The sequence below is a fragment of the Diabrotica undecimpunctata genome, chromosome 6 (assembly GCF_040954645.1).
Source record: "Diabrotica undecimpunctata isolate CICGRU chromosome 6, icDiaUnde3, whole genome shotgun sequence".
Taxonomy (NCBI): Eukaryota; Metazoa; Arthropoda; class Insecta; order Coleoptera; family Chrysomelidae; genus Diabrotica; species Diabrotica undecimpunctata.
The window spans coordinates 152358970-152431058 of NC_092808.1; the positions used below are offsets into that span (position 1 = coordinate 152358970).

Below are 72089 nucleotides of genomic sequence, written 5' to 3' on the forward strand. Positions count from 1 at the left end.
TTTTTTACAAGTCAAAGATAAAATATGTCAATATAGTTAATAAACACATAAATATAAACACAAAACATAGATACAGTGTTTTAAAATATACTTACAACAATTACAACAAATTAAAATCGGAGGTAAAATACTCCCCATATGTAAAAAAGGCATTCACTATAAGGTAACTCTTAATTTTCGCCTTAAACTAATGAAAATTAAGAGCTTTTATTCCAGCTGGCACTAAATTATAGAATTTTATGGCTAAATAACTTGAACCATTTCTGGATCTCTCAAGACGGCTAAATTCTGGTATAAGATCTGTTATAAGTTAAATCTGGTGGGATACTTGTGAAAATCTACATGCGCATTGTATTGACTAAGATTTTGTTTAATGTGCAACAGACACGGCATAATGTATACACAAGGTAAAGTCAAAATTTGTAAAGCTGTAAAGGAGTTTCTACAGTCTGCTCTATAACAGAGCCCAGAGATAATACGAACACACTTTCTTTGTTGTGCAAACACTTTATCAATATGACAAGAGTGACCCCAGGAGAGAATAGCATATGTCAGATGAGAATGAAAATTACTATGATATGCTGTTACAATAGTTTCCCTGGAAGTCACCTGTACAAGGTTCCTAAAGAGGAAAAGTTGTCGGGAAAGCTTTTTCGATAGATTAACTATATGTTGTTCCCAGGTTAATCCTGCATCCAAATATATCCCCAGAAACTTTGCAACATTTTTAACACAAGTGTTATTTCTTAGAGTAAAATTAACACTTTGTGATTTAGAGTTGTTCAAAGAGAGACGGTTAGTTAAAAACCAATTGAATCAATTAGTTGAATAGCATCACTATGAAAATTATAATAAGGAAGTTTTCTAAGCAGAATACTATATGTGACTCAATCGAAAGCCTTAGTAAGATCTAAAAACGATGCAAGAGTATCAAGATATTTTTCAAACCCTTTCAAGACCTTGAGGCGCTAAGAATCAAAACGCATTCAGTCTGTAGCATTTTTTTTGTCTCTACGCTATAGGGTTTTAATTCACGTATTCCATATCTTCGACAGGGACACATTTGAATTTCAAACGAGAAAACATACTATAGGTGTCTGTTTACATTTACCATTTGCCGCTACCAAGATGGTTGTTTATTGCCTCTCTCTTTAATTCGTTTTTTTTTTCTTTCCGCATATACAAATTTTTAAAAGAATTGCCTGAATTTCGATAGACCAGCAATTGGCAGATGATTTACTACGCGTATAATAAATAAGACTCTCGACATTCCTCTTGGCGTAGGATCGATGAGAAGGCCTAGACAGCGAAAAAGTCGGTTATTGGGCCTCTGAAATGGTTCGACTGAAAATCATTTTGTCAGCAATGTCTAATAATACTTGTTGATAATAACATGCAGTAAAACGGTATGAAGTACAGTAAAGTATGCAGCTAACCAGTAAGATAAAGGTTAAGTTAGCGCAGATTAGTTCATCTTTAATGGTGGTTAAAGCACATGTTCACTGTAAGCTTTTACGTTCTTTGTATGACCTGCCACGGCAGTTTCAAATACGATGCTGATTTTTTTATGAATTAGACCAATGAAAAAGGAAATATATATCATTATTTTTATTTATTTTTCTTCTACCTGTACGCAGTGTAGTGTTAGTGTTTTTTTTAAGAGTACACCCCTTAAATTTTGTTTTTTTTTATTTGAATAACTTTTGTTTTTTACATAAAACACTAACTTTGTATGTGGATGGTAAAAAGCGAAAATGTTCTCTAACTAAATATCGTGATATGATAATGATCAAGGTAGATTTAAATTTTTCATTTTTTTAAAGACCTAGCCTTTTTTATTGAGATCATCTTAAACATAAATATTTTTACTAGGTTATGGAGATAAATTAATATTGTAACATTATATAAATATGTCAGAAGGCATCAAATTGTAATGGACATTTCTGTTTGTAAGATATAAATTATTAATACGTCCACTTAAACTTATGTTTAGTAATAAATACAGCTGGTTATAACTTTGTATTGTTTAATTTCTCTGACAAACTTCCTTTCTTTTGGGTAATAACTAAATTCTGACAGAAATTTTTGCGGACCAAACAAGGTAAGTTGTTCTTACATAAATAATGTTCTTATAACTATCGAATATTTAGTGTATAAGATTTATTTGATACGTCCCAAGCTGTTATGTATAAAAATTCCTTGAAGTTTGTTTATACAAGTGTTTTTGCGACACATCTATGAGAAATTTTGACTGCGTAGTTAAGTAATTGTCATATTCACGTTTTAATTTCTACAATCTTGAAAGCCCAGCATTCTTAAAGTCCATAATCGCCTAAAAAGCGTCATTAGAAAAAATTCCGATTGGCCAGCAGCAAAAACTGGTCGGGGGGTTGTAGAAAGTCGACTAAACCGAGACAAAGAAAAACAGTTAAGTTTGGTTTGAGATTCGGAAGAAATAGCTTGCAGGTGTAGTCTTCAAAGCCGGCAAATTTTTCAATTTAAAAGGTGAATTTTTACTCAAAATGAGATCTGACAGTTTCTGTTGAGTTAATCACTGATTTGTTTGTGTTGTGCCTTATCTGAGAGATTTGTAAGACGGCGTTTCCAACCATTTAAGAGGTCGACATGGTTCTAAGAAGAAATTATACTTTATAATTTCGAATCTTCAAATTGTAAAAATAATTCTTTGGGTACCTAAAAATTTGAATTACAATATTTTTTTTAAAAAGATTCAGTTATTAAAAGGTAAAATAATATTTTATTTTCTTAAAAAAATATATGGTGCATGAGTAGAATTTGACTTTTAATTTTATAAAATGCAAAAATTTAATGCTATTGTGCGACCACGCGTCATCTACATAAGAAAATATTTTAAGTTGCATTTGTTGCCTACCTCAATCATATTTTGGAAGCAGTAATGGCGCTGACATGACTGCTCCCTAGTGCCTAGTGGTACAAATAAGGAACTAAAATCTTATTTAACTTCTTCTTCTCTATAACAACGTTCTATTTTCTTTTTGGATGGATTTGCCACAGAATAATAAACAATCAGAATGTCCACTTTGTCATGATAAGTATACGCGCAGACGGAATCAGCCATGTTTTAAACGGAACCAGTGCTGTTCAGTGAAATTTTATCTTATGTGTATATAAAAATTAACCCGGGTTAATTTATTTGCGGCAACCATAGACATAATATGCACTATTTTACTCGTACTTTTAGTTGAACAATAGATTAAATTATTTCAAATTTATTAATTTCGAGCCTATGTTTCCGTTTAAAATATGGCGATCGCTTGCTGACACTTCAAAAGCTGAAACTGAGAGTGGACATTCTGATTGTTATTTATTCTGTGGTTTTGCTGTTCTGTTTTAGGTGTGACGTGTGACATTTCTTCAGGACGTAGTTTGTTTTGTTTGGTGTCGGCATTGCGTCTTGCGTCGCTGGGTTGTATTCACTGGTACGCGTCGGTGGATGTAGTCCTGCGGAGGATGAATTTGCGATCGATCCAATGTCTTAACCTTGTTTACGCTATTGCCTCTTCAAGGAAGGGGTACTCCTTTTTTTATGAATTTACCACCATGCCATATAAAAACTGCTAGAGTATGTAGTAATCATTTCAACTGATGGCAATAGCAATTCCAAGTAAAAACTTGAATTCTCAAGATGTTTCAAAACAAATAGAATGTGAACCTACAGCAAGAAGAGATAAAAGAGTAGCATTGAAAACACAAACAGCTATTATTGAAGACTTATTAAAGGTGTATTCACATAAAAGGGAAAAACTAATCTTGTAACCATTGATTTGTCTGATGTATCCGGTACAAGTAAAGAATCGGAAGAAGATATTTAAAAATGAAAATACTAGCAGTTGCTTGAAGAAAACAAAAAACTAAAAGAGAAATTAGAAGAAAATGAACAAAATTTGTGTACTACCAGAACGAGGATTGTAAAATTAAATAAAATAATCAAAGAAAAAGACATTGATAGTAAGCAAAAGATTTTGAAACACTTTGGTCACATGTTTAGTAAAAACGAAATTGAAATTATTGTGAAAAAGAAAAGAGAGCATGTTGGACGACAGAAGAAATTTCAAAAGTTTTCACAATAAGATATTTTAGTAAAAGATGTTACCTATATCTAAGAAATACCCATTACCTGGAATATCAACTTTACCAAAATGGGCTGCCCACATTAATTTTAGATCTGGTCTCCTACAAGATGTACTTTAGGTGATGTAGAATGCTGAAAAATCAAAAACTGAACTACAAAGAGTATCCGTCTTGTCATATGATGAAATGAGAGTTTGTGCCCAGTATGAATATCATCAAAAAGATGCAGAATTGGTTGGCTCTCATAGGTACATGCAAGTAGTGATGGCAAGCAGACTTTTTGATAAATGGAAGCCACCAGTCTATATTGGCTTTGATATAAGTATGACTGACAATATTTTGTCTACAATAATTACTGAGTTGCACAATGTAAAATATAATGTAGTTGCATGCGTGTCTGATTGCGGGGGAGGCAATCAAGGACTTTGGAAAAAATTGTATATATCAGTTGACATCACACATTTTACACATGCAATCATAAAAGCAAATATCTACATGTTTGCTGATGCTCCTAAAATTATCAAGAAACTAGATTCGACACAGGATTTGAACTTAAACAAAATTAAGTTCCATATATAAGATCATTTAGAAGTAAAAAAAAAAAACGGGGACAAAACGTTGCACTTGCTGCAGAATTACTATCTCACACAACTACAACAGCCTTAAAACATTATTTTTAAAATGCAGCTAGAGATAAAAAAAATCGCAGCACAAGAACTTGGGGAGTTTAAAGAGCTTATTAATAGTTGGTTTGATTTAATGAATTTCTGTACATCTGATGCAACTACATTTAAACGACCTTATGGAATGGACATTTTGGAAGAACAAAATAGGTTATTGGCTCTAGTAATTGATACCTACTGCTACTATAATGGTGTGCATTAGAAAAAAATCTATACAAATTTTCCAAAGTGGCATTGTAATATTCTCCAAATCTATTCAGTCGTTATTTACTGACTCGAAAGAGAAATACAAAATTTCTTATTTATTAACACACAGATTAAACCAAGATTGTCTAGAAAACGGTAAGAAATAATTTTTACCTATGTTAAGCATATGTTTAATTATTTGGTATTTTTAGTTGAGAACAAGGGGTGGATTACATGACCATCCGTCACCTCTATCCATACCCTTTACAGAGTACGAATCATGATACTATAACCACCGAACACCGCATTCGTTGTTCGGTGCTATAACTAACAAGATAAGTCAACGTGCATGTTCTTGCATCTCTCTCGCACACCTGTGACGTAAACCCGAGACAACTTTAATGATGCCAAGTTAAATGCTCTATCTGTTGCTATCCTGTGTGCTTCAAAATGTAGTGAATGAGATTTTTATTTATTCATTGATGTAGTAAAGACTTTGTATATTATATTGTTATATAAATTTTGTGGTGAAAACATTCAGTTTACTGGTTTAATATCACCTAATTTATATATCATACGCAACTTCCTCTCGACTACCTGTAGCTTCTTTATAAAGAAGACTAATTATTTGGTTGCCATAATGGATTGCGCAGTGGTGGGTTGTTTAAACAATTATAATAAAAAAGTAAATCTTTTTCGAAGTGTCGTTTTTTTGTGTTTCCTAGAGACAAACAAATGCGTAAAGTATGGGTCCTCAAGTGTTTTCAGCGAGACAAATTTAATGTAGAAACCGCGAGAATATGATCAAAACATTTTACAGAAGCTGACTATTGTTTAAAAAAAACTATAGTGGAATATTACTACTAATAGTATAATTAATTATGAAATTGTCACCGAAGAGATCTTTTCCTCGCTAAACATTCTTAGTGGTGATATAGAAATTAACCCTGAAGATTTAAGATTTTATTAATTCGAATATAAAAGACCTGAAATGGGATGGATTGGAAAATTTAGCCGGTTTCATTGTATTTAAGTTACAAAAAAAAAAGAAATACTTGGATATATTCCGGACGCTAACGATAAATCGTTTACTTGGGTAAACCACGTTTCTGAGGGTGGTTTACTCAAACCAACACTGGAATTTGTAACTAAATGTAGTGAACTGGAACATATTTTTAGTAGTTATAATGGCAACAAATTAAAAATAACTAAAAATTATTTAAAAAACCTAATAGAAGCTGCATAATATGTAAATGTTGCGAAGATGTAAAATTACTTTTTTTATATGTAAAATGTATTTTAAAATACTAATTCTAAATAAAAATATTAAAGATACCTAATTATAATATCCGCAAAAGAAAAATCACGAAGATTGTAAAATAAAGGTCTAAATGATATTCATAAAGTCTGAAGTATGACCTGCTTTTCCTTATATTTCAAATTATTTACATTTTACCGGTCTTTTATATTTAATTTATGTTTTGTAGCAATATCTATTTTGTTTGTAATACACACAATCAAATCGAAGATTCATATATTTCTTTAATTAATTTTACAAATTACTAATTAATTTTCAAACTACGTTTTCACAGAAAGTAACTTGTTATGACTTCTTAGTGCAAGATATGGCATCGAGGGTTTAAGTTTCGAAGTTGTTCATTACAGTAATGCATATGGAACAACGTGGCCATATGATGCATCGTTAAAATAAGATCCACACAAGTCCCCTGGCTTTGTCTCGCTATGACGTCATGCGCAAAGTCGATTAAAATTAGAACGGCAAGTGAGCATACCTTTGATACCTTGTTTGTTATGCGTCTGTCACTGTCTCTCTATATTCTTTGATTATAGCATTTTAGAAACAGGAGATAAAGACAGTGTACATATATTTTTATATATCTAATAAACATTGCTAAAAGAGAAGAAGGTGCCAAAATAGTATAGTATTCCAAATAGAAAAAATTAAAAGAATATTTTTTGTGAATGGGTGAAATTTAGTTAAAAATGGACAATTATTTTTACAAGGTAAGAACAGCACCTAATTATACCAAACTTTTGTTACTAAATACAAACTCATTACTTTTTTGTACACTTTGCTTCTGTAGTTAAATTACCTTTAAGTCTTAACCTTATACATGAATCTTATATTTATATACTATAATAATATTTTAAAATCATTAAAACTCTTATCTCTTATAATTACATTCCTAAAAGTTGCCTTATTTTATAAAAAAGTCATACATTCTTAATTTTAATAATATTCCATTATTATAGATTTTCATGGACCTTCTACTTCTGGGCAATAGTACAATGTTACTTTGTGATATCCTGAATAGCAAAATCCCAGAAATGCTAGAGGTTACACTTTATTATCTACATATGGCCCTTTACAGAAGAGTATTTTAGAAGCTATGGAACTTTTAACAGTACGAATGAATATAGAGGCATCTGTATTTGTTTATCAAAAGGAAGATCTCCAACATGATTTTAAGATCAAATGAAGACTCTGGTGGAAAAATCCCTACATGTAGTTGTCCATCTTTTACAGGATCGCAGCCAATGGAGACGGCAAGATAACAATATTTAGAGTGTCCCTACCAACACAAGGGCTTAAGGAATGAAGAGGAGGAGGAGGATATTTATTGCCAATACTTTACCAAAGAAAATTATACAAATAAACCAGTGTCAGGATATCTGTTTTATTATGTTATAAATTTAGATATAAAAATGCATGTATACTATATTTTTAGACAGAGAGATTATATTTTTTGTCACAGAATAAGTTTTTATTTCTTATTTTATGAGTATATTTTCCATTAAAAGCATAGTTTTTGAATTTTCCCGCCTAAAATTCAGAGCATATTTTTAAATTTGCCTCCTAAAATTCAGAACCTACGTTTTGAATTTGCTGCCAAATGAAATTAGTTTCGGCCCGTCCGCATTTGGCGCTAAAAACTCTCCCAATTATTTCTATAGGACTTACCTTACTAGAGGGCTATCGGTTATGTACTATGTCAGAGCAGAAGCAGAAGTTAAATTGACAATTTAAATGTCAAATTTGTTTGAGTTTTGTTAAAAAAAGTTATAAAATGGTGATTAATAGACAAAAATATTTTGCAAAAATAGAAATGAATACATTAATTTAATTTGGTTTTCAATCAATCGAATTTTTTGAATAGTATAAACTACAAGAGCTACAAAAAATGACTGGTAAGATATTTTTTTTGAAAATTAATGCAATTTTTCTAATTTTATATTTGTATATTTAGACCTATTCACGAAGGTTAACTGCACATACTGTCAGGAAGAAATAAACAGTGTTAGAGTAAAATGTTGTGTTTGTGCCGATTTCGACATATGCCTTCCAGTAAGTAGTACAAAGAAAGGTAATACCCACAACTTCTAATTGATCCTTTAGTGTTTTTCAGTTGGTGCAGAAATAGGACCGCACAAAAATGATCACTCCTACAAATTTGTTGACCACTGTGCAGCTAGTGTGTTTGGTGGAAGAGGAGGATGGACAGGTAAAGAGCATTTACAATTGTTGGATGCAGTAGAGTTGTATGGATTTGGTAATTGGGAGTTGATCAGTGAACATGTTGAAACAAGAACTCCAGAAGGTAAGTGTAGAATTTACTTATATCGTTTATTGTATGTTATATATAATATATGTTTTACATTGGTTAATCTTTTTGTTGTTGATTTTAGAGGTAAAAGAAGAATACATAGCTCGTTATTTAGATGGAAATGTAGGAAAAGCCACTCTAGCCAGCGTTATTGCCAATAAGCCAGTTTTAACTGATCATGTCAAAGAAGATACAGGACCTCTGTCACCTACTGTTGTAGCTAGGTTACCACCATTAGATGTCACTCTTGAAGAAGCTCGACTGTTAGGCTACAGACCACATAGAGATGATTATGAAAGGGTATGTAATATGGTTGTTATTGAATCATCGACAATATAGTCATAATTGGAGATGAATTCACAAGATTTGGTTGGAAATGTTATAGTATTCTTGTTGGTTATATTTTTCAAAAATTATCTAAGATGTATGCTTCCTTTGGTTGGTCAAACTATCTTGTTAAAAATACTTATTTAGTGATTCTTTTTCATCAAGCTGATTTTGTGGAAAAAATATTTGATTGCTACATAGTACAGTTAATAGTAGGGCTGCCATAAAAATGAATACCTATTGAGTATTATTAGAGATTATTACATATCCACAACTAAATTCTACATTTTTGGAGATACAATGGTTCTTTAACAAAAATAAGAACTTTAGGTGATGTCCACTTCATATTCCTATACAGAAAGATAAGATCAAGTGTGAGGAAAAAAACCTGTGGAGAAGTATTCCCAATGTTTAAATTATCTTTAAACTATAGATAAAATTCCACTTTCTATGATAATACACACTAAAAGCTCAGAGAAAATTATAAAATATTATGTAAAGTATGTTATTAAAATTAATATATATAAAATTATTAACAAATGATAGTAAAAAGGACTTCTACGTTTATTTTTAGACATTATTCATGAATAGTTCACTTCTTACACAATAATTTAGGTCAGATGACGGAAGGATATAAACTCCACCCAAAACTATGCACTTGTTAATTTTCAATAATACAAAAATTTCTTCTACTTCACAATCAGGAATTATCACTTTCTGTGCATTGATGTCATTTTTAACAGCAATTAACACACCTCCACCCCTAGTTTTTTCTAGTAGAAACAGGATTGTGTCATTTCTAAAAACATTATAACCTTTATGTGCCATATCCTCAACAAAGGTTGGCAATCATCACTACTATTCTAACTTTTGACACTACAGCCCGAAAGTGTTCATTTGAACTGCATCCAAACCATTCTCTGAGGTTTCTCATCCATGATATTCTTCTCCTAACTATGCTGCACTTTCCTTGAATCTTTCCCAGCATTATTAGTTTTAGGAATTCATATCTGCCACCACATCTGACCCAGATATTGTGGTTTTCTTATTTTGATGGAATCCAGTATCTCCTTGCTGTTCTCTATTCTTCTTAGTACTTCTTCATTGGAGATTCTGTCTGTCCAGGAGATTCTTGGCATTCTTCGATATGTCCACATTTCACATGCTTCCAATTTATTGAGACATTGGTTATTTAATAAAGTCTATCTCTCCACACCATACAAAAGAATAGAAAATACATAACACTTTAGTACTCATTTTATAAGATTTAGGCTGAGGTCTCTACAACATAATATTTGTTTCATATTATTGAATGCACTTCTAGCCTTTTCTATTCGAACCCTAATTTCTTTGGTATAATCGTTTGTTTCATTAATGTTTGCCCCTAATAGTTATAATTCTGAACTCATCCTGGAACCAGAAAGTAATAATTCCACCTGGCTATAAACACAAGTTATCTAAGTTTCTACTGTGATTAATTGATAATTAAATTGAGCTCAATCCACCAACATTTTGATAATAAATTAATAAAGGAGCTGAGCTTGTATGTTTCATTGTCTCTAGTTTTTTATGTGGAATTATCATTTTTGTAAATTTTAGTTATATATTATAAACTCTCACCTTATATGAGACTTACCATCTTATAAACTTTCTCACCTTGTTCTTGACCTTTTTGAGGTTCTCTTTAACTTTATTCAGTTGCTGGGAAGTGAGATCAGAATGTAGAAATATCTTTTTTGATTTAGCAGACTGAATTTTTTTTTTAAATATTTATTACATCAAGAGTTTGTTAATACAATTTTTAGAGAACGGGCACCATTTTTGTTTTGTTTGCCATCTAACAGCTTTAACAATTTTGATATCCTTTTGAGTAATCTATTTAAAAATTGAGTAGCCAAATCATCTGAATGAGCATTTCTTTTATTCACAGGTTCCCATAGATTATGAATAATTAAGTTCTCTTTTATCTTTTAGACACCTCATTTAGAATATCTTCTTGGTTTTTAGAATTTTGTAATTTCATATCATTAACCTCATTTTGCAGTTTTTCAATTAATTTGAATAGTTTTGGAACAAGTTTCACACCCGATTTGCATTTTTGGCACAAATTCATTAACTTCATAACCTTAATCTCTGATGAATAAAGACCAGAAAAATAAGTATCTTTGTGAACAGGTCGCTCATAGCTCTCACAATAAAGTATGCCTTCTTCAGTACAATCTTTCTTTCATACCATACACTTCATTTTCTGATTTAAAACTTTTAAAGTCAGCTTTATCAGTTGCCTTACAATGTACACATACTGTTTTTTTTTGTGTTTTGTACATTACCATAAAAAAGGGTAATAATATGAATTATTATCAGTTAATAGCAGTGGATTAACCAATAATTACACAATCAAATTGAAGACAATTTGAACACTTGAAATACCACAAAAGTTAGTTTTAAATTGATACCAAATTTATATTTAGTTTACACATTTAACTTTAATTAACTCTTTACTGAAGGTTAGTTAACATCTAATATATACTGCTAAATTTACTATTATTGTAAACAAAAGTCATCATGACCATATTATTATTTTCTTTTTATCATCCTTACCAGTAAAAAATACTGTAATGTATGTACTGAACGAAGGTAAATTTGCTAAAAAAAAATTACAGATAGATTTTTTAAATTTGTCTTGGCCTTTCACTTCAATTGGTGCATTTTAGACTTTTTCATGAAGGATGATTTAAAAAAATATATTTTTTTTTTATTTTAGGAGTACAACATGGAGGCTGAACATCTAGTATCTAAGCTTGTCTTAAATCCCGATCAAGATACTGAAATGGAGATCGCTTTAAAATTGTCAATAGTAGATATGTATGCTAGGAGATTAAGGGAAAGAGCTCGTAGAAAAAGATTAGTTAGGGAGTACCAACTGGTAGCAAAATACTTTGCTAATATGAGAAAAGATCCCAGTAAGATGCCACAATTTACAAAGGAACAAAGGTATAGACTTGACAACTTTAAACTATTTTTTTTGTTTATTTATTTTTATTAATGTTACAATAACTCAAAGAGTACTAGGATTGTTGCTTTAGTTTCAGAATAGAAGAAAACAAAAATATTTACTGTACAATTTGATTTGTGTACAATTGTTTTACTGCATTCTATACAATACAGCTTGAACTAAAAACAACAAAAAAGGTAAAAATAGGTACACAAATATTGTTTTAGAACTCTCCAGCAATGACTAATGACTCATCAGAAGTTTCCTGGTTGTGTATGTCCGTTTCAGGATACAATATTAAAAAAAAACGGGTGTGGCAGTCCAGTGGGACTGCCGGTAGAAGTTATACTTCTATACACGCGTTCGCCGTTACAAATTTATATGGGAGTCAATCTGCACAATCATTACATATTTAATGCTATAGGTAAGAGAGAGCACAAAGAGAAAAAGAATTAGGTGTATAGGTATATGGTGCATCGTTTGCTGTATATAAACATTTGACCTGTAATAGGAGTATAGTAAATGAAGGATCGTATCAATATTTTAATGAAAATATATATTTTATTTTCATATATGTATAAAAGGAGTTGAATGCAAAAAAATTTTTTTACACATACTCTGCAGTAAAATTCGTTGTTTATTTTGTTATTAATATAAAAATTACAATACAATACACTGCAACATAATTCAATATAATAATACAATACAAATTAAAATGCAATATTCATAAGTATTTAAAACTGCCAATATACATAACTTACTTTACGAAGATAAAAATAAAAAACCAACAACTCGGATTATGTTGTAAATTTTCATTTTATTTTAAAATTTAGCATTTTTGCGTATATTACATATATTTAATAACATTAACGTGAGGTTTTTAAATATTTCAAAAATAAAAAAGGAAATTCATATTGGGATTCGAACTCACGTACACCAGCGTATGAACCAAACACGTAAAAGATTTGCCAATTAGACATGTTACTAACGGATTTCAAAATTGACAGTTGTCTGTCATACAGTGATTATTTTGAAATACAAAAGCCTAAAATAATTATGAACATTTAATAAATAATACAAAACATATCACATAAATAATAATATTAATATATATTATATTATATTATATTATATATATATATATATATATATATATATATATATATATATATATATATATATATATATATATATATTGAATTTGAAATTTCCGCGGGAGCTATATGTGGTTTCAGTTGTTTTCCGGGTTTGACGAAACGTCGTCAAAACAATGGTTTTTCTAAAAACCAAAAATATTTAACGCGGAGTCAAACCCGGAAAACAACTGAAACCATATATATATATATATATATATATATATAATATTATATATAATATAATATATTTATATTAAATATATATACAAAAGGAACATTTTTATTCTCGAGGGGAAGAGAGAGAAAATATATCTTATGTCTCTCTCTTACTCATTATCTTACATATGTAATGGTTTCACAGATTCACTCCCGTGCAAATTTCCAACGCCGACCGTGCGTATAGAAGTATAACTTAAAAAAAAAATCGGTTGCCTGTAAAGTCTGTTTTACGGGCGAAGATTTTACGTGACAACGTCTTTTTCTCGGTAGAATATTTATTGATATGAATATTATTAAATTGCACAATAGGAACAAGGAATTGAATGAAAATAAGAATTGCACAAATTTTAACTATAGAAATATATTTTGTTTACTAAGACATTGTACATGTAAACTTAAACTTAACTAATTTCTATTTGAGTGATTTTGTTGAGGATAGGACGATGATAGGAGAAATATGAAATGAAAGGAAGTGTTTCTGCTGTAATGTGTCTTGCGAAAGTCAAGTCGATGGTTGTTCCTTTTATAATTACGGAACACGCACCGATTCAACGCGCCTAATTCTCTAGTGCTGCGCGCGCAGCGGACCGATCATGTTTGAGTGGGAGAGAGACGCAAGGCATTCGCCGGTCCGGCGGGCCTCTCTCTCGTTCGGTGACTCATCGTAACAGACGTGAGCGGGCGTTACACTTTTTCATGAGTGACTCCGAGCCACAACCTAATTTAAGACGTTGTCACGTCAAAAAACGAAATTTTAAATTGTATTTGATACTAAAAGATGTATTTTCAGGGAATTACGGGAAAAATTTCGAGTTTTTTCCCAATATATGTCGTGTGGCGAGCATGACCGTCTTATAGCAAGTTTAGAAAGAGAAAGTCAACTACGTCATCGATTGTCGGAACTTCTGAAGTATCGCAGTTTGGGTCTTAAGACGCAAGAAGAAATCATCCATTATGAACAGCATGTTGTTCACGAAAGGCAGCAGATGTTGAAGCAAACCAACAAAACTGTAAGTTTTCTTTATGATATTTTTTGTATATAATGTAGTCATTGAAAGAGATGCTAATTAAAGAAAGTTGTGGATTGTCCACTTAAATGCAGATAAAAATCATAAATTTAAGTGTATAATGACATTTATGTCATTGTCAATATAAACGTTGTTTATAAACAAATTGTATTCAAATGTTTATTTAAAAAATATGTTAAGTGGCTAAAATACTATTTATTTAAAATACGGATTATACCAGAAGCAATTGAGATTGAAAAACACTCTGAGAGCCTCAACAAAAATTACAACAATGGTCTATTAATTTGAACATGAAAATGTGGCATGAAGATGTGGCACTCTGGGAGTGACCGTGTTGGAGGAGCATAGCTTTTTTATCGTCTATGCACGTCTTTAATTTATTTTATTTTAATTTAGTTTATTTTATTTTCATTTATTTTATTTCAATTTATTTTATCAAGAAAAGCGCCTGGTGCTGCGTTTACTGCTCCACGTACTGTATGGTCGCGCAATCTGTCGTTACAGCCTGGCGTTTCATTGCGTTTCAGTCGTTTATTTAAATTCACATAAACTTTCTAATTATGTAAATGTTGTAACTAATGTTTTTCTTGTGTTTTACGGCGTGCAGTCTAACAATACTAAAAATCCAGGATACGTTAAAAGAAACAAGTTGTACCAATTTGCATTCCATCTGGGACAACAATGGCTTTCTACTGCAGGTGTTCCGCCTCCGAAAAGGGTGAGTATCCTAATAGAACACTCTATATAAGTTATCATATATTGTGGTTGATAGTATTATGTTTGAATTATTGGTAATGAATAGCTTTACTAAATCCTAAATATTCCACACTAATTAATATGACAACTAAAAGTGAAAAATGGACAACGTTAGTGAACAGACCTGAAATATTCTATATTTTTCGTGTAATAACGTCATAAAGTTAGTTTATGTCTATGGTCGTCAGATGGTAGAAGTGTCGTTGTTGTTAGTCGAAAAGTTTGTTCGACATTTTGCACAATTTTGTCATATTTTGAGATATTCCACCCTTTCTCAAAAACATAATACTTTCTGTGAAGAATAGTGCATTATTTTGAGTTGTGTCAGCCTTGTAAAGAAGTTTAGGTTGTGTTTCAAATGAGTAGTAGTATTGTTTTGAGTTATGTCACTATTTTAGAAAATTATTAGAACGCTTTGAGCTTTGAGATTATTAGAAGTTTTGAACCCAACTATCTACAAATTATTTCGACTTTGACTTCTTAAAAAAAAATCCAGTTGGAATTATTTCAGATTATAAAAATTTCGCAAGAATTAATGAGTAGACGCATGCTAAAATGGATTTCTGTCAAAAATAATGAGGAGAGTTTATTATGGAAAGTTAAGGTATGAATTTTCAAATGAAGACATGTATTTTTTTAAAGAACGTCACAACTTAAAAATTTAATGGCCTAAAGGATTAAGGAAGTATGGATTTACTTAGCTTGGTACAACTTTTTATATATATATTTAGGGATTCTACAGTATTCACTGCCTTCCCTCGCTCAACCGTTTCCATCTCTCTCTGTTGTTCCATTCTCCATTGTTCAGTCCTCTCTTACTCATGGCGTCGTCTACTTCGTTCCTCCAGGATTTTCGGGGTCGTCCTCTTTTCCTCCTTCCTATGGGGCTCCATTCGGTTATTTTCTTTATCCATCTGCTGTCGCTAGTTCTTCTTACATCTCCATACCACTTTAGTCTTTTTTGTTCTATATATACAACTTTTTACAGGCTAGTAAATACCAAAGCGAAAATATTAGGCTGTTAGAGGTTATAGGTATGTTTCATGATATTTTTAAAATTCATCGATTTTTAAATGGCCATTTCTGAAAATTTTCACATTTTGACATATGTCGGTCCTCTTCCAAGGTAGCGATATGCTAACCATAAAATCTACCTTTTAGTAAGACTCTAACAAAGAAAATCAGTGTAAATTGTATATCTTTTTGCATAATTAAATATTCTTTTTAACAGTGTTGTTAAATAATGCTGAGTTTAATCCCAAATTTTATGTTTATATACTTTCTAAGCTGTCTCAAAATATCATAAAATGTATAATACACATGGTGCCTCGATAGTGTTGCTATTGGGTCATAAGCTGTATCTTGTGAACTACAACAGACATTATGATAGTGATTGTGTGAATATATATATATAGTATCATTTTTTTATGAATGTATCAATATATGCCGTAACTTTAAAAGGTTTATTGGTAATACAGTGTGTGGTCTCACATTTTTTTTTTCTCTCAAAAAACCGAATTAGGTGTGTGGAGCCCGTTGGAATTGGTATTTATTGGATATTTTCGGTTGCAACAAGTATGAAACTGTAATGTTCAGTGGTTTTACTAGAGGTTCTGTGTTGATTATTGGCACTTTTTTGCTGGAAACACATTCGGCTCGAAGGACCATGTGTTGATTTATTGATATTCTATTGGTAATGAATTTATAATAAATATATATGTTTCGAGCAATGTCCGAGATTGGATAATCCTGGCATTGTACGGAAAATCTTGTCCACTTATAGCATTGTACCCCTTTACTGTACAATCTTCGAAATAGACATCATCGTCGAGCTTTGCTGTACAATGCTCGAATTTCAATTAGTAGCCATGCGTCAAAGTTATGAGAATATGACACATATGGATTCATATTGATTTTTACGAGTGTTCCCCATTTGTTATTAAAGACAAACAAACATCAATGAGGTTATAAATCCATAATTAGGGCTTTTGGCTTCTCGATTTTAGTATTAAATTATCTCTTGAAAATATGTAATGTATTTATATTTTAGTTCGACACATCATTTTACCACATTGTCCATTCGAAAAAGTCTATATATAAATAGAAAATATAAAAATATTAATTAATTAACAACAAATGTTCGATTTTTGATTTGGTGTGTCGCTTGTCAATAATAATCGATTCGAATCGATTGTAACGATAATATTTTGCCTACCATAGGGTAATATTTTGGGGGTGGAAGATTGGGGAATAGAAACTATGGGGGTGGAGATAGGGTAAGCAAGATAAACGCTACTTGTGCGAACGGCACTCAGGGTTTGTTAGGAGAGTTGGGGTCGTGGATAAGTAAAAAATATCAAGGGGTTTGGATTGGGGCAACTACAAAAATATGAAACAAACGGTCATGAATCTCTTGGGACAAAATAAAAAGAAACAGGAAACACCTCTAGTAATTTATAAAGAGCGCCACTTCAAGGTGCATAATTATAACTATTACAACAACTAGTTGTAACTTGAGATATAATTATTAAACATAAAAAACATATCTTTTCCAAATGGAAACTCTCAAAAAATGGTTAGTTAAAAAAAGAATAAACAAAATGTTAAAAAACAAAATTTAACATTTATTTTTGTGTCACCACAAACAGTTACAAAATAGACAGTAAAAAAATAATACAACAATAGTCGCAAAATACAAAAATACAAAAAAGACTTACATGTTTCATCTGTTATGGGTCACTGGAACACAAACCTTGGAAACTAAAGTGGACTTGGCTTCTTAAAAACAGGAAAAGGTACAACTGGATACAATGGCAACATTTCAAAACTCACTTAAAACTGTAACTGAACCATTAAACTGCTACTATATTTTTCATATTTTTCATAAAAAAAGACGAACAACGAGGAACATTTCAAATTTGACGTAAAATTTGGACATAACGCAGAAGACCAAAGCTCTTCGCCGCAGCTCCAACGAAAGTGACCAAATTATCTTAAAAAATTGATCGCATAAGTTGGAATAAACAAAACACTTTGGGTTTAAGACACATAAACAAGACACAACGGAAATTAAGACGTAAATTCTTAATTTGAAAACGCAATATCGGGCGGTTTGAACAAAGAAATATCGAAGAAATTTGCGCCTGTAACATAAACAAACAATAAAATGATTTATTATCGACGGCGGCGACCTAAAAAGAACGAAAGATTATTTGGGTTTTAAATTGAAGGATACGAACTAAGAAACATTGAAAAAATTCTTCGTTATTATAATGCATATATAAGGGGATTTCAATTAACACATATACGAGGGGATTCCAATAAATTTCAAATGCTACCCGATGAGCCTTTCGATAATCACTTTTACTTTTGATCATTTCAGACATTGTACAGTTTGGAGGTACAATGCTAGAAGTGCTCGTAACATACACATATAAAAAACCACTATATTTAATTGAAAATTGTAATATTATAGTATAGATGTGTTTATTTCGGGATGTTCGTACCTTCTACTCTCGCGACGAAAACGCTCTCTCGCGGTGAAGTCTGTTGGTAAAAAGCGCAGGGTCGGCTTAAGCGCGGCCGGAATAGGGCGTTATATATAAATCCATGAATCATTCTTCATTTTCTTAAAAAACTTTATATAGAAGTGTGCCTGTTTATATCATTACTTTGTATATTGATATATTAATTACTTTCGAAGATATTTATTTAAGCCTTTAAATTAATTATTTAAAATTAATTTAATTATTAATTAATTTATTTATTTAAAACCGTATCCTTGAAAATGTTTATTAAATAAAAAACGTTTTATTTTAGAAAAAGAGACGATCGAAACACCGATTCCACCGAAAGAAGGTTCACGTCGGAACGAAACGGAAGATGCGACATCAGCAGTTACTACTTCAACAGCAACTGGAACTAGGATAGTTCTATTCGTTTTTATTACTTTGCCACTAATTTTCACAAACATTTAATAACGAAACGAGTGTAGGTATATTTTTTTATTATTATTTAAACCAAAATATATAATTGTCTTAATCATAACAAACGTACTTAAAAAAATAATAAATATCAGTGATACTTACTATTAACTTGTGTAAAAATACATATTGTTTAAAGTAATCGAGATTTTTAATATTTCAAAACAATATGGCTGATATGCACATAAAGTAAATTTTTTTTGTACATTCGACACTGTTGCCATTTTGACTTTTAAAAGACCTAAAAATTATATTTGAAAAATGTAATCTAATCTAACTTAACTAAACCTAACCTAACCATATCTCACCTAAAACTGCTAACAAACCAGTAATTTTTGTTAAAAGTCTTCTTCTTCTTCTTCTTAGCCTTCTGTCGTCCATCTTTGGACATAGGCCTCTCCCAACTCCTTCCATCGGTCTCTATCCTGAGCAACATATTTCCAATTTGTTCCGGCTATTCTTTTAATGTCATCAGCCCATCTCATCTGTGGTCTTCCTCTTGGTCGTTTACTTTCGTATGGTATCCAATGTTGTATTGTAGTATTCCAACGTTTGTCTTTTTATCTAGCACTGTGGCCCGCGAAGCTCCATTTAAGTTTGGCAATTTTTGTTGTTATGTCCTCGACTTTTTTTTGGATCTTACCCAGTCGTTCCTCTTTTTATCTGACAGTCGTATACCTAACATTGCTCTTTCCATTGTTCTTTATGTTGTGGCTAGTTTATTCATGTTTGCCTTGGTTAGGGTCCGGGTTTGACATCCATATGGCATGATAGGAAGGATGCATTGGTTGAACACTTTGCTCCTCAAGTATTGGGGTATTTTGCGGTTCTTAAGTATCCAACTAAGTTTTCCAAATCCTGCCCATGCTAGTCTTGCTCTTCTAGTAATTTCCGCACTTTGGTTCTCTTTGTCAAGTTTCAGGATTTGGCCTAGGTAGTCCTGGATTTGTTCTATCTCACTGCCATTTATGGCTGGGGTCATCTGTGTTTGTCATTATTTTTGTTTTTTTCTTATTCATTTTTAGGCCGACGTATTGGGAGCTGGCTGCTAGTTCCAACATCATAATTTGCAGTTCCTCGAATGTGCTCGCTATAATCACTATGTCGTCAGCGAATCTGAGATGGTTTAACTTGTTGCCATTAACGTTAATGCCATAGGTTGACCAATTTGTAGTTTTGAAGACGTCTTCTAGGGCTAGGTTGAAAAGCTTTGACGATATTACGTCTCCTTGTCTCACTCCTCTCTTAATGGGGATGGGATTTGTATTTTCGTCTAGTTGCACTATCATAGTTGCTAAATATAAATGGTGTATGCTTGTTAAAAGTAGCTAAGTATAAATGGTAAAAATAAATGGTTTAGTGTAACCTAACGTAAACAAACCAAACCTAAACTAGCCTAAAAATGTTATAAAAGCAGTAATTTTATGTTAAAAATATTTCAGAATAAATAAAATATTTAATTAAAAATCTTTAATTTTTTTTTTCATAAGAAAACATATTTTATATAACTGTGGCAACACTGGTTAGAGTTACCCTACTTACTATATAACATATAAAACGGTTGTCATTTCTTGTTGTTTCATTTTCATTTTTGGAAAACGTTTTTCAACGTTTTCCAGACCATAAAAATCATTGTAAAATCATCAGTAAGTGAAGCAGAATTCATAGATATAAATTACATATTATCTGTAAACATCGTACCCTCTTACTATACTAGTACCAGATTATGTTCCCAATTGATTTGAAACATGATTGTTTTCCGTATAGATTTTAAGCTTATTTTACTGTATTTACTTCTCATTCAATAATTTGTCATATTGTTTTTGTATAGATTTTAAGGGTATTTTATTGCATTCAGTTCTACTTTTCTCTTATGGTGGTGAAACCTTGGATAACCTACCCAGTTATGTGTACTAAATTAATGACTTTGTTTAAAAGGGGAGGGTGTCTTAAGTGCTTATAAGTGACTGAATAACAATGATGTACAAGTCAAAACTAGGAAACAATTGACGGATGTCATGTAAGGCAATTAATTCGCGATTGAAAACAAAGTATCTGACCTCTGACGGAATAAATTTAAACTACTAAAAGTGGTATAAACAAACCAGACAGCTGTTGATTTGAATAGAATTATTAAATTTTTTTAGTAAATTTCAGCATTATGAACACGTTAAAGTATTTTAAATCAAATCGATATTGTTCTGTTCCTCAATGCAATTCAAGATCAACAAAAGATATTTCCCTATTTCTCTTTCCTAAACTGGAAAACATGAGGAAAAAGAGGAAATCAATAAAAAGAAAATACCACTATCATTAAGTCAATAACATATTGAGGATACATAATTTATTTTCAGATATAAATAAAGAAATAACAGAAATACAAATACTTACCATGTTGGGATAGTATCATGAGGTTTTTCCTTATGATTTATTATGTAATCTTTTAAAGACAAATCATATGTTATGATCTTTTCTGACAGGTGATCTCAAGATAAGGTTGATTTCATGTAATCAAATGAACTATCTTACATTAAAGTCAAGTTCAAGTTATTTATTTATGTTAATATACAATAAAGTACTTACAATATGTCAAAAAATAGTATAAAATAAAAATTAACATATTAAAAACATCAGGAATAATATAAAATAATGCACATATCAGTAAGACAAACATTACACAGAACATCATGCTCTGGGTTCCCAGATATACACAAAATAGGATTCATCAATACACAAGCCAGTTCCAAATATTAAAATGAAAATTTAAGAATTCATCACTTGAAAACTTCTTCCCCTCCAACCAATGGTCTCTTTGCTTCGCCACAATGCTCAAAGATATCATTAGGCTAATTTCCATTTTTAAATGATAAAAATAACTCGTCTTAAACCAAACTAAACATGCAAAAGCAATGGTAAACATTAGTTGTTTATACCATTTATATCGGCCATGACACTGCAATCTACCTGCCCTCTACATTCAGTTTCAATGTCAGGCGGCTGATACAGGTTTTGATTATTTGTAAAATAAGATTCTAATAATAGAACAAAAGTTCTTTGAGCATTATTTTATAGCAATATGCCATAATTGATATAATTCTATATTAATGATAATTTAAGTCATCTTACTAAATCATCACAACGTCTGCACTATTTCTCTCCATATTATAATCCTTATTTTTTCTGTTTTTTTATATTCGTCTTTTTGTGTTTTGTTTTATTTCTCAGTCTGTAATAACCGTATCTAAATAATTATATGTAAATAAATCCTACAAAGGTGAGGACGATTAGCCTCCTTTCTTGGTTACTCGATGTGTAATACAAGTACTGTACTGAAATATTAAAACTGTAACATTTTTAATTGTATTTTATATTTATATACATTTTTTTATTGTTTTTAATCATCATATTAATATATATTATTAATACATATCATTAAATTTTTATTTTATTTTTAGGAACTGTTTAGATATTTCGACGAGTCTAAATGCCAGTTAAGACTGACCTTATTATGAAAGTAGTACAAAGTTTTTACCTAGTGAGTAGTTCTTCAATGCAACAACTGTTTACCAACTCTATCGAATAATTAATTGCTCATAAAGTGTGTCTAAAAGCCACGGTGCTGTTTTAAAGCAATTTAATAATTTATTGTTTGTATTATTGATTGTTTCATTAATTTTTTTAGTTTATACAATATGTGTCTTCTTACAAACAATAAAAATGATAAATCATATCTTTCTTTATATCTTCCCTTGCTTCGCTTATGTTTTGAGCTGTTTCTTTGATAATACAATTTAATTATTGTAGCTAAATTAACCGAGGTTGGATCACGTCGACGTTTCGACTCCATTTCTGTATTTAAGACTTTTGGAGCTCAGTATTCAGTTCATTTTACAAGAAAAACTTCAATATGTACCGAATCAAGGCTTTAAATTAGGACCAGTATTTTTAGACCCACTAAATTAAGAACTGTATATATATTATTGTATTACTATATTTAAGCTCTTATTTTTATTAATTATCTATACCTGCTTATTTCCTTTTATATATAATTTTAGCTGTATTGTGTATTTCAAACCGCCATGTCTTTATTTATGTTTTTGAACAATAAGCATTTTATGTAGAAAAGAAAAATGTGATTGATTTTAACCCTTACTGAAATTAAGTACCAAATTATTAATTTACAAAGGCAAAAGATGAATATAGTGGTTTTCCATTTTTTGTAGTATAATAGTTTCTTTTAATAAATATATGTGTATAAAAATTGTTATTTTATTTACTTTTTTCCTCAATTTAAAAAACTACAAAGGGGCCAAGAAGACTTCTTGCAGTAAATAATTCTTCCAACGAAGTTTTTCAGGTCTACTGTCAAGTTCTTAAGCAACGAAATTCTTCGTCTATCTGATCAACTTTTTCCTTTCGCTTTACCTTGCATAATAAGTTGAAGGATATGGTATTTTTTTTTTAATGATGTGTCCACGATATTTGTAAAATTCTGCGGTAGCATCACATTTCCAAAGCTGTTATTTTATTCGTGGAGTCTCTAGTATGTATATTAAGCCGCAAGTTACACAGCACATTCCTAATGTGGTAAATATACTTCTGGATTTCTCGTTTCTAATATGGATTTCACATGAGTGATTCCATTCTTCGTTCCTCTTTCTGATTCTAAAAAAGATTCACAAAAAATGAAGCAAAAATATTCTACAACACAACATTGATCCAAAAAAGATCCCAGGATACGGAATTATTACTGGAAAAACTGTTCAGCAGCTCCCAGAGAAAAGTTAGGAATTGATGGTTAATGGTATGGTTTTTGCTGATGGTCATTACGTTGATTTTGTCGATGTTAAGACTCATACCGTACCGTGTACTAACAGCGTGTACTCTATCAATTAACCTTTGAAGTCCCTCTGGACTGTCGGCAAGTAAAACGTCAGCATATTTGAAATTGTTTATGGATATCTCGTTTATTGATATTCCATCTTCAATGTCCTCTAAAGGGATACTCAGAGTAAATGTTGAATAACATTGACGACAAAATACAGCCCTGACAAACCCCTCGTAACATGCTAAATTGCTCAGAGTACCTAATTGTTTTCCACTTCGACTTTACCTTTTTTTTTTGTTCATATAAGTGGGCTATGATTCTAAGATATGCTTTTGTATTTCCGTTGTTTTTAAGGTACCTGTGAGTTTTTCGTGGTTTACTTTGTCAAATGCCTTTTCAATGTCTAAAAAGCAAGTAACTGTTCACATTCCTAACTCTTTTAATCAGTATTAATCAGTAATTAGTACCTGTACGTTAAAAAGTGTCTCTCATAAGAAGAAGACTAGGTACATGGTAAAAATAAATTAAGGACGCTACCACAGCACCAAAATACGGAAGCCGAAAAAGAGTTGGGTATCAAATAACTAAAAATTTGTACCAGAATAAGAGTAAACAAAGTCAATATTTCAAACAAACTGAGGCATCATGGAAAATATACGCTTCTGAATAATTAAAAAAACATGAAGTGACGTGAACATAGACGAAGGACAAAGCAATAGAAGATAACAGTCGGGGAAGTCAATCAGACAATAGAACAGTATTACTTCGAGTAAAAAACCTGCTAAAATATTCCAAAATATTTTACGAACACCAATATGGGATTGCAACTACCTGCCCTTAATATATAACCACCGAACAATGTTCCACATCCACATTGTTGTTCGGTGATATAACCACAGAATACATCACCCAACATGGTTGGGTGGTGTATTCTGTCATATAACAGATCCATTTTGCAACGCAGATATTTACATTTATTTTATTTACGTATAATCTTCATTTTAAGATTAGTACTCAACAACAATTTACATTAAATATCATCAAAAAACAGTAAGTCAATGGACCTTTAATTTATTAAGTGCAAAAGACAAACATTTATTTTTGTTTACAGAGTTCATATTATTCATTTATGACCTTCATACATATGACTTTCTATATTCTATCTACTTTTATTACTATGAAGTTTGTGTAATATAAACAAACCTAAAATACTGTGAATGTGTGAATGGACAATTACTTATTGCTTATTAGTAAACAACCAATAAATTTGTAAGGTACTTATGTATTGATTAAATTAACATTTTGAAAAAGAATGTGATAATCAAGTGCTACTGATAGCAATAACTACTGTAAGAGAGGTAAGTAACAATATCAACAAAATATGTCATTGGTTTAAAAAATATTTGGCCGGCTTTTTGTCACCAATGATACCGCACCAAACTTTTAATTTCTGAACAAAATGTGTCCGTACACGACTACTTAAATGCTTATTCCCATAACAGTAAACTACATTCTTTGTATTGTGATAGATATCGAGGAAAAAAATGTTTTCATTTGTAAATAAAAAGTTTGGAAACATTTGAATTATGATCAAATCTCTTCCTTGTGTTTTAACAATACACAACATGTCAGTTTTTGTAGATCCTACCAATTAATTCTAGATATAAATATGCCGATATCCATATTTTTTAAAACTTTTTAAACTACTTTGGATATAATGCCGGCTATTGATTACTGAAACAGTTAATAATTATAATTATTTATTTCAACAGTGGCACACATTACAATTACAATTACAATATTAATTGTAAGTTGAATTGTAAGTTGCCTACATTTGGCGCAATTCGATGATATGAAATAATGGAACTTAAACTCGGTTCGCTATTCCCAGTCCGAACTGTCTAGTGAATTTAGTAATTATTTTTTTGCGAAGTTAGTTACTTTTTGACAGACTAAAAGTGGCTGGAAATTACTATACAACCAAGCACACGTACTCACAGCCAATATTAATAGTAAACAAACTAAATAGTAAATAAAATAGAACTTTGCGAATTACCGACAATTGATATTTATTTATCTGCACCATATAATAAATGGTTATGTTAAATTATAACGACTAAAATATATTTTTTAAATATATACTACCCAAAATTTGATGTGTTTAGTATACACTTCCAATATTTAGAATAATTCTTCTTTTTTTTTTAAAGAAAGATGTCTGCAATTGTAGTATACTTAAGCTATTAATACTGAGAAGTAGGAATTGTTGTGTTGTAGGTTTCCGTCAATGAATCTGTCAAAATATGCCCGAGCTAAGCGAATGGAGTTTACTCTTCCTGTTATATTATTTATTAAGAAAAATTAAATAGGAGACGTAAGTTTAAAATAATTACTAAAGAATTTTAATATAGTTTATTATAAAAAAGATTTTATTTGTGAATAACTTTTTATCAGTTGGTAGCAATAACTGTCAGCATAACACACTGTCAAAATCCGCACGTCTAAGTGACGTGCATCGAAATTAGCACAAAAAAAGTCATCTTTGATTGTCATGTAAATTTTTTCAGTAACATCAAGAAGAAATGAACTAGGGATTTAAAGCCTCGCGAAGCTGGTTAGAGCAGGTCAAATCTAATCGATTCATTGCCGAGTCTTATTTTGACATTTAGCTATGTCTGGTAAGTTATTGTTTTTGATAGGTTGATTTTTCCTGCCTTCTACACGGTTTTTAGATTTATTTACCAAAGTCAGCTGTACTTACTGTCAAGAAGAAATAAACAATGTGAGAGTAAGATGCTGTATCTGCCCAGATTTTGACATATGCCTCCAAGTAAGTCTCACAAAAAAAAAGTATAAAGACAACAATTTTATAATTGGTTTTTTGTAGTGTTTTTCTATCGGGGCGGAAATAGGGCCCCATAAAAGTGACCATGCATATCAGTTAATGGATCTCTGTTCGGCAAGTATATTTGGTGGCAGGGGAGCTTGGACTGGAGGAGAACATTTATTGTTGTTGGATGCTGTCGAATTGTATGGATTCGGTAATTGGGAGTTAATAAGTGAACATGTAGAAACTCGTAGTGTAGAGGGTAAGTAACAGTTAAGTATCTTTTTATTGTCTATTTACAAAGTGCTCAAAAGTAGTTTCAATTAAAGAATTCAATCATAACTCTTCAATGTGGGTGGTCTGTTAGTAAAAGATTCTTATTTTCTCATCCAATTTACATTATGGTATTAATCCAATATAACTTATACTTGTAAGAAAATATTTTTCAAATAAGTAGTAATGAGAAAAACTAAAGGCTCAGACAATGCATAATTTTGTGTTTTTTAATAGTTAAATCCCACAGTAACATTCTTAATGTGGTTATTAGTGTTAATATTTATTTTGCAGAAGTAAAAGAAGAATACATAGCCCGTTATGTAGATGGAAATCTAGGGAAAGTTACGATGACTAATCCGAATCTCAAAAAGCCAGTTTTAGTTGATCATACTGTAGATGATGATGCATCTATGACTCCAGCACCTCCATTAGATGTTACACTGGAAGAAGCCAATCTGTTAGGGTACAAACCATATAGAGATGATTATGAAATGGTAAGATCTCTTATTAAAAATTGTATTTAATAAGTTCACTTTTGATTATTATGTTTTATTTTTTGATGCACATCTTTACCATTTCTTACATTTTTCTTCTGACAGATGGTTTTTTTCAATTGCTGGTGTCATTTTATGCAGAACTTTGTATATATTGCAAAAACACCATAATTTCCACCTGAAGGGCCCAATGTGATCTTTATTGGGAAAATACTTTGTTGTTTTCCAGTTTCAGATTGAATCTTAATTTAACTGTTGTAATATATTCTCTAAATATCTTCTCTATGGTCTGCCTTTATTCCACTACTGTGTAGTTTACGAGAGAGCATTATTTTCTTTTATTTCATTTATTTTCTGATTTCCACTTCTGTTGCTCTCCTCCCATGCTTTATTTTGTCAAATGTGTTTTTAGGAGTACAATATGGATGCTGAGGGATTAGTATCGAAACTAAGCTTAGACCCTGAAGAGGAGAGTGGTGTAGAAATAGTGTTAAAGTTAATGATAGTAGACATGTATATGCGAAGACTGAAAGAAAGAACTCGACGGAAAAAAATAGTCAAAGATTATCAATTAGTAGCTAAATATTTCGAAAATCTTAGAATGGATCCATACAAAGCACAGATAACTAAAGATCAAAGGTATGTGTTCGTTATATATTATTTATTTTAATTTTACATAATTTCTTTTGAAATGAGAAACCCTCTTTGGGAAATCCTCTCTGAGAAATCCAATTTGTTTTGGAATTTACTTTCTGGACAGTTATCTTTGATTTATGTATCATATTTGTAGGCTTACCACAATATGTATACTCAGACAGCAGTTTTTTTGTATATGAATTAATTTTAGTTAAAATATAACTATCAGATCATCACATGATCATCACATGATCAGCATACTTTTAGATTTAAAGCTTTTTTTAATCTAGCTGATTGTTTTAGAGAATTTAAGGATAAATTTCGAGTTTTCGCCCAATTCATGCCGCCGGCCGATTACGAACGAGTAACGTCCAGCCTCGAAAAGGAAAAAGAACTTCGTCATCGGTTATCGGAACTCACGAGGTACCGAAGTCTTGGTCTTCGAACTCAGGAAGAAATTACCCAGTATGAACAGCATGTGTTACAGAGGCAGAACAACGAACCTGTAAGTTATATTCATTTTTATATCTAATTATATGTTTAGATTACATTTTGTATAAATATACAACTTTGGAAGTCGCAGAAGTAAACATACTAAAAAAAGTGTCTTATCATCATGTCATTTTTCACAAAAAAATCTTGGTTTGAAAGCAAAAGTTTCACCAGACAGATATACAAAAGTAATTTAGTACAAATCCACTTTGGTCGGATACCAGAAATGTAGAGTGCTAGACTATTTAAATGATCAAATCTATAAAATTTACTGTGCATGTGATCATAGCACTAAATAGTGTAGTACAGAGAGGTTAACACCCCTGTGCAGCAATACTAACTATCTGTACAGACCAGGTGCATCTTGTACAATTTCATAAGTATTCTATTAAAAAAATAATTAAATGTAAGTTTATTTTTTATTTCTTATGTTTTGTTTCTGACGGCAAATCAAGCACGTTACATTAATTTATTTATTTATTTATTTCAACGGTAGAACCATTTACAATAAAATACAACAAATGGTAAAAAGTAAAGATCATGTACACAATCAAACAATATAGAATTTTAGAACAATATAGAACAATAAGAAACATCAAACAATAACAAAGAAACAAGTAAACAGTTAAAATTTGTACATTAAAACAGTATATCAAATCACAAAAGTTAAAAAAATATATATATATATATAAAAAAATATCACATATCTAGATTGATAATTACATTCTCAAGTTGCCTTTTGAAAGCGTTAATGTTTGTACAGAAAGGATCCAATAGGAGGTCATTGCAAGAGCTCAGCATTCTCGACAAGGGAAAATGACGAGCATAATCAGTCCTATGAAAAGGAATATAAAAGAGTGCAGTGTGTCGAGTTCTATGTATTGTGTTTAAGTGTACATTGGCTAATAACGAAGGACAATTAATAAAGTTGTTTATAATTTTAAACAAAAATAACATATCAGCTCTCAACCTGCGGTTCTTCAATGTAGTAATGTTAAATTGAGACATTATCATAGAATAATCTATGAAATAATTGTAACCGCACCTGGTGACAATCATTAAATAATGCCGAAAACACACCAAAAGATGCCGCTTTACCCATGGTCAGCAAAATTTTCCCAAACCAACCACCCCAAACTCTGTTGATGTTCAAAAATCTTCAATCGAAATGATAAATTAAATGAATTTAACTACATACAAGTTTCAATGTGAATTGGCGCCTCTGTCAACCCAGTTATAAAGTTTGTTTGTTTATATTCCGACATTGTCTGATTCGAGGGACAGTTTTTTGTTAAACTTTGGACTTCTATGAGCTCTTAATTTGTCTCTTAATTTTTTCTATATAATATATTTATTATTTGTTCTTATATTTATAAAATTGTATTTTTTTTAAGCACAGAGGACATAATTCCTGTCTTTAAGTTTATAAATGTATGCATCTTATTTTGGCGACTTTGTATATGTAAATATGCCGATATATTCCATTGTATAATTATTGATATCTTGCATAGGGTACCAGCAGCATGGTGCAACTTGAATTTCATCAAAATGGGTAAGAAACTGTTTTTAATTTTGTGTAGCTTTGGTCAGTAATGTCTGTAGTACTTTTAGTACGTTATTTTCATTTTGAACATCATCTTTCTTTAGAAATAGCGATGAGCAAGATATTCCGATGGATTTAATATCTGGAGAAACAGAAACGAATGGGTGTTCTTCCAGTTCCAATATCGATCTGTCTCCAGTAGATGCATCCACATTGCGGTACCATCCCATGGGAAACCTTTTATCGGAAAACGAAATAAATGTAAGTCAATGATTTGTTATATTATGAGATTTTTTCAATTGTTATCAATCTTTAGTAATTTTTGGTTGTTCCAATTAGCAAAATCAATAATTTTTATGAATTTTGACAGTCATTTGTTGTTGCTTTTGTATCCATTTTCAATTATGCAGGATGTTGAACTTGTTACAATTTTCATTGAAATTTGGTTATAACTTTTTAAATACCCCGTATAACACAAAACAAATTTAAATTCTTGTAAACAGGAAATGAAGCGGATTTAAATTTAAAATAAAATACACGGTGTTTCATTTGAAAAACAAAAAATATCTTTAATGCGGTACAGTGTTGTGGAAGACCCTGTATATCTGCAAGTCATTTTAAAATGTGACGCTTACAGCTACCTCGTATTTTTGTAAATAATTTTTTTGGTATCTCCTTTTGGTATGCTGTATTGTACAATCGATACTATTAAATTTTTTTGTTACAGCTTTGTGCCAACTTGAATATTCTTCCTGTTCACTACACAACTTTAAAATTGATGATTATTCAGGTAAATATAAAATTAATTGTATGTGTATTAAATACCGTTTTGAAATTTGACAGCTGCAATGTACCAGTTTCTATTTGGCGCATGCGCGTTGTATATGTATCTCCCTATAAGTCAAACGTCATTTCAGAAATGTTTAACTGCTTGTGATTAGTTCTGGAATGACTCCGACTGTGAAATGCGTTCCGTTTCAAAAGTACAAAACATCAAATACTCCAGAATAACGAGACACCTATAGAAGAATACGAAATGAAACACAGCAGTTATTTTACTTTATTTTAATTTTGTTTAATTTCATTTTATTTTATTAAGAAACACGCATGGGACTGCGTTTGCTACTCCAAGTAATGTGTGATCGTGCGATCTGTCGTTACATGCGTTTCATTGCGTTTCTTTTGTTTTTATTTTTCCATACATTTTCTTATATGTCTAAAAAAAATGTCTAAATATGTCTAAAAAAAGGAACATCTGCAAAATAATACAGTGGAAACTTTTTACAAAGAGTTGTATAAAAAACACCAAGAACTTTACCAGATACAAGATTAGTATAAATATTTAGGCCAAGAAATACGTATTGGTAAAGATAAATAAACATGCGAACTTTACTGGCTTCACAGCTTTTTAAACATAACCCATATCACGGTATAAACTTTAACACGATCGCACAATATGCAATAGAAAGATCAATGTACAAGAGTAGAAGCATTTTTTGAAAAAATACCAACCCTAAAATGATACTGGGCAGAACATGTTGCGAGAATAAACGATAATAGGTCGACTAAATGAATTATCGAATGTAGACCTAGAGAAAAATGCCGCTAGAAATATTGGGGTTCTTTTACAAGATGGACAAGAGATATATGGAAGCATTTAAGGGAAGCCTACGTACAGCAGTGAATAAATTTGTAAGCTAAATAATAATGATGTGTTGTGTATACTGAATATGTATGTTTGGTTGTCTATACTCAAAAAACATATTAGTCTTTTCATTTATACTCAAATCGATTTCGGTGTTCACAAATAGTGCAACGCGGAGCTCCTTATCGGTGGTCTGTCTATTTCTATTTAACACCTAGCATAATAAATGAACACCCCACCTCCTGTGTTCCATAACTTCCACCGATATTAGTTTGGTAGATCACGCGCGTATGACAGACAAAGATAGCTAGACCGCTCAAAGTGAATATTGTCGTTTCACCTCTATATATAGAACGGCACATACCTTACCTAGTCTATTCTTATTATGTCTATGGTTTTCTTGATGTTTGTGGGTCCATCTCAATGTTTTGCTACTTTTGTAGGTAGCTTTTTCACGAACAGATGAAGGCTGTGTTTTACAAAGTATCCACAGGTGAAAATCATTAATTGCGAAGAGATTTAAGCACAACATTCAATGTCTTTGATATTGTTTTTCTATTTGATATTGATTAATTGTTGTATTGTATTTAAAGTGATTTCATTTTTTAGGACAATTTAGTGAGTCCCGGTAAGTACCGAAACTTGCCAGCAGAGGGAGAAGAAGAGAGTGTTAAAGAAGCCATAACTCAGTACCTGAGCACCAGCGGATGGTTACCAAATATGTCGTTCTGACAATGTGACGACTTTATGGACTTTGAGGAATTGTGGAATTGGTTGCAGACGTGAAAGGTTATTATTCTATAGATACTCAATAATTGCCGCTTCGCAATGGACGTTTGGGGCGCTGGATAGAATATTGTGATTTCTCTTCTGTATACATACTTACCTGGTCGTTATACAAGATATTTATGGCTGTTATAGGGATATGCAGTTGTCTTTATTGTACCAAATATTGATGGAATAAACTTTTGACCATGTTATTTTTATTGTTTTTATTCACACGGTTTTTAGATTTAATCCATGCTCCTCATTCCAACGTCACTTTCTAGAGATCAAGATAAACAGGACATTTTGGGAAGAAGAATAATAATATATGGTCTCGGAATAGTTTGATTGCAGAAACATTATGGACATCCGAGAAATTTCAGTCTCTTTGTGCTCGTGTTAGGATATCGAGACCACAGAAAGATGTAAATTTGTATTTTGTTATCTATGAAAATGCCTCAAAAGACAAAATCATCTAATTTTTGCAAAAAACTAACAGTATGCCTATAACATATTAATATTTTCAATAGTTTTCCAACTATTGAAAGTCTTTGAAATGAATTGGTTTGAAAAGACATTCTTGTTCAGTAACAATACTTCGATTATTCTCCAAAGCTAATGATTTTTAGTATGAAACCATAGAAAAGTGATAGGTAAGCGCGTTTTAATATAGGTACGTATTAACAACTTTTATTTATTAACATTTCAACATATATCATCTTAAATACAGTAAAATCAAGCTGGAAGATATACAATAAGATGTCTTGTAGATTTAGAATCGACAAAATTAATTCTTATTTAATTTTTAAAGTAGGTATAATACTTACACCACTGATCACAGTAATAATTCAACTTTTGCTTGGACATTGATGCCGTTTAAACTTACTTTCGTATAGGGAAATATGTTTGTTATTATATAAATATAATAGCTTAATTCCGCGCCGGCTATATATGCATATATCAGTGCAACAAAGAACTATAAGTTGCCTATATGTGGCGCAACTCACTACCGTAAGTTAGCTGACCAACTTTCAAAGATTTGTTTTAAATTTCACATTAAAGAGAACTTAAATTATGAAGAATTTCTGTTATAAAAAGTGTGTGTATGCTTGTCACAACAAATCAATTGAAGAAAATTATTGAAAATTTGCAGAGATCAAAATTTTTATTGACTTTGGGAAACTGTAAACAAAATGTATTGTAGTTAAACGATCGATGGATAGATGGCGCAACCCACATTAAAGAAATTTTACAAAGATAAGTTTTTCTAAGGAATTTCAAAACAATTCACAGTAGTTGTTGTTTTGCTGTTTATTATTATGAAAAACGTGCCTGTTTGAATGATACAAAATATTATTTTAATTAGGTAATAAAATAAAGTTTTAAGCAAACTATTTATTTAGTGAGCCATAGGTGTGACTACTTAACTTTTAAGTGAATCTTCCAGATTCCCTTAAATTTATCTACTTAAAAAACGCTCTTTATCGAATACTGGGCATAATAAAATAAATAAAAAATAATAGAAAATGACGTGGCTAAAATTCTAAACAAGGCATTTATGGAGATTGCTACTAAAGAAAAGCAGTGTCTGGATGCCGCTCTCAGGGAATTTTACCGATAGATCCAGATAAATTTAAATAAGAAGATTTTTCTCCTGCCAATAAAATAAACAACTTTAATGTTAAAGATGATCCTGACGTACACTACAGTTTTATCTTTGTTAAATTGTCAATAACTGAGTTCAGGACCGGTTCTAGTGTTTTGAGCGTCCCGGACAAAACAAAATTTGGCACCCTTTCATACAAAAATATACAAGTTTACTGCAAGTTAAAAAAATACTAAAAGGGCAAAAAATCAAAAGTACACTATAAATAACTGCGTAATAATTTATTTATTTAAAAACATTTAATATTTTAACTTTTTTGAAAATCGCACTAGGAAAATTTTATTATACTAATTAATTGGAACAATTCCTTCCCACGACACGAATCAAAATAACATTTACAATAAAATAGATTGTAGATTGTTGTGATACGTGATACTGATTACAATTTATCCTTTCAAAAATAAAAATAAACGTTTTAGAGATTAAAAAGCATATTTGTCTACATCAATTTGGAGTGATAAAAGCAATAAAAAATTTAGGTTTCATTATTTTTATTAGTAAATTTTTGTTTTTGTTTATTAATCGTTTTTTTGAGTTATTAGGAATTCTAACTGTACAAATAGTTATCTTATAAATTAATAATATTACAATTATTCAATCAATGACTCATGCAAAGTGATAAAGTTTAATTTATAAAATCTAAAAAATTATGAATTTTTTAGATTGCCCGGGCAGTCGTCCGGTTTGCTGCCCCTTTATTTGACGCTGACTGAGGTGTAGCATTAACTCCAATTGCATTGTGCAGTTAATTACGAAAATCCTTAGTCAAGTACATCTACAGATTATAGATATAATTCTTTTCTCACTATAACTCATATACCAAATCCAATTAATACAGAAACACCAAAAGTGTATCGTAGAAAACTGCATTTAAAGGGAATCTATACGAAAAAAATAAGGGGAAGCTGAGAGAAAGAGAAAATCGAGGAATGAAAATTTAGTAAACCAGAAAATGGTAAAAAAGGGTTGTTTTTGAAGTTTGAAGATGACACATCCATTAAAAGCATAATAAAAGACACAAAGAAACTGAGACGGGAAGCAACGAAGCAACGCGAAGCAACATTGGATGCTGATTTATCGGATATAGGTATGTCAAAATAATGAATTGGTCGATATCGTCTTTAGTGTGAAATAATAGGTACCTTTGCACATTAGCGTCGAACGAAATTTCTTTTATATATAGAGACGTGGGTAAGGATAATGAACTTTGGTAGGAAACACTTTATACGTATGTGCAATGTCGAACCACGCAAAGTGTACAGGAGCTGACAATGCTACGGATTACAAATGTCATTTTTATGGAACCATAGTAAAAATAAATATTTACAAACCTTTATCTTGTTTTTTATTTATTATACAGTTTTGTAAATCCGCGCAGAATTACCCACCCGCTCAGTAGCGCACCTAGAATTTGCCTCTGGGGGGGGGGGGTTTGGTTGGTCACCGAAATTTTTATGATGTTACCTCCATTTTGAGTCGTTAAAATGTGTGAGTAACAGTGTCGGAATAGGGTCCTGGGGGGGTTTTAACCCCCAAAACCCCCTCTGGGTGCGCCACTGCACCCGCTGCGTACAATTATCCTCAGTAATCGTGTGCAAAAGCATCTTATTACTTTTATCGTAACAACATTTATTAAAACTGTTATTGAAAACATCAAGTAGAATGTTGATTCTACAAGGCTATCATCAAATAAAAAAACATGCACTGATCTCAGTGGTCTCATTAATTAGTATTTCAGATCAGACGGCACAATTACATAACTTTAAAAATTGATACAGGTAATACATAGGTTATAGTTAGTGAAGAAAATAAATTTCTTAATAAGTTTTTATCTAGGGGAAATGCGTAAAACCTAACATATAGTCTAATAGTTTTGTTTTTGTATATACTTATATATACAAGGATTTCCACAGTTTTCACTGCATTCCTTCACTCAACCGTTTTCTCCAATTTTTCCTGTTTAGCCAGTCCCCTTCCTGTAGGTTTCTTCTACTCATTGCTTCGTCCACTTCATCTCTGAAAGATCTTCGGGATCTGCCTCTCTTTCTTCTTCCTATCGGGCTCCACTCTGTTATTCTATTTATCCACCGATTTTGGTCTGCTCTTTTGACATGTCCGTACCAGGTTAACCTCTTCTGTTCGATGTAGTCTATTATGTCGGAGTTCATTCCCATTCTCCTCTTAATCTCCATGTTATTTATTCTATCTCTTCTTGTTACTCTGCAGCTTCTCCTTAGGAATTCCATCTCTGTTATTATATGATACCATCCATGGTATTATATATTTTTTTCTTTGTTTTCGTGCTGATGTTCTTATCCCATAGTACCTGGTTCAATTTTCGTATGCAGCCTCTTGTTTGTCCTAGTCTATTTTTTATATCTTCCTCCGTTGTTCCTTTGTTTGATATTATGAAACCTAAATACTTATACTTGTCTGTTCCTTTGATTTGTTTACCTTCGTCTATTTCCAGCTGTTTTATTTCTGTATTCTCCGTTGTTAGGTATTCAGTTTTCTTTAGGTTTATTTTCATCCCATTCTTTGTATATTCCTGCTCCAGTTTTCTCATCATAAAACTGAGGTCATCCTCGTCTTGTGCGATCACTATTTGGTCGTCAGCAAAACTTAGCGTATATAGATATTCGTTCCTTACTGGTATAACTATTCCTTCTCACTTTCTTTTCCATGGTTTCAGGGTTTTTTCCAGGAATATTTTGAACAGGGTGGGGGATGTGGAGTAACCCTGTAGTAGTCCCTTTGTCGTCTTAAATGGACTGCATATTCTATTGCCCATTTTGATAGCTACTTCGTTATTCTTGTAGAGTGCTTTTACCGCGTTTATTAATCTTCGTGGAACTTCGATGTCTTCCATTGCTTCCCATAGCTTGCTTCTAGGTATTGAGTCATATGCCTTCTTAAGATCAACAAAAGCCAGATGGACGGATCTACTATTTTTGGCCATTCTTTTTTCTATTAGTTGTTCAACCGTGTAAATGTGATCTAAGCATGCTTTCCCCGCTGTGAAACCTGCCTGGTCTTCTCCGATTTTATCTTGTATATATATATTTCTAATTTTTCCTTTATGGTCTTTCCATACAGTCTGCCTATAGACGATATAATGCTGATTCCCCGATAGTTTTCGCAGTTTTTTCTATTTCCTTTTTTGTATATTGATGTCATATATGCTTGGGTCCATTCTGCCGGTAAGTATTCTCCATTCAGTGCTCTCTCAAACATTTTATGTATCATACGGAATAACTTTTCCGATCCGTTTTTTATCAATTCATTTGATATTCCGCCGGGACCTTCTGCCTACCTTGTTTTTGTATCATAACATTTTATTGGTAGTTCACAGCACATCCATAACTTGTATCAATCATCTTTGTTCCTCAAATTATCGAAACTAACAAACATTTTTACTTTCAAAAGTATAATAGCTACAAAATATTGTCATAATTGGCAAATGAAACGCCTAAGTAGTTCTTCTTTTGAAACATCAGCACAAGAAGCGTGAGCCCAATGTAAGCAACCAGGCTTAGATCTTAAATAAAGGTCGTTACAGTAAATACAAGTACAGTCCTCTTCATCGTCGTGAGAATTATAAGGAAAGTCTTCTCCTTCATCATTTTCTTCTAATAATTTTTTGGCGACTTTGCGTTTTTTCTTTGTTGAAAGAGCTTTGGGAAAAAATCATTTTTAAATTTTATTTCTAACATTTTACTAGTACAGGTCAACACCAACGAGCTCTGTCGAACTTTTGGTTTACGCTTCCTTTGGGCCACTAATAAAACATCCTTTTGGCACCGCAGAAAGAAGCTTAATAGGGACAGCAAGAACAGAAGACAATGAGATGATGAAAACATCAAGTAGAATGTTTATTCTACTTCACTAAAATCTTCTCTTTGGTTCAGCTTTTTTATTTTTATTAAAATTACACTTTTGGCTTATCTGCGCACCATTTCTCAGTCGCCAGTATTATCTGAAACTGAAGCTCTCAGAAAATTCAAGATTTCATTTGCTAAGCATTCTACATTACCAAGTACCTGACAAACTGTTGTGCCAATATTACCATTTACCTTGTTTACTATTTGCCAAACAGTTTACCCTTTACTATCACATTCACTCATTTGTTTTTTAGTATAGATACTCTTTTTTATCCTGGCGATAACTATCCACATATCTACCTGGTATCTTTTCTTCTAGTTAAGTACGATCATTCTTTTTGCCTTTATCCCTGTGCAGAGTCGGCTTCTCTAATTACATTTCTCCATATGTTCTATTTTGGGACATATCAATATCAATCCCCTTTACCGACATGTCCCTTTCTCCCCTAGTCCTCAGCAATTCTTTTTATTTGATTACACTGACAGTTACATCACGCTGCCCTAACGGCACTTTATAATCTGTCAAATTTTTAACGCATCCATGAGCTATGGTGTCATGGCCGATGACAAGTAGGTATTCACTCGTTACACATAGTTTTTTTATATTGACAAAGCTTTTGTTTAAATGGTAAGTGTTTTGCAATTATTGTATCTATTTATTTAACATTTGTTTCATTCCTCAAACACTTATCTTCAAATTAAATAACTGACGGACCTATCTCCAATTGACAGTTGACTGAAAATTTGATGTTTTTATAATCTTTATATACAATTAAAAAAGATAATTCACTTGGTTTGAGAGGGGAATCGATCGCCTCCATCGCTTCCCCTTGGATTCGCCACTGAAATAATTTATTTTTAGAAAAAGAGCTCATATTTATACATTTTTTTATATATTACAAAATGGCATAGGTAAGTTAGTTTGTCCATAGCTTTTGTGTTATATGTAGGAAAAACGATTTCGCTCATAAATTCAAACACCACTGTTTTTTGTTGTGTTAATGCTGTTGGAACTTTCATCCCGCCGATGATATTTTCTAGAGAAAATATGAAAAACGAACTTATAGATAAATCTCCTCCTGGCACGGTGTATCTCAACAATCAACGAAGTAATTGTAATTGTTGATGGACATGCAAGGCATAAAGGCATTGAAATTTTAGAATATGCAAAATAACGGTACTCACCTTAACCTATAACCATTTCTAAATGGCTGAAGGCACATCCAGAACGTGTTGTTAACATATTACCGATTTAAAAGCATTGGCATCTAGCCTCTGAACCCTGATATATTTCCGGATTATATGTACGAGCCCGCTGAAACCACAAGCATACCGCTCGAACAGACAGTTCCTGTGCCAAATACGTCTCAGGTCGCTGTGGCTGCTGCATTACCTCTTTCTTCTGACCAACAAGCTGAAAATTTATCTCAGGTTCCAACAACAAACTCCGCTCTAGAATTTGCTGCTGCTCCCAATGAACGTCCATTGTCTTCTGTTCTTGCTGTTCCTATTAAGCTTCTTTCTTCGGTGCCAAAAGGATGTTTTATTAGTGGCCCAAGCGAAATGTAAACCAAAAGTTTGACAGAGCTCGTTGGTGTTGACCTGTACTAGTAATATGTTGGAAATAAAATCTAAAAATGATTTTTCCCCAAAGCTCTTTCAACAAAGAAAAAACGCAAAGTCGCCAAAAAATTATTAGAAAAAAATGATGAAGAAGACTTTCCTTATAATTCTCACGATGATGGATGGACGAGGACTGTATTTGTATTTACTGTAACGGCCTTTATTTAAGATCTAAGCCTGGTTGCTTACATCGGACTCACGCTTCTTGTGCTGATGTTTCAAAAGAAGAACTACTTAGGCGTTTCATTTGCGAATTATGACAATATTTTGTAGCTATTATACTTTTGAAAGTAAAAATGTTTGTTAGTTTCGATAATTTGAGGAACAAAGATGATTGATATAAGTTATGGATGTGCTGTGAACTACCAATAAAATGTTATGATACAAAAACAAAACTATTAGACTATATGTTAGGTTTTACGCATTTCCCTAGATAAAAACTTGTTAAGAAATTTATTTTCTTCACTAACTGCAACCTATGTATTACCTATATCAATTTTTAAAGTTATGTAATTGTGCCGTCTGATCTGAAATACTAATTAATGAGACCACTGAGGAAATCTAGTCTTGCATATTGGCCAGTTCTTTATCAATGCATGTTTTTTTATTTGATGATAGCTTTGTTAACCCAAATTGTATGGTATTGCAAAAATGTATCATAAGAATTTATTAGAGCTAAATTAAAATTTATTGATCAAGTCAAGCTTAAGGTCTACGTTGAAATCACTAGCTATATTTCACTCTTCCGAAACATGTCTAAAATACATTTAAACGTATCAAAAAATATTAAAATTTGCACCAGATGGTTTATTAATAAAAATAACAAACAGTGCATTCCTTTACATCGCGAAAAACTTTGGTTATAAAATATATCTACTACAAAAAAGCCTAATATACTCATCGAAAGAGAATTTTCTTGTGCATTCAGATTTAGACCTCCTCTCGTTGGATCGCCGCCATCGTTTAACTGAAAAGAGGCGGAGCATGGACCAGATCTTTCAGCATCTCGTCAGTGATTCGGAAAGGAGTCAGAGAGAGCAAATAACCTATTGACCAATCCAGTCAAATGCGACGGATGCAGTGGGTATGGGTAATTTTTATGATTCAGAAGAGAATCTTTTATTTACATCATACAGAAGTTATATAATCATTTCATTGTTTATTTTAAGTATAAAGAGAAATTTACGGTTTGTTTTAGTATTACAGATATTTGTAATCGACCATATTAAAGTGTTTAATCTTTTTAAATCGTTTTAATAAACAAGTATTTATTTTACAAATTTTAGCTGTTTTTTAGCCAACTGTAGGACTTAATGACAAAACAAAAGCAGTAGATTTTGAAGATTATAAAATCTTATTGATATACAACAAGAATAAAATAATATCAATGATTTCATGTGTCCCGAAAGTATGTAATAAAATTCATTATTTTTTAAAGTATACCTACCTACATACTTTCAAAGATGCCTGAAACAAGTCTATTTCTAATTTTAATTATTTAAGGATTATTATACAGGGTGATGTACACTAATGTAATGAAATCGTCCATTTTTTCAAATGCAACAGGTATAGTTTGTTTCACGAAAAATGGTTGAGTGCTTAATGGTTACCTGAGTTGATCCTATTGTGTATACAAGAGTCTCTCAATAAACTATCGAAGTATACAGAGTCGCACTTCAGAAAGTTTGTTATTTAATATATTTCATTGGTAGCTGTGTAATACACGATTATAAAAATTTATTAAATTATTTCATATGGTATTTTCAGGTTGTTCAAGTGAATATACTTGATAATTGAACAATTTTTAACATGAAGAAAGTAGTTTTTTTGTTCTACGTGAATAATTGTAGTATATGGATCTAAAGGAGATAAACTCAGAAAGGTACTTTCCTTCACACTTTTTACAGGCTTAGGACTGTCAGCAAAAAACTGGCGTGTTTAAAAGTTTTTGCTCTTCCTAATCGGATATCGTTAAAAATGTACAGTAATAATAGTTCTATTTACAGTATATACATACAAACGAATACATACTTAATGTACAAAAAATAGATGAATTGAAAAAAATATATAGAAAAATATATACAAGTTAATATTAACAAAAAAAAATACCCAAAATAACCAAAATATATTTATGAATTCCTAAATACCTAATTCTGTTTCGCTGTCGCTATCCTCTTCAAGATTAATAACAATTGGTTTAATTATGTGATTCAAAGTAACATATGAATTTTCTACGTTCATTACATGGCGTACTGAATTTTTCCAACTTTCTGGGGAGATATCATCAACACATTTCCTTATTAATTCGACTACACTACCACTTAAAGTAGGAGAAACATTTTGTGACCCAACATTTGACTTTAGTTGGTGCCACATATGCTCTATGGCAGTGGTCGCCAACCTGTCGATCGCGAGCTACTGGTAGCTCGCGGAGGCAATTCTGGTAGCTCTCACAACGATTTTAATTTAAAAAATAGAAACTGCAAAAATCAGAGAAGCTTCCGAAAATTCCACAAAAAAATCTAATTGTCATAATATTAAACATAAACAGCGGCAACGTTGCGGTGAGCGATATGCCCCTGACGCCGTCAAGCTAGAATCGGCTATTTATAGAACCGACCAGCCGGACCAGCGCGTTAGTGTTCGAGAACGATCTGGATTGCTTTGAACGGGATAAATACGCACGGCGCGGCGACATTGCGCTTAGTTTAAAACTGAACGCGTAACCAACGTCCAGCGGTTGGGTTAGCATAGAACAACAAAAATAATGTTATGGCAAGCAGTTGTAAGAAGGTAAAGACATACCACTTTCATTCCGAATGGGAAGAACAATACTTTTTTACAGAAGTTAAAGATAAAAATGTGTGTTTGTTATGTAATACTTCGGTCTCCGTTGCTAAAAAAGGAAATATTGAGAGACATCATAAAACTGTACATTCTAATTTTGAAAAATCATTCCCACTACATTCTGCCGCCAGAAAGGAGAAACTAAAACAGTTAAAAAAACAGTTAATTGGACAACAATCAATATTTTTAAGAACAGTCGACAAAAATAAGGCTGCAACTGAAGCATCGTACCGTGTGTCCCAGATAATTGCACAAAAAAAGAAACCTTGTGAAGACGGGGAAATGATAAAACAGGCGTTTTTAGAAGCTGCTGATTCGTTATTTGCCAACTTTAGAAATAAAGACGAGATAGTTTCAGCTATAAAATCTATGCAACTTTCTGTTAATACAGTGGTGAGACGTGTAGAAGTAATGAGCAATGATATTTTTTTACAGTTAAGAACTGACTTAGATAACTGTGTTTATTTTTCACTTCAACTGGATGAATCAACAGATGTCGTTGACACTGCCCAGATGGCCGTGTTCGTCAGGATGGTTTCTAGTGATTTTACGATTAAAGAAGATCTTTTGAAGTTCATTCCACTGAAAGGACACACTACTGGACAGGAGTTGTTTTCTGATTTAAAAAATATTATTTCTTCCGAAAAAATTCCAATATCGAAAATGGTAGGCTTGACAACCGATGGCGCTCCAGCTATGATGGGTTGTGATAAAGGTCTGGTGGCGTTATATCGTAAAGATGAAACTTTTCCGCAATTTCTCTGTTACCACTGCATTATCCATCAGCAAGCATTATGTGGAAATTTCCTGAAACTGAACAACGTTATGAAACTGGTGGTAAAAATGGTGAACAAGATTAGAGCTCAAGCGTTACAAAGAAGATTATTCAGAACCTTGGCCGATGAAGTTGACTGTCAATACGGGGACCTACTCCTTCACTCTGAAGTCCGATGGTTAAGTAGAGGACGGGTGCTGAAACGTTTTAATGATGTCATATCTGGCATAGTTCAATTTTTCAAACAAAGCGATGAACGGACTCCGGAACTAGAAAATTCAATCTGGCTTAGAGATTTTGGTTTTCTCGTGGACATTACAGAGAAATGAAACGAACTTAATTTGCAGCTTCAGGGGAGAGACAAAGAATTAGCGGAAATGATTTCTGATATAAAAGCATTTATCAAAGTTTTGGGAACAAAACCTAATTAACAGCGATTCCAAGCATTTTCCTATTCTTTCAGAAAAAATATCTCAAAATCCATTAGAACCCTATGACAACAAATATCATGTAGAAATAATTTCTACCCTGAAGAGTAACTTCAAAAATCGTTTTAAGGATTTCAATGAAATGGCTTTAGTAGCGCAGTTTGTTGTTTCACCCTTTATGGAAATTGATATCCAGCAGTTTGCAGCTTGTGTTATGCAGAACCTTTGGCGAAGACATCGCTGCAACAGAAATGGAAGTCATTGAGTTTTAAAATGATTTAGCCTTAAAATCGTTAGTCTCAAGTACGGAATGTATCTGGACTATTGTAAGTAAAGACAAATATTCAGTTCTATGCCGTGTTGCCTTGAAAGTGAAAGTATTATTCAGTTCAACCTATTTGTGTGAATCTTCTTTTTCCAATATGAAGTTTATTAAGAACAAATATCGCAATCGACTTACAGATGAACATTTGGATAATTGTATTTGAATGGCTGCATCAAATTATACTGCAAACATTAAAAAAATTATCGATGAGTCTGAGTGTCAGCCTTCTCATTGAACGTGCTTTTTTATTTTTCAATGTTTATGTTTATGATAGTGCGTTACTTTTTTGTTGTTATTATTAACTATTTTTAAATCATACGTGACATGCCGTTGTGGCTGGATAAAAGTTTGTGTTTATTTTTCAAATACCTTCGTTTGATAGGTAGGAATGTAGCTATGAACAAGTACGTACTAGTAATATTAGTTATTTTGTTATTAGTACCTATGTATTATGTATTACCAGTTAAACAGTAAAATAAATACATATAATGATAGATTAACTGTAGGTTATTTCATTTACGTTGCGTTACGTGGCTTCCGTGTGGGTAGCTCGCTGTTTATTCCAAAATTAACAAAGTAGCTCAACACATTGAAGAGGTTGGCGACCACTGCTCTATGGGATTAAATCAACAATAGTAGGGCGGAAGCCGTAACACTGTATGTCCCATGTCCTCGGCCAATGCGTCACAAACATATACTTTTTTAATAGAAAATGATTTTAACACTTCTAACAGTTCATTTTTTAAATAACTTTCTTCAAAATATATATCGTTTTCTAACAGGTAGTTTTGAATTTCAATTTTCGTGTTATTTGCACTTGGAGACTTATGTAATTGACGACTGTGGTAACTTGCATTGTCCATTACTATCACACTATTTTGAGGAAGGTTAGGTATAAGACAATTCTTAAACCATTGCTCAAAAAGCTCTGCCGTTGTATCCTCATGGTAGTCCACGCAGGAGTCTTTAATGTTCTTTGCAGAAAGCCATAAGGCATTTGGGACCCAACCATTTTCTGATCCTGCATGTAAAATTGTTATTCTTTTCCCTTTGTTTGATGAAGCTTTTATTTGACACCTGTTGGAAGAATCGGACCATCCTTTGGATGGTGATTCATGAGTGTCAAACCATGTCTCGCCGAGATAACTTATTGGTCGATCTTCTGTACGGTACTTTCTTATGGAAGTTATATATTCAGTACGCCACTTTTGTAAACGAAGGGACTCCATAAGCACTTGCCTTTTGTCAATTGTACGATATCTGAAGCCCATTTTAGACAAAATCCTCCAAAGACTAATGCGGCTACAGTTTATTTGTGTATCATAATTAGTAAGCCGTTGTTTTAAAGCATCTAATGTAGGTATCCGTTGCTCTTCGTACATTGTGTAAATTTTTCGTCTTATTAAGTCCTTATCACTTTCGTCAATACATTTGGCAGAACCGTCATCCTTACGCTTCCTTCTTGACTTAATGGGATTTGATGTAATTCTTTTCACTGTGGTTAGAGGTATTTTCGTTAAATCAGATATTTCACTGGCAGCAGTATTAGCAGTAAGTCCTCTTGTAAGTAAAGAACTATATATTGTTTTTACGATTTCTCTAGCGTGTCATGTCATGATTGGTAGTATACACTGATCGAATGCTTTTTTCTTCAGGTGGATTGGCATCTTCGATTTGAATATAACTTCATTTCTACCAAAAGATACCAAAGCCAGTTTCATTCTTCTGCTGATCTCTGGGAGTAAGGAGCCAGATTTATGTATTATTTATCCCAGGTTCATACATTCTCGTTCACTATCTCAAGTGCAGTGTTGTTTATTATAACATCTTGGAATCCACTAGCTCGTTGTACATGGTTTTTGTTTTTGTCAAGTTCACTTTTAGGCCAACTTCCTGCTAGCTGCATTAAGGTCGCTTACAAGTTCTTGTAGTTCTGCAGGATTATTAGCAGTCAGAACGATGTCGTCTGCTAATCTTAGATGGCTGAGGTATTCTCCATCAATTGATAGGCCTTTGTTCTGCCAGTTCATTTTGCTACATACATTTTCTAGAGTTGCAGTGAAGAGCTTTGGTGATATTGAGTCGCCTTTTCAGACACCTCTGACAGTGGGAAATTCTGGAGTGTTTTCATAAATGTTTACCTTAGCTTTTGCTTGTCTGTATATATTTGCTAAACTCTCTATGTAGGGTTTGTCAATACCTTGAAGGTTAATGCAGTATGAAGGTTAATGCTAGCGGTATTTCATATTCTTTAGCTCTACTTATTAGTTCTCGTAGCGTATGGATATGATTCAGGGCACTGAATCCACTTTTAAATGCAGCATCCAATATATTTGTTAATCTGTTGTTAATGATCTTTGTGAATATCTTATAAGTCTATGATTAGTAGTAGATTTATAGGTCTTTAGTTTTTTATATCTTATTTGCTACCTTTCTAAAGAATAATTATGTTTGTTATATTCGAGTGTTCTGGTATGCATCTTGATCTTAAGCAGTTCGTAAATATGCCTGTTAAGATTTTCCAGGTTTTTTTGCCAGCGGATTTAAGCAGTTCCAATGTTATACCATATATTCCAGCTGCTTTACCACTTTTTATTTTTGTAATTTTCGAATCTACTTCTTTCAGAAGGACTCCTGATATATCTTTTTCTTCTTCTTGCAGTACCGTCTCCTGTCGGAGGCATCACAGCAATCTTTACTTTGTTGGCTGCAGCTCTGAACAACTGTATTGAACTGCACCCATACCACTCCCTTAAAATCGTAACCAGGAAATCCTCCTACGTCCCACATTTCTCTTTCCCGAGATTTTTCCTTGGATTATGAGTCTAAGCAGAGTTAGACACATCTTTTTGGTTACTGATTATTTCTTCAAGTATTTCAGGGGCTTTGTTTAGTTTTCTGTAGAATTTAGTCACGAGTTGTATTATTTCATGTATGTATGTATCTCTTGCTTCTTCCCAATCATTAATGCTTCTCTTGTTTTGTTATAGTTTTTCCTGTTTTCGATTACATTTTCTACCAGTCTTTCATTGTATTTTCTTATGTCTTCCTCAATACTTTTCCTTATTGTCTTACAAAGTTCTGCGCATTGTATCCTCTTTTTGTTGCTACTTACTTTCATTAACATTCTTTGTTTTAGCATTGCTTAGTGCTTCTCTTGTTTTCTTATAGTTTTTCCTGTTTTCGATTACATTTTCTACCAGTCTTTCATTGTATTTTCTTATGTCTTCCTCAATACTTTTCCTTATTGTCTTACAAAGTTCTGCGCATTGTATTCTCTTTTTGTTGCTACTTACTTTCATTAACATTCTTTGTTTTAGCATTGCTTAGTGCTTCTCTTGTTTTCTTATAGTTTTTCCTGTTTTCGATTACATTTTCTACCAGTCTTTCATTGTATTTTCTTATGTCTTCCTCAATACTTTTCCTTATTGTCTTACAAAGTTCTGCGCATTGTATTCTCTTTTTGTTGCTACTTACTTTCATTAACATTCTTTGTTTTAGCATTGCTTAGTGCTTCTCTTGTTTTCTTATAGTTTTTCCTGTTTTCGATTACATTTTCTACCAGTCTTTCATTGTATTTTCTTATGTCTTCCTCAATACTTTTCCTTATTGTCTTACAAAGTTCTGCGCATTGTATTCTCTTTTTGTTGCTACTTACTTTCATTGACCTTCTTTGTTTTAGCAATATTTTGGTTTTCCCAGACAGTTTACTATGTTCATATTGTTGCTGCCGGCCTCCGATTTCTTTGGCACTATCAAGGATGATTTCCATTAATTGAGAGCCGTCGATTTAGTCATGTAATCTTTCATCAATTGTCCTTTGGTAGTGATCTGAGTTTTCTTTTAGATTGTTAATATTTATACCGGTTACTGCTGGTTTTGTGATTAGTTTTATTCTTTCTAGTTTCAGATCCGGAACAATTTTTGCTCTGATTAGTCTATGGTCGCTTCCTGTTTGATATTTATTTGTTACAATGACTTAGAACAATTAAAAATCGCGAACTAGAATATTTTGGTCACGCTATAAGTCGCCCAAAAAGATATAATATATTGTTAAGACAGTCACGTGATATTGATTTCATATAAAAAAAGTCCCTTGACGGAAAAGGAATGAGAAGTCTAGAATTTTCGAGATATCATCGAAAAATTCTTAAATCTAGTGAAGTCTGGAACGTGGGAAAATATAATATATAAACATAATGTTGTTGACAGGTTTAAAAGTCGTAATAATTGAGTTTATAAAATGTATAGTTGTCATTCTGTTAAAATATTGTAAATAAGTTGGTGTTTGAATAAAGTTATTTTTAGGGAGTGTAACAATATTGTATTTATTAATACAAGGCAAGATAGATGGAAGCAGAGGGCTAGGCCGAAGAAGAACGTCATGGCTTAGAAAATTGAGGGAATCTCTTTAACAGGTCATCTGCATTCCTTTTATGAGCTGCCGTTAACAAGACTAGTACCTATAGCTAATTTTATAGCCAACGCACGATCGAGCATAGCACAATAAGAAGAGATAAATATGGTTTCTGAGTAGGGTAAGGTATATTGGTGATAAAAATGAAAAATACTAATAATATAGGAATTCGAAAACTAAGCAAGAAATAAGTTTTGCTTTATTACGTTACCTACTTATTATTTGAAGTAAATGTTTAGAAGAGTTAATTTAAAAAAAAATGATTAATAATGATAGTAAATGTCAAATTGACATACAAACTTATGTTAGGTAAGTTGGTGACACGGTAAGGTATATTGGTGATAGTGGTTAGAAAATTTGGTGATATGGAAATTGTATATTTAATCAGATATTTAAAAATTTTATTCCATACAACGATCACATCTATAATAAAGTTTTTCATCGGCGACAGTATCTTCGATAGATATTCAAATCTCGTGGTATGGTGTCAAACAAGATGAGCACTGAAACCATTGGCTCCATTTGTTTTCTTAACATCAGTTGAATACAGGACTCCACATAAGCCACACTCCCAATCATCTATTTTACTTTTTTTTGCTTTTTGGACAGATTTGTGTGAAGTCGAGGCCTGTTGCTGAAGATTTTCTGTTACTGAAGTGTTTTCATTTGTCGGTGTTAAGCGTTTCGCACTTGAGTCCCTTTTTCTTGACCTCTCTGGACGTTTTGAAGCTGTTGGTGTTTTCAAAATATGATCGACTGTGGCTTTAGGATTTAAAATAGAAGTTTCAGGTGCTGCGTCAGTTGAAACTGGAGAAGCAGGAGCTATGTCAGTTAAAGATGAAGGCCGTAATGCTTCTTTTGGAATAACATCTCCGTTTAAAGGACATATCTCTGTTTTTTTAAAAGCATTCTCAATGTTTTTCTTTGTAAAGGTGCTTATGTAAGCTGGATCCAAAATGGAATGGAAGTTGCTACGATTTGAAACATCCGTAGGGTTATTGCTCATATAACGATTCATGCTATCGGGCCAGTAAGTCTTAAGTGGCTTGAATAGTCCCACGTCAAGTGGTTGCAATAGATAAGTGCAATGAGCTGGGAAATTAAATGGGTAAACTTGATTATCTTTCGCTATTTTCAAAACTTCAGCTCCAATGTGGGCAGAATGAGAGTCCATCAACAATACTACAGGACGTTCAGGCGGTATCGTAGTGATAAAAAAATTTAACCATTCCAAAAACCATTTAGAATTGATCCATCCTTCAGGAGATAATTTTATTAATGCGTTGGGAAGGGCATCATTTTTAAGTGTATCATTCCATCTAACACCTTTAAAGATTACTATAGGAGGAATCCATGTTCCATCAGCACAAATGCATGCTAAGATAGTTTGAGTTTGACCTCTTTCAGCGTAGGATCTTTTATAAACATACTTTTTACCAATGCCGGTAAAAACTTTGGAAGGTTTCACTACATATGATAATCCAGTCTCATCGCAATTCCAAATTAAATTCGGTTTGTTTTTTATATTGAGTTTCGTAAGAACATCATTCAGTTTCAAAAAGAAATCTTTGATCATAAATTCATTAGCCATGGAAGATCTGTAGGCCGAAAGATTTTCTGGCATACGAAGGCACAAGTTGTACCTACTTTTAAAACTATACCACCACCATTTGCTTGCAATGCAGTTAGTTGACGGCAAGAATTTCTCCCGACCATCCACTTTAGCAAGATCATAAGCATATTTCTTGCACAATTCTTGCATTTCTATAATATAATTGTAAAGCCTCAACTCTAAATCACATGACAATGCAAAATGCCTCCCCAGTTTGCACGTTTCAAAGTGCTCCATGCGACTTCTACTTCCTTTGCAGCTTTATATATAGTCTTACCTTCATTTCTTACTAATCTGACAGCGTTTTGAAGTTGCTGTTGATTATATTTTCTATATTTAACCTCTTTTTCCATTGCCAATCTAAAAGTAAAAATTAAATAGGTTATTTGGTGATAAAAAAAGTTAACAGCTTTTAAAAATAAAATACATTTACGGATTCCTCAAAATAATACCTTTTGCATAGTATACTACACTTCTCTATTTTATTTTAAATAAAAGAACAAAATATATCCAAAGTTAACGTCTCAAAAGTTCTTTAAAAATGTGTGCAAAGACACTAAGAAACAACAATCGCAATTTAAGGAATAAAAACTTACCTTGGCTAAATCACGAATTCAATGCAGCTTTTTTGATTGATAATTAGTTTATTGAATGGTTTTATAAAGTTTTATAAAGAAAATAGCAATTATTCCAATAAAAATGTAACCAAATATGTAACAGTCTTTCACATTCAATAAGAAATGACTCCACTATCGCACAATGGTCAAAACAGTCCGTTTACTAAACGCAGGTGCGCGCATCGGTAAATCGGAATATAGTTTGTCCTGCTTACACTCGTAGCAACTTACTAGCGCTGTGTCATGAATGTGCTTGCATAGGGAACTGTGTGGTAATCTGATTAAAAATTATCACCAAATTACTTGTATCACCAATATACCTTTCCTTACCCTATATGAATATATATTTGGGTAACGCAATATGTTGATTTTCTTAGAGAAATAACCACGGATTTACATACATTAGAGATTTATGATGACGTCAGTGAATCTGTAACAGGCAAAATGTAATTATTTAAAACTCTACCTACTAAATTTTCCAAAACAACCATCGTGCGAGTTTTTATAATAATAAATTATCATATAATCCCTAAAGTATTCTGTTGAGACTTCCCTTAAGAGATTTTATCACCCTGTTAATAATTCAAAGTGCATGCGGAGCATTTGCCTCGGAGTATAGTGACCTTTCGAAACAGGCACAGCGGACGGGCATTTGATAACAGTAAGAGGATGAGCGAGGATGTAGGTAATAGGATGTTAGGTCCACATCCACTGGGCTTCTCTATACACCTCGAGTACTTGCAAGGATTCCTCAAACTGAATTGCGAGAAACGATGATACGTGATACTCGTCCGTAGGATAAGAACTCGCTTTTTCCTCACTACGGGAAGCATTATCAATTATAATTTAAAATAATATAATACATTTTAGCGATAAACTCTTGTGAGACAAATGTATTATACATTTTATTTTTTAACATATAACGTTTAAACAGTTTTTATTAAAGAAGAAGAAAAATAGGATTATTCTTAAAGGATATTCTTAGTCATCAATTAATGTACACGTCTTCTCTAACTTCAATTATTAAAAGTTACTTTTAAACTATCTTCTTCTTCTTTAGGTGCCGTCTTCTTAGCGAAGGTTGGCGATGACCTCTGCAAAGTCTTCAATATTTTGGGCTTTCCTTATTAAACTTTGAAAGTCTAATCCTGTCCAATCTTTGATGTTGCGCAGCCAGGTCATTTGTCGTCTACCCGGGCCGCGTCTGCCTTCTATTTTCCCTTCTATAATAAGCTGAAGGAAGTTATACCTGTCGTGTCTAAATATGTGTCCAAGATGAGACGTTTTACGCTTCTTGACCATTTCTGTGAGTTCACGTTCTCTATTCATACGCCTTAAAACTTCTTCATTTCTAACGCGGTCGGTCCATGGAATTTTCAGCATACGACGAAATACCCACATCTCAAAGCTCTCTAAACGTCGTAACGAGCTGACTGTTAACGTCCAAGCTTCCACGCCGTGTAATAGTACACTATATACACAACACTTTATCATGCGGTATCGTAGGGACAAATCAAGATTACGGGTAGTAAGTAACTGTCGCATCTTTAAGAAGGTGTTTCTTGCCTGTTCTATTCTACATTTAACCTCTTCTTCTTGGTCTAAGGTTTCATGTATCCAACAGTCTAGATACTTAAACTTTTTCACTTGTTCAACTAGATTGTTGTTGACTAGTATGTTTATAACTGGTGTGTGTTTTTTTGAAATTACCATTGTTTTGGTTTTTTTTACATTCACCTTAAGGCCGTATAGTTCTCCTTCTCGCACTACTTTGGTTAACAGAATTTGTAGTTCTTCTTCACTGTCAGCAATCAGTACTGTATCATCGGCATGCCTGATATTGTTTACGATTTTTCCATTGACTTTTATTCCTTCTTGTATTCCTTTTTAAACTATAGTTACATTAAAAATGTTGCTATAGTGTCTCGTCTACAGATATATCGGCTATATACCATATAGGATCAAAAAATTAAAAAAAAATCTTTTATAAAAGGTTCATTTACTAAAAGAATCCTTTCGGGCTAAATCACAGAACGTTTTTTAAACATATATTCCATCTTCAGTGCTGCTACCTATTTTTTTAGGCAGCAGCACTGAAGATGAAATACTTGGCTCCAAATTGTATTATGGCTAATTAGGCTACATAAAACCAATGCATGGCGTGGGTGATCAAGAATTTTGCCTAATCAAGAAGTCATTTTTACCGCAATTGCTTCGAGATCTGTTCTGAGCGGAAAAGGTTCCTTGTCTGTTGAATTTTATCCCAAGATTCACACTTTTCTATGAGCGCGATTGGTGTTTGTTCTATCTTTACGAAAACAGTTGAATACAGAAAACGAATACTCCCCATATTATTTCTGGGGAGTATTCTAATTGAATAATTTGTAGCATAGGTAGGCGATGGAATAGTTTGTCAATATTCGACTGTAGTATAGACTTAAAAATTACTTGGAACAATCCTCTAACTGAGGTGAAAATTTTTTTGAAATATCTATTCTAATGTCCTGTCTAAAATATCCACAAATTAGAATGTTTTGGGATAAGGCAACAAAAGTCAACAATATTGCACAAGCCATGGCACGTGATACATATTTTCAAATCAGAAGCAATTTAAAAGTAGTTATTGACGCTGATGTGCCTCAAGATCAAAGAAACGCTGACAAATTTTTTAAGATCCGGCCTTTAGTTGAAAGTTGAAACAGTTGAAAGAATACGAAGAGATTGCTTGACATTTTCAAGACACAGTGAGGTTGCTGTGAACGAACAAATGCTATATATATATATATATATATATATATATATATATATACAATACATTTTGGAGACAGCTACCGCCGTATTCCCGTTCTCCTCCGCCAATCCTCCCGGTCCAAGGCATGCTCCTCCTCCAACCTCTCGATTCCATCGCTCTTCTAATTCCTTCATTCCATGAGCGTCTACGTCTACCTCTTTTTCTTCTTCCAGGGGGCTTCCATCTGTAAAGTTATTGGGGGAAAACGTTCGTCAGACATTCTCAATAGGTGTCCAAACCATTTTAAACATTTTCTTTCTATTTTGTCAATGACCGTTTCTGTAGCATTCATGTTATTTCTTATAGATTCGTTGGTCTTCCTTTCCAGCCTTGATGTTCTAGCACTTCTTCTCAAATAATCCATTTCAACTGCCAACAATCTTCTCTTCGGGTCTGCATTAATTGTCCATACTTCAAAGCCCTAATAAAGAACTGATTAAACCATCGTTTGTCCTATTCTTTTTTTTTTGTTCCTTTTGGAAATGTTGCGATCCCACCATAAGGAGTTCAGACATCCTACAATTTTACGTCCCTGATTTATTCGGTGATTAATTTCGGTTTCTCCCAAGCCGTTCTTATCAATGAGTGCACCTAAATATTTAAATTTTCCCACTTGTTTGATTTCCACGTCCTCGTCTATGAAGACTTCAAACTTTGCATCTGAATTGATAACTAAATATTCTGTTTTCTTCATGCTGACTTGTAACCCGCATTTTACATATTCTCTGTATAGACGCTTTATCATAAATTCTAGATCATAAGATCATCTTGAGCTAGGACGACTTGGTCATCCGCAGAGTTCAGGGAGAAGAGTATGTCATTTCCTATGGGGATTCCCATTCCCTGGCAGTGGTTTTTCCAATTTTGGAGGGCTGCCTCAATATATAAATTAAACAGTAAGGGTGACATACTGCATCCTTGTCTTAGTCCTTTAGTTAGTTTTATTGGCTTTGATAGTCTATTTCCAAGTTTTAGGTAAGTAGTGTTATCCCTGTATACTTCTGTGATTATTCTTAAAAGATATGAACTAATGCCGAGTTGTTGTAAAGTTTGCCACAATTTAAGTCTTGGAACTGTATCACACGCCTTTTCTAGGTCGATGAAGGCTAGATGTACTTCGGTACCAACCGCTATTCTTTTTTCTATTAATTGTTGGAGTATAAACAAGTTATCAGTGCAAGATCTACCAGGCGTAAATCCATTTTCTCTTCGCTAATTAGATGTCCTACATCATCTTGTATTTTTCCATTTATTATCTTTCCAAATAATCTCCAGAAAGTAAGTAGGACACTTAATCCTCTGTATCAGTTGAAATCTTTTCGATCACCCTTTTTAAAGATGGACACTTGGTGAGCGGTTTTCCATTCTTCTTCTTCTTTAAGTGCCGTCTCCCGATCGGAGGTTGGATATCATCATCACTATCTTTACTCTATCTACTGCTGCTCTGAAGAGTTCTATAGAACTGCATTTAAACCAGTCCCTTAAATTTATCAACCATGACACTCTCCTTCTTCCTATACTCCTTCCTCCTCTTATCTTTCCCTGTATTGTCAGCCTTAGCAGCTCATATCGCTGTCCCCTCATCACGTGTCCCATATATTGTAACTTTCTTATTTTTATTGGGTCTATTATTTTGCATTCTTTGCCCATTTCTCGCAATACTTCCATATTAGTTTACTTCTGTGTCCATGCTATTCTAAGCATTCTCATGTAACACCACATTTCAAAGGACTGTAACCCTATTTATGTGTTCTTGTTTTAATGTCCTGCTTTCAAGTCCATATTGCAGTATCGAAAACACGTAGCATCTCAGTGCTCTTACTCTCAGTTCTAATCTAAGGTCTTTGTTGCAGAGAATTGTTTTCATTTTTACAAATGCATGTCTTGCTATTTCTATCCTGGCCTTTATTTCGGTTGTTTGATCATTATTGTCTGAAATCCAGGTTCCTAGGTATTTGTAATTAGCAACCCTTTCTATCGGTAAATTTCTCAAATGTATGATTGTTGGTATATTTGTTTTCTTTATTATTATCATATATTTGGTCTTTTTTATATTCATTTTTAGTCCATATTTTTCACAGAAACTGTTTGTTTTGTTTGCTTGCTTGCCATAATCACGGTGTCATCAGCATATCTTATGTTGTTAATAGATCTTCCGGTAATTATTATTCCTTCACTTTGAGATAGTAATGCTTCTTCAAAAATGGCTTCACTATATACATTAAATAGTAATGGGGACATAATACATCCCTGCCTAACTCCTATCCTGATTTCAATTTCTGGACTGGTTTTCTATTCAAATGGTACTTTAATTTCTTGGCAGCATTGATCAATTAGAAAAGTTATTCGTTCTATTAGAAGTGGACCTCCTGCTTTAAGTAACTCTACAGTTATATTGCCAGGTCCTGGAGATCGCCCGTTTTTCATTTTAATTAACGCAGTACGGACCTCGTTGTTAGTAGTATTAATGTTACTATTTGTTTGTCTCGCCATACTCTATTCCTCTCCCATATATTCCAATCTGAACTCTTGGAGTAAATTTTTATATTGACTTTCCGACTTTCCCACTTTTCTATAGGAATTAAGTTGTTTTTCTTTAGATTAGTGATAATTCTTCATGCTTCTGTAGTTTGAGAACCACCAAATAAATTTTCAACTTGGACACATTTTTGTTCCCAGAAATTGTTTTTTGCTTTTTTTATTTGATTGCGTACTTCTCCGTTTTTCCTTTGATATGTTACTCTATTGCTAGATGTTTTATTTGTTAGCCATTTCTTATATACTTTGTTTTTTTCTTGTATCATTTCTTTTAGTTTTCTGTCATCCATGGTCGTTCGTGGTGTTTTTTGTCGTTATTCTCTGTTCCTAATATTCCATAAGCAATTTTTTTTATTATGGTTTTGAGGTTGTTGTACTCTTCTTCAACATCCATATTTCTTTCCATCTCATTTATTTCCTTTTCTAATCTAGATTGAAAAAGATGTTTAATACTTGGTTGGAATAAAAGGTACATTTATATCTCTCCGTTTTGTACTGTGTAGTATTGTTTCTCTCACTTTCGGTGTTCTAGTTTCGTATGCAGTATTGTTTAAAGGGGCACAAAGATTAGCTAAAAGAAAGTAGTGATCTGTCCCACAGTTAGATCCTCTTTTTACTCTGCAGTCTTGGCACTTAAACTTTGATTTCACTCTCATTATTATATAGTCTATGATCGACTTCTATTGGCTAACAAACGATACCTTTTTAATAGAAAACATTGTCTGCGCCACTCCCAAAGAATTAATATTAGTATGAAATGAAAAAGACAGAAAAGATTTGATTTCACGTTCAAAGCGTCTATGTATCTGTTGCTCCGTATTTCGACTTAATAAGTCTCATCAGAACAGTTATTTATAGCCGTTCTTAACGTGAAAAATAATCTTCTCTGTCTTATTAGGAAGCAACAATAAAATGGCTTCGTTATGGACGCAATAGCGACATCTGATAGAAAAATCGGTAAGATAGTTTCGAAACAAATTAATATTAGACTTCGATATTTATCAAGGGAAAAATACATTTCTGCAGAATGATGATGATGCTAAGAAGTTAGGTGTTGGTCCATCCATAGTCATTAAGGTATCTACAACATTATTAGAAAGAACACATGTATTCATTGATACATATTTCACCACCTTACCTTTACTTTAGTATGATATGTTATGCAATCGTCAACTGCGTTGCAAATAGAACCTTCAGATGAATGTAAGCGATGGTCAAAAAAAAACTCCCGATATGTTGAGGGCCTAGACCAAACATTGTTAAAAAGTACAACGAATCCATGAGGGGAATAAATTTAACTCTGGTAACTAGAAACAGGTACAAACCTAGAATATCACTTTAAACACATTCCTGCAATGGCATCCGAGTTAAAAAATTCTGTTAGATGTAAGATTCCAGGTTGTAAGGATAAAACAAAAGTTTATTGTGAATCATGTGACATATTTTTATCTTTAACGAAAAATAACTTCTTCTTCTTCTACTTCTTGGAGACCTTTCGATCTCTTTAATTCTGTAGCTGCCTCTGGTTAATTTCCTGGGAGGTAGATTGCCAACTATCCCTCCATCTTTTAGGTGGTCTTCCGGGAGGTCTCGAACCGGGCGGGTTGTTTTCTAGGGCAATTTTTGGGAGTCTATTCTCATCAATTCGTCTTACATGATTGTACCACATCCTCTTACGCTGCCTTTTCCATCTTACAATAGGCAATTTTTGGGAGTCTATTCTCATTCATTCGTCTTACATGATTGTACCACATCCTCTTACGCTGCCTTTTCCATCTTACAATATCTTGAATTTTGCACTGCTCTCTGACTTTTGTATTTCTCACCCTGTCTCTTCTTGTTTTGCCCACTATTGTTCTTAGGGTTTTCATTTCGGCAACCCTTAGCATCTGTTTCGTTTTGTTGGTATCTTCGCGCACTTCTATGCCATATGTCATCATCGGTCGTATGCAAGTCTTGTAGATTCTAATTTTACTATCTGTGCGCATATACGGATTTGACTAGACTATCTCCTGCAGACATCCCGAAATGCGGTTGCTTTGTTGATCCGACTCCTTAGGTCCTTTACTGGGTCGTGTGTGCTTGATATATCTATGCCCAGATATCTGAATTGCATCACCTGTTCTATGGAGTTGTTCTCAACCACTAACTTAGATCTGAGCGGATCTTTTGCTATTGTCATACATTTAGTTTTGTTTGTAGAAATGGTCATATTTAGTTAGCGGATTATTTGACAGAACTGAAAGAGCTGTGTCTGAATATCATCTTCTGATTCGGCAATAATTGCTGCATCATCTGCGCAACCCACCATACCAATTCTTTTGTTGCCCATTCTGTATCCGAGATTGAGAGATGTTACTTTGTTTATAATTTTGCCCATGAGTAGGTTAAACAAGAAGGGGCTTAAACTGTCGCCTTGTCTAATTCCTCCCGGAATATTTTCAGCGAATTGGTCTCTTGCTCTAACTTTGGTTACAGTGTTGTTATTTAGGTTATGGACTATCTTTGTTATGTTGGTCGGTGTTTTATTTTCTATTAATATATTTAGAATGTCTCCCAGGCGAACCCTGTCAAACGCATTCGTCAGATCAATGAAGCAAATATACGCTGGCATGCCGATTATAGCTTTTTCATTTATTTGTTTTATTATGAATACTGCATCTGTTATAGACCGCCCTCTTGTAAAACCTTGTTATTCTTTAGCATTAGTGATTTGCCTTTCCAATTTGTCCTTAAGAATACCCGTGAAAAGTTTCATCGTTGTATTTAAGAGGGTTATTCCTCTGTAGTTTTGTGGGCAAGTTTTTTGTCCTTTTTTAAATATGGGGATTGTGATGCTCTTATGCCATTCCTCTGGTGTTTCTGTGTCGTTTAAGATTTTGTTAAATAGTTGTGACAGTATAACAGGAAATAACAATTGCTTTAAACAATTTCATTTACAGTAATTTTGTATTGATGCGATCCTGATATCCTTTTGAATGTACATTTTTTTTCACATTTGGCAAAAAAATAAAAATTTAGAAAAGTTTACATGTGTTTTTATACTAAAAATCATACGAATTCTATTATTTAATAAAAAAAAAAACAAAAAGGATCAGGTTAGGTCTCAGGAGGATATTATGGATTTATTACAATTACGGCAAAATTTAAGGAAACAGATTTTAAATTAATTTTAAAATATTTTTTCACTTTTTTATGAATTTATATTGAGAATGGTTAGGTACGTCATAAAAACTGAAATTTCAATAATTTTGAAACAAACTATAGAGAAACACCGACCATGAATCCAAAAAATCTATTTACAAACACGATCCTCCAATAAATCCAATAAAAAAATTCACATTTCTATTCATCGACTGCTTTTAACCAAACGGTACCTCTGTATATACCCACACACATAAAAACAAATATCTCCAATCTATCGTTTGAGCAACCGGAAACGTCAAATGGTTATTTCGAAGCATTTACCGTTGGATAACCGTGTCTTCGAAAGAAAAGACACACTAGATGAACCCGATGGGCGTCCCCCTCATCGAACTAATGATGTACCATCTTGCATCGTCGGTGATCAAATGCCTGTAATGTACCATCATCGGCATCGACGGATGGGACGATGGGTACTTATTTAGTAGTTTGGGCACGCGTCCGCAGCACCGAGTACCGGTGAAAGGCGGAAATAATGTCAACTCAGCTATAAGTACCATTTAGTTTTTTTTTTCTTTCAGAGTGTGGTAACTTGGAGGCGGTGTTGTTCTTATTGTCGTTTAGTACTTGTACTTGAATTGAAATTTATGGCTTTATATCAAACCTACTTGCCTTAGGCAAGCAATATCTTTATGGCAGTTCCTGCAAAGATCAGCTGTCGTGAAAATTACTTTAATAATAGATGTTCCGAAAATCTTATTTTTGATAGTCAATCGAGATATTCATTCAAGATATTCGTTTTCTCTCCAAATCAGTATTTATTTATGACGTTAACATTATAAAAATCTTTGTTTTGTGTAAAGGCAAACTTCTAAAATATAGATAGATATATGATTTCTACTTCTTCTAGTGCCGATGTCACCAATAAAGGTCGTCTACCAGGACCCATTTTTCGTTCGATTTTACCTTTCATAATCAGTTCATACTTATCATTTATAAGTATATGCCCCAAATATGCTGTCTTTCTCCTTTTAACACTGGTCAAAAGTTCTCTCTCTCTTTCTTTCCATGCTGTGTAACACCATTTCGTCATTATTATGATCGGTCCATTGTATTTTCAAAATTCTCCTAAAATCTCAAAAGCTTTCAAGTCAACATTAACAGCCCCCGCTTTGGCACCATAAAGAAGAATATAGTGGATATAATATTCTAAAATCCAATATCTTCATCCAATTCTTACTCATCTTCAAAAATACTGTTCTTGATTGCTTTATTCTTGATCGAATTTCTGTATTTAGATCTTCAGTAATCCAGACACCTAAGTAGTTTATTTTGTTCACTTGTTCAATATCTTCATTTTTTATCTGGATCCTTATTATCACTTTACCGCTTTTTTAAAATCATCGGATTTTCCTGCCTCTGTACATTTAGACGATGTTTGATTTCAGTAAAGATTGCTAATAATTCTTAGATCACAGGTGTTTACTTTAATATTTGTAAATATCTCCATATACTTGTCGTGTTCTACTGTATTAAATAATTTATGGTAATCAATGAAACATGCATAAATATCGCAATTCACATCTCTACATCGTTAAAATAGCACTTGTATGCGAAAGAGAGCCTCTCTCGTATCCACTGCGTTCCTAAAACCAAACTGTGTACGGCTGATTTTTTCTTCGCATAGTCTATATATCCTTTGATGTACGATTTTTAGAAATAACTTTAAAATGTGGTTAATTAAGCTGACGGTCCGGAAATCATTGCAGGCTACGGATTTTGTTTTGTTTGGTAGAGCAATAAACGTTGACTTCAGCCATGATCTTGGTATTACTCCGTGTTCAATTTTTTCACATGCGAAAAATCATGTCATTTTTTCGCTGTATTACTAGCTACCATTCTACCACAATTTTAGAATTATTTCCCGTTCTCCAACCCTTCCTACTCACATTTTAACCCCACTCCATTAGAAATACAGACAGTTGTAAGATAGTAAACAAGAAAGACTCTCTCTTCCCTGTTGTCTATCGATGATAACGGACACTCTCTCTTCCCTGTTGTCTATCGATGATAACGGACACTCTCTTTTCCCTGTTGTCTATCGATGATAACGGACACTCTCTCTCCCCTGTTGACTATCGTTTGGTGACAAGGGCCTCTCTTGATTCTTGACTGTCGCTAAGGACAGTCGTTGGCTCTTTCGTCTGCTGAGTCCTACTAGGCAGACGTATAATCTCTCTAGCCTGTTACCTATCGCTTGGTACAGACTTAGCGCACTTTTTCTCCACTCTAACTCTCTCGCATATAGTTACGCGAAAAATACCGAAAATACTATTTAAATCTTGTACAGACTCAAAATGTGCTCTATATCGTGATCTAAGTGTTAGTACCGCGAAACACGTGTTCATAAACCGGTACCCGGCAGATTCCGCGTATGAAAAACAACCGCGAGTGTAGCCTGTCAATATCGTGTGTGTGCAGCAGAAGAATTGGTAAGACTTTATATAAACTTAATTCGCTATAATCTGTATAACCTTTTACCACATATCCTAATTTATTTGAACCAGCCCTATGTAATACAGTCCTCATTAACTGAAATTATATTCATAATTTCACATATGTACACCCTTTTTGTACACTCCGTTTAAATATATGTCATTAAATATTTTGATTACTCGTTGAGTACCGTCGGTGTTAAATAGCTTTATAAGTTCAGCATATGCATTGTCAGGTCCAGAAGCTTTGCTATCTTTTAGTTGTGATATTGCTTTTTCCACTTCATCTGATGTGATTGGTAAGTGGTCCTACATATTGTAGGACGTAGGTTGTTCAGACCTATTATCATCAAAAAGTTCTTGTATGTATTTGGCCCATATGCATATTTCTTGATTTTTATCTGTGATGATGTTCCCTGTTGATCTTGCAGTTGGCTAGCTGTGTTGGATTTTTGAAGACAAGTTGCTTGTTTTACCTTTTTATGCATATTAAATTTACCGTGTTTTGTTCCAACAACTCTATCTTTTCACACTGTGTTTTTAACCAATTTTCTTTGGCTTTTCGTAATTAGATTCTTATTTGTCTCTGACTATTTTTGTACATTCTTTTGTTATTCTTTGATTTTCTTCTTTTTCCATGAGTTGTAGTATATTGTCATTCATTCAACTTTTCTTCTTCTCTTTATTTTCTATTAGATGTTCTTTTTCTGATTTTGTTAAAGGTTTCACATATATTCTGGAGTGATTCTTCTGGATCATGTATAACCTTTATGTTTTCAAATGTTTTCAATAACTGTGGCATTAAACTGATTAATTACAATGTTTGGAACAATGGTCGATAGTAGCCATTTTGTCGGTATCTTACCAGATTTGTATATGTTGTTAAAGAGGATAGTTATTGCCCTTAAATTGTCTTCATCTATTCTATAAATTTGATCAGCTCGATGTGAACTTTATTTGATCCAGATACTCTGCCAGATTTTAAGTTCTTTATAGCATGTTGAACTCCAGAGTTTAATTTTATTGGAGCTTCCTCGTTATCAATTTGTGTTGGTTCCGTTTTTGTGTCCATGAAAATATCTTCAATATATTTAGTCCATACTTGTTTTATTTTAATTATGTTGTTAATTAAGGTTTATTGTTTTTGTCGATTAATCGATTAGGTGTGCTTTTTTAATTATCTTAAACTTTTTATGTAAATTATAATGAGCATGGTTTTTCTGCAATTCCTTCATTTCAATGCATGTTTTCATCATACACTTTTTCTTTGCTTCTTTTATTTTGTTGCTCATTAATTTATATTTTCTCTGTGTTACTCTGGGGTTTTGTTTCTATATTTGCTTCTGTGATCCATGATTTCCAGTATTTATTGAGTCATTTAAGATTTTCGGTTTTCTTCTTTATTTTATAGAGTTTTGTTCTGTGTCTTTATAACATAATGTTTGACATTTGTCCAGATAATGTTCACTTTATCAGTGTTTTTCATTTCTAATGTTAATCTTTTCATTTCATGATTTTATACAAGTTGAAGGTGGATTTCGTTTATCTTGGGCAACTGAGTATTCATCTTAGAATTCTTGGATTTTATTATCTTTTTACCATCAGTTTCATTTTTGAGACAAGGAGGTTATGGTCTGATGGGACATCTGCTCCAGGATAAGTCATAACGCTTGGAATGGAATTTCTAAATCTTAGATTAATTAGTATAAAGTCGATCTTATTTCTAATGCAATCTTGTTCGTTATACTGTGTTGACCTCCAGGTCTACGGTGTGGTAATCTAAACAATGTATTCATAATCGCCAGGTTTTCTTCTTGATTAAATTGACCCAATCTTTTGCCTCTAGCCTTTCATTTTCCTAAACCATAATCTCCTATTATATTGCCCAGTCGGCCTTTTACTATCTTAGCATTTAAATCGCATATTATTATTGTAATTTCTTCCCTTTTGGTGTTTTGTAAAAGTTTTTTGAGTTGTTCATAAAATGTTCTATTTCAGCTTCTGATTTATCTGCAGTTGAAGCATACACTTGCACTATATTGATGTTCACTGGATTACCCTGTATTTGTAACAACAGCATTCTATCCGAAAAGGGAACCCAATTTACAGCTGTTTGGACTCTCCTGGAGATAATTAACCCAACTCCATATAGATGATCTCGGGTGTTAAATCCGGAGTAATATATTGTTTTATCCATGACCAATGTTTTACCAGAACCAGGTCGGCACATTTCACTGCCTAATATTTCTAGGTTCAGTCTGTTCATTTCATTAATCATGTTGTGGGTCTTTCCTTGTTCGAACAACACATTCCATGTGCCGAAATTTACAAAGGATTTGTTCTTTATATAGTTATTTGCCACATTTGGGTGGCTCCTCCTCATGAAGGGATTCCTAGCACCCCTCGACCATTAAAGGTCCGCCGCGGACTAGTGGCCATGTGATTGACCGTATTTTACATGGTTATTGTTCTAGGGAAATCTGCAGATCTATAATGTCGTCGGTTAAGAGTGTAAATCTGCTAAGTCCATTATAACAGATTTTACAGGAGAGCATAAAAACTGTAGCAGCAATGAAAAATCATTGTTCTATTAATTAGCAATATTTATAACATCAAATATAGTTCCAAGTAATATATGTATACATCCATAAACCGATTTTATCAACGCAATTAATTTTTATTTACACTTTTTGGGAGTTAGCAGAATTTCCTTATATGTAATATTAAATCTTTTGGACTTGACAAAAAAAAATATAAGCAAGTATACAAAATACTATATTAAAAATCATTTTAATTATGTTGTTATTGTTTTACATAATATTATTCATGAGGTAAATCATCGTAGAAAGTATGATAATCATTAGGTAAAATATGTTTTAAATCCTGTAGGTCATTATACTTCCTACTTGAAATCTTCAGTCTTTCAGAATAGAGTTGGTCTAGTTGAAGTAATGAACAAGGTACAATTCCGGAGCTGAGCCTCTGAGGTAATAATTTCCAATTATCGCCAAACCGTAATTTATAATCAATTTGACCGTTTGCATTATATCTTAACGCACGCACATCTACAACCTAAAATAATTACATAATAAGAATTTACATAAAATAAATACTTGTGAAGACTTACTTTTGGGTCACCTTTTTTCTTACCGGGACGGATACTTTTCAGGAACTCAAGTTTCTTCATTGACTTAAAGAATGTATGATTTAAATAAGTTACATTATATTTTTTGGGTATCTTTCGGGCAGATAGACATATTCCCAAATAATCTGCTGGCACGTTGATTGTTTTGTTCTTTAAACACCTTTCAATTGTGGAATGCATGGAGTCTGCCTCCATTTGGGTGTGCCCAACTTCTAAGTACTTTTGCTCAATAGTAATGTTTTCCTTCACAGCTGTATTCAGTAAGGCGTTTGAAACAGTTACGTTTCTATTTTGGTAGTTACAGCCATCGCTATACAAAATTATTTTTGTGTCTCCGTAATCAGTAGTTCGATCAAGTGTAGGCAAAATTTTGTTGGTGATAAAGTCGGAACAGATGGTTGCAAACTCTTCTGCAGAAACATTACCTTCCGTCTCATTCCAAATGTAACAAAATCCATCTTTATTCCTTAAGTTATAGAAACAAAGATTGTGTACGCACAATTTTGTTTTATAGTAAAGGCTCGAAACTTTTGATTTAGGAGCCATCAGTACAGCTTGTAAGTCAACAGTGAAAACAAGAGTTTCATTAGCTTTATCACGATCCTTTTCTTGACGTGCCTCATTCTTTTTAATATGATGTAAATTGTATTCGTCCTCAGATATATGCCCTACTTTGAATGCACCGCATTTTTCGCACTGGTCTTTTTTTGGTCGGAATAAAGAAATCTTTTCGGAATCTAATGCTTCATTGAAAGTTGTAATAGAAAGTGGTTTGATAGATTTTGTTTTACACCAGTCATCAACATAAAATTTGTATAAATTTGTTTTAGATTGCCACTCTGGTAAAAGGTATTGTTTAGTGCTAGTTGATCTACAATAATGAGATTCCATTTTAGGAATTGAATCTATAAAACCTTTTAGCGCTGACCGCTCCTGTTCAAATGGCTTACTTTTTTCGTTTCTTTCTGTTTTTCCTCTGTTTTCTTTAGCTTCTTTTGATTTCTTTTTCCATTCTAATATGGTCATTATACCAATTGAGAGAAAGAAAGAACTCTATGAAAGAAATACTCACGTTTCAGTATTTTACACCAACGAACGCTATTTTGAATTAATAAATTTGGTAAAATATGGCTATAACCTTACTATTGCACTAACTTCTGTCTGTACGGCATCGATTTGCCATAACAACTGACTAAGTAACAGCGGACTTGTCAGAATTACACTTTACGTTTTTGGCGACAATATAAAGCATAATTTCGTGCGACCAAATTGTACTAAAATATAAATAAAACGGAGTTATCAGATTTCACTACATAATGAGAAATGTTATCTACATTATGACTAAGCAAAAATCACAAAAGGTCCAAAAAGTGGACTTAGCAGATTTACACTCTTAACCGACGATGTACTGGTTTCATATTGCCTTCTACATACTTATGCCGTTTATCACATATAGGTTCATACGCTTTTGGGATCAGTAGTTCAGTGACTAGTGAACAGTGTAGTAGTGTCTGGGAGCTCAGGGGACTGAGATTCCGGAAGTCCTGAAGAAGACATCAGAGAGGATGTCGAAAGCTCGGCGCAGTGATAATCAATGCGGTTCAAACCGGAAGCCTGGTGAGTTTAATTTTAATTTTTATAATAATATTGTTCTTAGTTTTAGGTTTCATATATATATATATATATATATATATATATATATATATATATATATATATATATATATAAAGTAGTTAGGTATTATTGACTGACACGTTATGTAAAATAAAGTTTTATATTGAGGTTGCAGTCATTAATAGGGCAGGAAAGTAAAACTCTTTGTTCTTTAATCAAGCTTTCGCAAAATTTATTTGCTTCTTCAGGATATGCTAAAATATGGTATCAGTAAATACAACGAAATTAGAACTAAATAGCATTGTATAAAACTAGTAAAAAAACTTACAACATGAGGTTAATCCATTAAATTTTCAAATTTGCAAAACATTAAAACTTAACTTATTTTAAAAATTATACAGTTATGTAAGTACAATATTCCAATTTAATTTAATTTTGTAAAAATTCATTTTGACATTGATTATGTTGATGTTTGATTTGTCAGAAAGACACTCGTTTCTGTTTATTATATTTTTTGTTGTTGATAACTAGCTCTTGATTGTTATTATGGTTACGTACAAAGTGGCGCAAAAATATGAATATTTAAATTTTTTGAAATTCTAATTTTTATAGTCAGAAAATCTAATATTGGAAAATTATAGTATTAATTTTCGTAAGACAGAATGTAATTATAGATATTGCTTAGTTTATCAATATCAGTTTTTTTATTAACGCATTGATATTTATTTATGCATACCATTTCTAAGAATTCTCTTTTATTTAATTGGTTTTCGCGTCTTAATATATTAGTTTCATTGAAATTAAATGAATGATTTTTATTAATTGCATGATCTATTAATGCACACGTATTTTTATTATTTCTAAGGTCACTTTTATGTGATGTTAGTCTGCCTATTAGATTTCTAGATGTGTGTCCGATGTATGACTTATCACAATTTTCGCATGGTATTATATAAACTACATTTGAGCTTTCCATAATGCTAATAGGTGATTTAGTTTTTGTATACAATGATGCTAATGTTTTAACATTTTTAGTTGCAATTTTAATATCAGAATAGTTAGCAAAGACTTTAGTTAGTTTGGGTGTTAATGTTGGTATGTAAGGTAGTGATGTGAAAGTAAATTGAGATTGCACGATTTGTTGATTTGGTTCTCTTGTTTGATTCATGTCAATCATTCTATTATTAGGATTATTAAATAAAAATTTGTTAATTATTTTAATTGGGTACGAATTCTCTAATAAAATGTCTTTAAGTTCTAATAACCCTTTGTTGATGTTATTGATGTGTGATAATTTGACTATTCTGTTTTTTAAAGCCAATATCAAATTTATTTTCATATGAGGTGGATGTTGTGAATGATAATTAATAAATCTGTTAATTAATCAATAACATCAACAAAGGGTTATTAGAACTTAAAGACATTTTATTAGAGAATTCGTACCCAATTAAAATAATTAACAAATTTTTATTTAATAATCCTAATAATAGAATGATTGACATGAATCAAACAAGAGAACCAAATCAACAAATCGTGCAATCTCAATTTACTTTCACATCACTACCTTACATACCAACATTAACACCCAAACTAACTAAAGTCTTTGCTAACTATTCTGATATTAAAATTGCAACTAAAAATGTTAAAACATTAGCATCATTGTATACAAAAACTAAATCACCTATTAGCATTATGGAAAGCTCAAATGTAGTTTATATAATACCATGCGAAAATTGTGATAAGTCATACATCGGACACACATCTAGAAATCTAATAGGCAGACTAACATCACATAAAAGTGACCTTAGAAATAATAAAAATACGTGTGCATTAATAGATCATGCAATTAATAAAAATCATTCATTTAATTTCAATGAAACTAATATATTAAGACGCGAAAACCAATTAAATAAAAGAGAATTCTTAGAAATGGTATGCATAAATAAATATCAATGCGTTAATAAAAAAACTGATATTGATAAACTAAGCAATATCTATAATTACATTCTGTCTTACGAAAATTAATACTATAATTTTCCAATATTAGATTTTCTGACTATAAAAATTAGAATTTCAAAAAATTTAAATATTCATATTTTTGCGCCACTTTGTACGTAACCATAATAACAATCAAGAGCTAGTTATCAACAACAAAAAATATAATAAACAGAAACGAGTGTCTTTCTGACATAAATCAAACATCAACATAATCAATGTCAAAATGAATTTTTACAAAATTAAATTAAATTGGAATATTGTACTTACATAACTGTATAATTTTTAAAATAAGTTAAGTTTTAATGTTTTGCAAATTTGAAAATTTAATGGATTAACCTCATGTTGTAAGTTTTTTTACTAGTTTTATACAATGCTATTTAGTTCTAATTTCGTTGTATTTACTGATACCATATTTTAGCATATCCTGAAGAAGCAAATAAATTTTGCGAAAGCTTGATTAAAGAACAAAGAGTTTTACTTTCCTGCCCTATTAATGACTGCAACCTCAATATAAAACTTTATTTTATATATATATATATATATATATATATATATATATATATATATATATATATATATATATATATTATATTTGTATATCGGATAAATGTTCGTCTTTTTCTGAATTTCGTTATAATCATCCGTACTATCGCGTTCGTCATCAAGAGCAGGTAGATACATGTTTATATTTGATTCGTAATCCTTCGATAACTATGTAAATATGTAGTTTGCTCAACAAACAGTGAGTTCATTGGTTCCACTAAACGAAGATCTAAAGCATAGCTTTTTGCTTTTGTCTTACCTTTAGTACATATATATAATTTTTTTTTCAAATTATTTTTCGACCATAATGTTTTAAATATTGATTTATAGTATCAGCAATCGGTCAGGAAATAAAACTCTATTTGTTCAGTCTCAATATTTCGTCACGATTTTGTGACTTCTTCAGGAGAAAACTGTAAATTTATTAGAATAATTAATTATTATATGTAAACAAAGTGAATATTTTAATACTTACAACTATAAGAATAAAAATTTAAATTTTTTTAGCATACCTATCTAAATAAATGACATATTTGTTTGATTTTCGTTAGGAGTTATGGTAACCGCAATATTTTATAGAGTGAATTCCCATTGTACAATTTTTAGTGAGTAGGTTAAATTAAACAATTACTATGACAGTATTATCCATATTATAAAGTGCAAAGATGGAATTAATAGTATAGAATTGAGAAAGAATCAGGAAAACGATAAATTGATCTATAAAATGTAACTGATGGTATGTAGTCAGTTATTGCAATACTGATATTAGGAATGTAATAAAATTATAGGTACAGTTACTAGACAATTACTAAGTTTGTGTTTAAAGGTTAAGATCTATCATATTATATATTGTTATATTGGTCAAAGTCAACAGTGGCTTAAACAACGTGCCACTCAACACAAAAGTGACTGTAACATACGAAAAAACTCTTGTGCCTTAGTGGACCACCACTTGAAGACAGGACATAACTTTGACTTTAATAATGAAAAAATCTTGGAACAAGTTGATAATTATAAAAATCGGCTTTTCCTTGAAATGGTACACATTAATAAAACTCCTGAATCTATCAATTATAAGACAGACACCAATCATTTAAGTAATATCTACTGCAACATACTAAACAATATATAATATTATAGATAGTTCCCCATTCTGTAACCATGACCTTTACGTACTGCTTGTATTATTTCGTCCATTATTATATTAGAGAGAAGTAAGCTTAACGAGTAATCCTGTCTGACACCGCTTTGTACTGGTATACACTGTGTTAGTTTTCCATTTATCTTGCCTGTATTCGATTATGGAAGTAGATGTTTTCGATGGTTTGTATAATATTGGTTGGTATGTTTCTTTTATACAGTAGGTGTAAGACGTATTCGACTTGGATGCGATCAATAGCCTTTGTTAGGTCTATAAAATATAGATATGCTGTTTTATTCTACTCAATGGCCTTTTCTGTGATTGTTCTTAGTACAAATACGGCGTCTACGCAGGATATTCCGGATCCGAATCCTTGTTGTTCATGTGATAAAGTTGTTAGTTTATTGATTTTATTGGTTAGGACTTTTATGGTAAGCTTAAGTGCGGTGTTTAGTAGATTTTAGTCCAATGTCCAAACCAGGTGCCTTTTGTAAGTTAAGGTTGCTTATTTTTTTCTTGATTTCTGTAGGAATAAAATTTTTCATAGGCAGAGACATTTGTCATATCAAAATTGTGATCTCAATAAATTTTTAAATGGAATGTTTCTTGTTAAAGGGATCTGCCCATCTTTTCATGTTGTTTTGTAAAAATTTTTCTTTCCTGTATACATCGTTATTCTCGGCTTAAAATGTTTTCTATCTTCGTTTATTTTCTAGTAAAATTTTTATTGTCTCCAAGATTGTAGTTTTCTGTTCACATTTTCCCAATTTATTGATGGTGGACTTCCTTTGCGTAGTTATTTATATTACTATTCTGCTTGTAGTGTTTCGTGTTTCTGCTGCATCCCCACTCATGCCTGATTTTCCCTTTTCATTATTATCTGTCAATATTCGTTAAACAAGTAACTTGTTTGGTTCTTCTTTGTTTTTCCTCTATGCCTAGTACTTCTTCAACTATTTTTTTATGGATGTTGAAGGCTTCCCATTCATTATTTACGATTTCTTGTTTTTTTCTGTTTTGCAATCTGTTGTTGATGTTTCTTCAAGTCTATTAAATTAACTATATATATGAAAATAACAAGATAATAAGTTCTCAATGTTAAACTGCGTCTTCGTGTTACGCATTTAAACAAGAAGAGTCAAAACTACTGTTAGATACAGAAAACATAGTACCTAATTTGTTCCGAAAATTATTAATTACCGCACTGTCGCCATATTCGATGATCAAAACTCTAAGATGTGTAAAGAGTACAGAGTACCGTTAGCGTCCTGTGCTCTCTGTATAGTACCAGCGTGTACTGCCTGTTAATGAATACCACCAGGAAATGGTCACCGACAATGGTACCGCACACTGATGATGCGGATTCATAAATCCAATCCTAATTTTTGATTCGGTATGAGCTTAAAATACAATATGCACGAAGTTGTTGCATTATTTTCGAAATTGTATAATTTGGCGTTTAAAATTATTAAATTTTCCCTAAAAAACTAAAAAACAATCAGATTAAACTGTAATTTCTCAACAGCCGTATTCATCTTAAGAAAAACTTGGCCCCTAAAGAATACAGCAATTATAGAAAGAATTACAATCAAATATTATCCATTTACACGATGTTTAACAGTTCTTTTACCTTTACAATTTGATATATTATGATATGATATTTGATTACTATATCTGAATATTTTATGTGATAATTTTGTGCTATGTATGATAATGGATATATTTTTGAAGATAGTTTGATTAATTGAATCTTACCATGTTTTTTTAATGATATTTGCTTTTCACTTTGTTTTGTAAATACTCCATTTCTGTTTTTTTATGATTCAAACATTTAAAAACAGTGCCCTTTTCTTTTGAAGAGTTGTTCTCTTCGCTGTCTCCTTTTTGTTGGTTTGTATCTATTCTTTCTTGTGTCACTCACTTCTAAGTGC

At 32.2% G+C, this 72089-nt stretch overlaps 5 protein-coding genes across 6 annotated transcripts; 3 read left to right on the forward strand and 2 right to left on the reverse strand.

Annotated features, from left to right (window-relative positions):
* The first annotated feature begins 7998 nt into the window (after nucleotides 1–7998).
* Nucleotides 7999–23315, forward strand: LOC140444135 (transcriptional adapter 2B-like). The gene is made up of 9 exons (XM_072535808.1): nucleotides 7999–8192; nucleotides 8252–8349; nucleotides 8401–8602; nucleotides 8691–8908; nucleotides 11700–11929; nucleotides 14076–14295; nucleotides 14921–15031; nucleotides 18889–19059; nucleotides 22508–23315. Exons 1-8 carry the CDS (start codon nucleotides 8186–8188, stop codon nucleotides 18997–18999), a joined length of 1197 nt encoding a protein of 398 aa, XP_072391909.1. The 5' UTR covers nucleotides 7999–8185; the 3' UTR covers nucleotides 19000–19059; nucleotides 22508–23315.
* Nucleotides 23316–26367: 3052 nt separating this feature from the next.
* LOC140444136 (transcriptional adapter 2B-like) lies at nucleotides 26368–32773 on the forward strand. Of its 2 annotated transcripts, none has more exons than XM_072535809.1 (10): nucleotides 26368–26558; nucleotides 26613–26710; nucleotides 26768–26969; nucleotides 27275–27477; nucleotides 27890–28116; nucleotides 28417–28618; nucleotides 30117–30157; nucleotides 30253–30409; nucleotides 30876–30938; nucleotides 32403–32773. In XM_072535809.1, exons 1-10 carry the CDS (start codon nucleotides 26552–26554, stop codon nucleotides 32523–32525), a joined length of 1323 nt encoding a protein of 440 aa, XP_072391910.1. In that variant the 5' UTR covers nucleotides 26368–26551; the 3' UTR covers nucleotides 32526–32773. The 2 variants fall into 2 exon arrangements, with proteins under 2 accessions (XP_072391910.1, XP_072391911.1); XM_072535810.1 differs by having other exon boundaries at nucleotides 26628–26710.
* A 10465-nt stretch (nucleotides 32774–43238) lies between these two features.
* Nucleotides 43239–43679, forward strand: LOC140444677 (general transcription factor II-I repeat domain-containing protein 2B-like). Its single transcript, XM_072536440.1, has one exon. It carries the CDS (start codon nucleotides 43239–43241, stop codon nucleotides 43677–43679), a length of 441 nt encoding a protein of 146 aa, XP_072392541.1.
* A 5328-nt stretch (nucleotides 43680–49007) lies between these two features.
* On the reverse strand, nucleotides 49008–50282 carry LOC140444678 (uncharacterized). Its single transcript, XM_072536441.1, has one exon. It carries the CDS (start codon nucleotides 50280–50282, stop codon nucleotides 49008–49010), a length of 1275 nt encoding a protein of 424 aa, XP_072392542.1.
* Nucleotides 50283–50311: 29 nt separating this feature from the next.
* Nucleotides 50312–66259, reverse strand: LOC140444679 (uncharacterized). The gene is made up of 3 exons (XM_072536442.1): nucleotides 64845–66259; nucleotides 64617–64789; nucleotides 50312–50492 (listed from the first exon to the last, which is right to left on the reverse strand). The coding sequence occupies exons 1-3, from the start codon at nucleotides 65886–65888 to the stop codon at nucleotides 50312–50314; spliced, it is 1398 nt and encodes a 465-aa protein (XP_072392543.1). The 5' UTR covers nucleotides 65889–66259.
* Nucleotides 66260–72089: the final 5830 nt, after the last annotated feature.

Bases quoted from the DNA above. Each gene is read 5' to 3' on its own strand.
- LOC140444135 (XM_072535808.1), top strand. The intron at 8,603-8,690 runs GTAAGTGTAGAA...TGTTGATTTTAG, and splicing joins TGAAACAAGAACTCCAGAAG to AGGTAAAAGAAGAATACATA. The intron at 11,930-14,075 runs GTATAGACTTGA...ATGTATTTTCAG, and splicing joins CAATTTACAAAGGAACAAAG to GGAATTACGGGAAAAATTTC.
- LOC140444136 (XM_072535809.1), top strand. The intron at 27,478-27,889 runs GTAAGATCTCTT...ATGTGTTTTTAG, and splicing joins ATAGAGATGATTATGAAATG to GAGTACAATATGGATGCTGA. The intron at 30,410-30,875 runs GTAAGTCAATGA...TTTTTGTTACAG, and splicing joins TATCGGAAAACGAAATAAAT to CTTTGTGCCAACTTGAATAT.
- LOC140444677 (XM_072536440.1), top strand. From the start codon at position 43,239: ATGGTAGGCTTGACAACCGATGGCGCTCCAGCTATGATGGGTTGTGAT.
- LOC140444678 (XM_072536441.1), bottom strand. From the start codon at position 50,282: ATGCAAGAATTGTGCAAGAAATATGCTTATGATCTTGCTAAAGTGGAT.
- LOC140444679 (XM_072536442.1), bottom strand. From the start codon at position 65,888: ATGACCATATTAGAATGGAAAAAGAAATCAAAAGAAGCTAAAGAAAAC. The intron at 64,790-64,844 runs GTAAGTCTTCAC...TAATTATTTTAG, and splicing joins AGAAAAAAGGTGACCCAAAA to GTTGTAGATGTGCGTGCGTT. The intron at 50,493-64,616 runs GTATAATGACCT...TTTTACTTTTAG, and splicing joins CTGAAGATTTCAAGTAGGAA to ATTGGCAATGGAAAAAGAGG.